Here is a 65677-nt window from a genome sequence, read left to right on the forward strand (position 1 = left end):
CACACACACACACACACACACACACACCCACACACACTATATATATATAAAATTATATAATATAATATAAATATATATATATATATATATATTATATGTATATATAAAAAATTGATACTATAGTATAAGCTAAAAAATAGTTTCCGCCTCATACCCAATCACAATCTTCTGGGCTTCCGCCGGCCTTAATAAAACACTTTTCGAAGTTTTCTAAGGTTGCAAGGGCCCAAATGTGCAGCCACACCCAATCCACAGTTTTCCCCATGTCACTAAAAAGTTAGATATAGTAAAGTCTTTTTTTAAGATTGTTTTAGGCATATAACTAATAACACAAATGATTAAAACATGCTATCCAGACAGGATTCATAAAATGAAGCATATATATTATATTATATATTATATATATATATAATTAATATATATATATATATATATACATATATATATATATATATATATATATATATATATGTGTGTGTTTGTGGGGTGTGTGTGTGTGGGGTGTGTGTGTGTGTGTGTGTGTGTGTGTGTGTATGTGTGTGTGTGTGTGTGTGTGTGTGATGGGGTCTATGTATATGTATATATATATACATACATATAATATATAATATATATATAAAATATTATATATATATAATTTTTATATATATGTGTTATACATATACATATGTACATATATATTTATGTATTTCAATATATACATATAACATGTATATAAAGTATACATAACATATATACATATATATGTATAGATATAAGAATTAAAACGCACCATATATATATATATATTATATATATATATATATATATATATATATTTTATATATTAATATGTGTGTGTGTGTGTGTGTGTTGTATACATAACATATATATGGATGTGTGTGTGTGTGGGGTGTGTGTGTGTGTGTGTGTCTGTGTGTTTTGTGTGGGGGTTTTGTGTGTGTGTGTGTGGGGTGTTTGCGCGTGGTGTATACATATATACATATAATAATACATATTTAATAATATATGTAACTATATGACATAATATTATATATATATGCCCCACACAACACCACACACACACAAAACATACATGCACAAACACAACCCCACACACACATACACACAACACACACATACACACACACACACACACCATCCACACACACACACACAACACACACACACCAACCAACACACTTTTTTTTATAATATAATATATATATATATATATATATAATGGTGTGTGTGTGGTGGGTGTTGTGTGTGTGTGGTGTGTGGTGTGTGTGTGTTGTTTGTGTAGTGTGGTGTGGGTGGTGTGTTTTGTGTCTATGTTATGAAATTATATAATAATATATATTTTAATATATATATAATAAATATATATTTTTATATTATATATATAGTTTTAATACATAAAAAAATTGTATATAATATTTTGTATAAATTTTTAAAACATATAACATGTTAAAGTATACATAACATAATGCTATATATGTAAATAAAGAATAATACCCCCAATATAATATATATATATATTAATAAATATATTAAAAATATATTTATTTTAATTTTTGTGGGTGTGTGTGTGTGTGTGGGTGTGTTTGGTTTTAATACAATACATATATAGGATTGTTTTGGTGTGTTGTGTGTGTTTTTGGGCGTGTGATACATATATAATATAATATTACTACATATTTAAATTATATGTAATATATGTACAAAAATTTTAAATATGCACACACACACACCGCAACACACCCCAAAACACACACACACACACACACACCACACACCACACAACACAAACACACACACACACACACAACATACACACAACACACACCACACACACCACACTTTTATATATATAATATATAATATATATTATTATTATTTTAATATGGTGTGGGGGTTTTTGGTGGTGGTGGTTTTTGGGGGTTTTGTGTGTGTTTTGGTGTGTGTGGGGTGTTGCGTGTGTGTTTGTGTGTGGGGGTTAGTGTGGTGGATATACATATTAAATATAAAATATATATTATTATATTATAAAATATATATATATAATATGATATATATATAAAATAATATAAAATAAAATATATATAATAATATATAATCACAATAACGGTATGCTCATGTTGAGCAGCCGGGGACCTTCCCCCACCCTTTCGCCCTAAACTCGATTTTACGCTTTTTTTCCACTTTACCCGAAAACCCCAAATATCTTTGATGTGCGCTTCTGTTTCGGTTTGTTTTTTCCCTCTTTTCCCTATCACCTCCCTGTCGCAAGCTTTCAAAATTTTACTTTCCACATGACCAAAAAACTTTTTTTCTCCTGTTAAAGATGTCCAACAGCCGGTCTTTACAATTTATATTTCTCAGCATTCTCATTCGTCTTTTTCCTGTCCACTAAGAGCTAAGTCTGTAACACCCATTTCAAACTTTTGATCTTTTTTTTGTCTTTACTTCAGCACCCAACACTCGAACCAATGTGCTTGGGAAAAAAAATGATTTTCAATAACCTCAGTTTTTGTTCGAAGGTAATGCTTGGGTCTTTCCAGTTTTAATGAGATCAATTTGGCTTTTTTGGCAATGGAAATTTTTTATATGGGTGAATCTCTTGTTTATTAAAACAGCCCAAGATAAGGAAATTTTCACTTTTTCACACTTTCCCATTGATTGTAACATTTTCACTTTTCTTTCCGGGTTATTTTGAACTCTTGTTTCTTAGTTTTTTGGAAAAGAAAAAAGCCACCTTTTCGTTTGTTCTCTAACTTTATCTAGTAGTTTTTATAGTTCAGTGATACTGCTGGAAAAAATTTAATCATCGGCGTACAGATATGAATTTGTATCCTCCAATCTACATTCCTTAAAAATTCTCTGGGGCACCTTCAAATTGTTTCGAAATATTTAAAGAGTGGGAGACAGAATGAAAACCTGTCCACTCCTTGTTTATTCGAACCTTTCTGAAAACCCAAAATTTTTTTCCCACTGTTTGTTTTGGTCATACATGGTTTTATTATTTTGGATGATTTTTTTTTGGAAACTTATATCGTTCATGTTTTTCCCCAAATATCGTGAAAAACCTATCAAAAGTTTTCCAAAAAACGATGAACCAGGTTTAGGTTTTTTTTTGGTTCTCTTTTTTTTCTCTATGATCTTTTGATTTAAATCTTTTTTGGTCCCTTTCCGGGCGAAAACTGTTTTCTCTCAATTTCCCCCCCTTTAACTTCATCTTCATTTTTTTCAGAAATAATTTTCCCCCTTTTGATCTTTTTTTTATGCTTTTGTTATTGTTCTTAGTCGTCCCCTTTTTTTTTGGGAGAAAAAGACTGTTTTCCCCCATCTTTGGCCTCTTTTTTTCCATTTTTTGTCAGAGTTTGTAGAAGAAGTTTAAAACCTTTCGCCAGCTTTTTTGTTCTGCTTTTTTTCTTATTCCGGGCTTTTTTTCTTTTTTCTTTTAAGTTTTTTATAATTTTTTCTAGCAGTTTTTTTTAGTCTTATTCTTTTTGTTTGGGTTTTGGGACATATTTTTCCCCTCTTCTTCTTCTTTTCCACCCCAATAAATAGTCCTTCTCTTTTTTGATAGTGTCCGGGGTTTTTTAAAATTTCCCCTTTGTTTCGTCCCCTTGGGTAGATACTTGGTTTCTTTGCTTTGAACATTTTTAATTCTCTGGCTTTCTTTAAAATTTTTTTTCCTTTCTTTTCCATAATTTTTTGAATTTTTGTATTTTTTTTTTTTGTAAATTACTTTTTCCGGGTTTATTGATACCCTTTGTTTTTGGCATCTTTTTTTAAATTTCACTTGTTTTTTTTTCAGTATCCGGGGGTTTTTTCCCTTTTCTTTTTGGGTTTTTATTTTAAGCCGCTCACAAGTTCTTTCCTTTCTCCCCCCTTTGGGGTTTTTTATCATCTTCCAGTTTTTTAAAAAACCCTTTTTCCCCCCCCCGGGGGGGGGCTCCCCGTCTCCGCCCCCTTTTTTGGGGCGTCCGGGGGGGCAAAATTAAAAATCAGGTAGGCGTTTGGAAAATCCGGCCCTTGTGGCCCCGGGGTTTCCCCCTTCTTGGGGGGGTTTTGGAGGGGATAAGTTTGGTTTGCCCTCGGGGGGTGGGACCTCCGGGGCCGTCATTTTTTGGGGTCCCCCTATTATTTTGGGGCCCCCGCGGGTTCCTCCGGGGGGTGCCATGCCCCCCCCTTTTCCCGGGTAAAAACATTTGCTTTTTTTTTTGGCTGAAGTTTTTTTGGTTTCTTTTCTCTTTTCTGTTTGCTCTTTTTTTTCCCCTCATGTGGGGGTTTCTTCCAAAAACCCCAATCCTCCCAAAATTTTCCCCCAGCAGTTTCGATTTTTTTCGCTCCAATGTTATCCGGTTTTTGTTGAGGGCTCCCCCTTCCCCCCGGGGGCTCCTTCCCAGCCGAAACAACTCCTTCTCGGGACTTGCTGGTCCCAGGAAATGGGGATTTTTGGTTTTCCTGGTATCAGGCCCAACCCATGTCACGGACACGTTAGAGTACGGGTACAGGGGCCAAAGGAGATCGACTACATTTTGTTAGCACGCGATGGAGGATCCCCCCGAACTGTGATTTTTCCCGGAGTACCGAGTTTTTGGCACTGACCATGGGGGTTTGTGGTCCCCTACAGGTACTTCAAAACACTCGTCCCTCCAGGTGTTTCACTTGGACAGATGGGGGAGGAGGATGTCCCCATGGGTCCCCATAGAAACTATGATAAAATTCACGAATTTGAAAACCTGATGGACCGAGGGCTCTGTGAAAGTTCTTCGTGCGAAATACTCTAGGCAGTGCAGGACCCCACTGGAATGCCTAGGGAAAGGGCCAGAATTCCATTCCTGGAACAATGGAGGCCACGGAAGCGTGGCTCGGCTGAATGGCAATCAGGTCTTGCGCGCTCTTTGTGCTGGGGTGGGGCCCACTGCAGAAAAGGGGACAGGAAAACATTCACGGAATCTTGTGAGGGGTTGAAGGCCATTTTTGGTAAAGACCTTCGCCTGCTTACCAAGCCCTGAGAAAGTTAAACTAAAAAGTCCCCCTTGCAGAGACTGCAGAGTGCTGAATGGATGGAAGATCATCTCGGATTATGTTGGGGTTCGTAACTTGGGCTGAGTTTTTGAGCAGTGTACCAGGTAGACCCTCCATCGTAGCTTAGATGCAAGGGGATCACAATCCCTATGGGGACCCACCCATCAGCGAGGAACCCCCTACCCTAACGGAGGTTAGGATGGTGTTTTCCAAACCGAAGGTGGAAAACTGCAGGGCTATGTGAACCCTTGAACTTTAAAGGCTGGAGGTTAAACCCAGGCCCAGGGCTTGCATGCAGTCTTGACTGCCATCTGGCAGTTGGACCATTCCCCCTTTACCTGTTGAGGGGCAAGTCATCCCTTCTGGGAAAGGGGGGGGGATCGTTGGACGCAGCAACTACCTGGCATTACACTGCTCAGCATTTTCCGCCCCCAAAATTCTTCAAAGGATCCCAACCATTACTTTGGGCCCCGAACCAGAGCAGTCTGGATTCCTCCTGGGGAAGTCCACAATGACCTATCCTAGCACTGTGAGTAAATTTTGGAAGCTGTCGTGAGTTTTGGGCATGGGTTTTTTTTGCCTACATCACCTCAAGAAGGCGTTTTACTCGGTGCCCCCGAGAACGCTAGGGAGATTCTGAGACTTGGGGGAAACCGAACAGATTATTTGGCCTAATACAAGCCTAATACCGGGACTGAAAGTGCTGAAATTTGGGGGAAAACCCAAAACCCTTTTCACCCAAAATGGGGTAATTGACAGAGCCCTACCCAAAGTCAGGGGGAGCTACATTGGGGAATATAAGGTCTCAGACCTTTATTTTCCGATGATGCTGCAATCCCAATTAAGTCCCGGAACACGGTGGCGGCTCTTGATGCATTTTGCAATGGGGCCAGAGGTCTCCTTTAAAAAAAGAGCAAAATTCAGTACTTTGGGGCCTTTGGGGGGAAAAAAAGTTCATCGAGCCATTCTTGCTTTAGGGCCTGAATCACAGAGGCTTTGATACCTTGGTATGAGTCCATGTCTCTGGGTTTTCAGACCAAGAAATCATACCGGATTGTTGGCAACAGGAGCCCTGAACTAATCAACAAAAGCTTTGGAGGTCGTTACCCAGCAGAAGGATAAGCACGGTCCCCCTTAGGGATTTATACGCCCCCTTTTGCCTTTAAGGAAGTGAAACCTGGAGCTATCTGGCCTTTGGGGGAATCGTCGATGTTTTTTTAAATCTCTTCGCGGGCATGGGGGACGTGTTGTACATATCTGTGTGCATTGTGTCTAATACATATACACAAAAAAACAGACACACAGGACAACACCCCCCCCCCCCCACACCCACACCACACCAACACAACCCCCAAAAACACACACACAAAACACACCACCCCACACAACCAAAACATACACACACAACACAACACACATATGTGTTATATATTATATACAAACATATATCATATGGTATAATAAGATTATGTATATATAAATATATGCTAATACAATAAGTGTATAATATTCATATATCATTTAAAAATACATATTGATGGTGTGGGGGGGGTGTGGGGGTGGGGTGGGTGTGGGTGTGTGTGGCTGTGGTGTGTGATAGACACACGACAGACAAGAGATAAAAAAAGAATAGACAGACAGACAGAAAAAATACCAAAGGAGAGGGAGAGAAACAAACAAACAGGGGAAAAGGGAGCGAGGGGTAGAAAGGACACGGCAATACCAAAAGATAAACCCCGGCCCTTGATGGGGCCCCCGACAAAAAGTTTTTTTAAAAGTGCACTAACGAAAGCCCGCCCCCATGTCGACCAAACACACGACGCGGACGGGGTAAGTGAAGAAAGGGCTTCTGATTGGTTCTTTTAGCCTGCGCGAAACAAAAGCCCCGTTCATGGTTGACTCACAGGGGGAAATTTACTCGGCCAAAAGATCTTTTTCCCCCCAAAAAAACAAAAAGATCTTGGGGTTTTCCCGGCTTCTCTTTTTTCTCCCCTCTCTCTCTCCTCTCTCCCCTCTCTTCTCCCCCTCTCTCTCTCTCTCTCTCCTCTTCGCCTCTCTCTCTCTCTCTTCTCTCTCTCTCTGTCTTGCATGAGTTTGGTGTGCGTCCCACTTTCTCTTTTCTCTTTCTTTTTCGCGGGGGGAAGTAGAATGTGTGCGGTGTGTGTGTGGTGTGTGAGAAGAGAGAGAGAGGGGAGAGAGAGGAGAGAAAAAGAAGAGAAGAGAGAAGAGAGAGAGAGGGGGAAAAGGGGAGAAGAGAGGGAGAGAGGAGAGGGGGGGGACACGGGGGACAAAAAACAGACAGGAAGAGAAGGGAAATGAGAAAAAAAACGTGACAAAAGGAAAGAACAACAACTTTTAATGCCTGCACGAAGCCAGTGACAATGAATCGAACACCATCTCTTATAGGGGGAAAATATTTCAACGAGACCCGAATTGTCTTGTTGGGCTAATAAAACCGAGAGTTCTAATCCCCACCTTTGAGCAGGCCCCCGTTTTGGGCTAGAGTCCGGCGACTTACCCCATCATTTTGGGATTCCAGAGCTCCTATGGGGTTTTTTCAACACTTGGGAAAAGGGGGGAACGAGAGGGGAAAAAAGGGGGCGAGAGGGAGTGTGTATGTGTATTGTATGTGGATGCCCAATCATGTGGTGCGTGCGTGTGGTGGGTTGGGGTTGTGCTACGTGTGCGGTGCGTGTGCGTGTGCGGGGTCGGTGCGGGTTTTGGGGTGTGTGGTGTGTGTGTGTGTGGGTAGGCTGCGTGCGTGCGTGTGGTGTGTGTTTGTTGCGCGCGCGCGCGGTACGCGTTTTTTAAACGTGCGACAAGCCATAAATGGGAACAAAAATAAGCAAAGAAACAGGGGAAAAAAAAGAATAAAAAAAGGGGGAAAGAAAAAAATTCCTTAAACTTTTTTGTTTTCATCACAGTTTTTTCGTTTTTTTTCTTTTTCTTTCAATTCCTCCGCAGTTTCTTCCCGTTTTTTCCCCGCTAGTAAGAAAAGAAATGAAAAACCATGTTCCAGTTCGAAAACATGTCAATTTTCTTCATTAGGGGTGAAGACTCTAAAGGGTTTTTAAAATTCAAGAGGCCATTTAAAGGACAAGGGAATGGGGAGGGCGGAAGAGAGAGGGGAAGAAAAGGGACGAATGAAAGAAAAGGGGGAAGAGAGAAGAGGAAGAGAGGGGAAAAAGCAAGGTGATGGGTTCATCTTTTTTAGTAATTATTCCCCCTCCTTTTTTCTTTCTTTCCTTTCCTATCTCCTCTCTCTCTCTCTCTCTCCTTCTCTCTCTTCTTTTCCTCTCTCTTTTCCCCTCTCTCTCTCTCTCTCTCTCACCTCTCTGTCGCCTTGTCTCTGTTTCTCCCTTTTTCTTTTCCTCATCACCACTTTCCCTTTCCCCTTTTTTCCTTTCCTTTTGTCTCTCTCCCCTTTTCCCCTTTACTCCTGTCGCCTTTTCTCTTTTTCCCCCTTTTTTTTTTCCCCTCACTCACTTTCCCTTCCCCCCTTTTTTTTTTCCTTTTTCCTTTTCCCTTTTTCTCTCACCATCTCCCCCCTCTCCCCCCCTCTCACCACTCACTCTATGCCCCTCCTCCCCCCTCCCGTTCCCCTTTGAGGTTTATGTAATTAGCAGACCAAAATTTTTTGGGAAAAACGGCATCGGTTTTTAGAAAGTAAAAACCCATTTCCCCTTTAATGGAGGTAAGGGGGAGGGGGTTGGAGAAGGGAAGGAAAAGGGGGAAGAGGGAAAGGGGAATTAGGTTTGGTGGGGAGAGAAAATGGGAAAAATAATGTAAGAGGGTTCCTGGGATTGCCCCTAAAAACATCCCGGTGTATGTTACATATATTAGCTCCCTGTAGATGTGTAATAAATAACATTTCTGGTTAAAACATTTGGGAGCATCATTAAAGATTTCCTCTGACCACTTCCCTTTCCCCCGGGGGCTGTGGTTCAGTGCTAATGATATACATCCCATAGTTCAGGTTTTTTCCATCCTAACAGCCGGGAAGGGGCAGTAAAGGGGTGGAAAAGGGAACCCGTGGAGTATCGAACGATCAGGTTTTTATTTTTTTAAAAGCCCAAACAAGAAGAGTGCGGGGGGTGGGGAAAACCCAAAAGGGGCGGGAAGTTTACCAAAAATTTACTTCACCTTTTTGGGGGACGAAGCTTTTTTAAGGGGAATTTTTTCCAAGATGGGTGAGACACTGATTTCTGAAACATTCTGCCTTCAAACTCAACCTGTGGATTCCCCCTAACATAAAACATAGTATTTAAAAAAAACCAAAAAAACTATAAATTTTGCATTATTACTATTAAAATTTTAGCCTTTTAGGGCCAGGAGAAACATTTTTGAGCGACATTCACCAAAAACACACCCCAAAAATTGTTTATCATTTTGTATGTAGTATATGGTGTTAGGTGTTTTTTTTTTTTGTGGGGTGTTTTTTTGTGTGTGTTTGTGTTTTTGTGTGTGTGTGTGTGTGGTATTGTGTGTGAGTGTGTGTGTTGTGTGTGTGTTTTTGTGGGGTGTGGGGGTTGTTGTTGTGGTTTTTGTGTGTGGGTTTTTGGTTGTGTGGTTTGTGGTGTGGTTGTGTATGTTTATTATGTGTGCTATAATATATATATATATAATATATATTAAAATATATTATATTTATATATATATTATATATATTATATATAATATATATTATTATTAATATATTGCACTTTTACAACACCGTAACAGGGAGCCACGAATTAGCCAAGGTAGTCGCACACCTGAGTACCGACGTGACCTGACCGCCTAGTACCTCTATGTAGCTATAGTCTTATATGCCCTGATGAAGCAGTAAATGCGAAAAGGCCTTCGGCATATTCGTGTGTTTTTTTGTACTTCCCTTCGTTGTTCTACTCGCAATCTGTTAGACATGAATTCCATACATACATATGCATACATATATACATACATACATGCATACATATATACATACATACATGCATACATATATACATACATACATGCATACATATAATATACATACATACATGCATACATATAAATATATACATACATACATGCATACATATAAATATATACATACATACATCATACAGATACATATAAACATACATACATACATACATATAAACATACATACATACATGTCATATACATGTCCACAATGAGCATAGCATTACAGTATGAAATTACCATTTTTTAAGCATGCGGCTGCATAAAACAAAATTACTTGCCTTTCTTCCTTAATGAATATAAAAAACCAAAAAAATTACTATATAACTTGCACAAAAATGCTTTGACATTATGCAACTTCCCTTCCTTCCTTGTCCTCTCCTTGAATATTTGTAATGCAAAATTCAAAACACAAGTACAGTTAAGAATTTAATCGTAATAAAGGAGTGGCTCGCATTCGTTCAATATAAACCGTGTGCATTGTTGCTATTCATCCAATTCTTCGTCAAAGTTGAAATGCTCGACTGAGTGTTAATTGTTTATCTAAAATAATTACGATGTTTTTCTCACATGAAATCTCAAGTAATAGGTAAATTATATGTTACTGTATAATGGGATGATAATAGTGGAGTTTCCGTCACTTTATCTTCCATTTCTTTTCTCCTTTCGTCGTAAACTGACAGCTAATTTAAGTTACTACGAACCTGAAGTCATAAATAAGATGCTTTCCACTTGTATTAACGTAAATGTGATCGAAACATGAAAAAAATATAAAAATCAGGTGATCCAAAATTTGATCGAGGGATAGAAATAGTCGATTAAAATTTTTATTTGATTTATTTTTTGTTTTATTTTTTTTCATTTTAAAGACAACACAACAAAAACAAGGAAGCTAAAAGTCATACGTCTTAAGTACATCAACAATAACAAACACTTAAAACATATAGATACCGATAATACAAAAATACATATATGCATGACGTATCTATAATTAAAAGACTAGATTTAGTAACAATTAAAAGGAGAGACTTCACGCTCGAATGCCACCAATATATTATTCTATACATCATGGGTATAGATATAACCAAAAATTAACAAGGGAGCTCATGAAAAGCAAGAATCGCAAACCCTGAATGTTCATGGTTAAAAGGTGAAGACAGACCAAGCAAATTCTTCAGGAAGGCGAGTCTTCGCATCCCACGAAAATCCTTCTGCAGAGTCCCTAGTGGTTGGCGGGCACGATGGCTGGCCCTGGGAATCGACCCCGCCGCGGAAAAGGGCCTCAAGCACTATGGCAGGTTCCTCTGGGAAGTTCTTTTTCTCGACGTCCTGGCAGGAACTTCCTCCCGCGTTTAGTCGCTGGACGATCCTGCCGTTGACCCACGATGACCACACATCCAGGGTGACTTTCCCAGGGGCGTGCAGCTCCCCCTCTTTCCAGAACCTTAGTGGTGAAGAAAAATATTTGAGCAGGTTCTCAGTTTCATGCATTTATTATCTTTGTTTTTCGCATGAAGGCAACGATTATAACAGCAACAGGACTTATATTGTTCTCATGTTGGAAGTTGACTTATTGAATATTAAAATGCTAATGTAAGTTCTCCATGGCGCGTTAAGACTTGCCACTTACAATTTCACCTCCACCACATTCACCTTTATCTACATGTAAGCCTTTTGTAAGGATTTTGATCCCTCCGAGTGTCATATCTGCATCTCATGTATTATATATCCTAAGCAGCAAGGCATTGTGAAGGCCTTTCATAGAATCATGTATTAATCATTCTTCTCTTTACTATTTTGTTCACAAAGTATTTAGCGCATCTCACCTGTGAATACCCTTCTGCGAAAAGCGAACCACTATGCCGTCCTGCTTGATAACGTAAAGATTAAGTTCTCCAGTAGGAAGGGTGTAGAACCGGGCCTCTACGGGTTCTTCTACCACTACCTCTTGAACGAAGTAAAATTGCGGTTTGGCTCTCAAGGCTGTAAGCCGGTCAGTCTCGCCACTCTGAACGACTGTTCCATAATGTCCAAGAGCCTGGGTTCCATCCCCGTCAAACCAGTCCATTCTGGAACCAAAATTATTTTTGAAAAAATACTGAACATGTGCAAGCCTGTGTGTATGTAGAGAAACAGATGTCGAGCCTCATACCAAAACAAATGACGTGTGAATGAATATCAATCATCAAAATATAAGCCGATACTAGTGAATGTTCATATGATTTTTTTTCCATATCTTGCTAATAAATATCAGAAAGAAAGGAAGTAGATGCTGCACATTCCAGTAATGGTTGTAGTAAGTAAAACGCGTGTAACAACATTAAACACAAGTATTGGAAAATTATTTAAGTTAATTTAAAAACTGCCATTTATTTGTATGTTAAAAACAGGTGTTATAAAACAATTTTTTGAAAAACTTGCGCCATGCATAAAAATCTGTTAAACACTGCATGAATCCAAGTCGGCACAATTTGAATCTGTTAGGATCCACGAGTCCTGACTGTTGCTAGATTAAGGGAAATGTAGTATTGAATCCCCCAACGTAATAGTTGAGGTATTTGGTTTCTCACACACACATCCAAAATTCAACGAGAATGATACAGATATAGCATGATTAAAATCATCAGCTGATCTTTCTTACCTGTATATGTGTACCTGCCCCTGTTGGTCCCCTCTGAAGGCCCCCGAGACCACAACAAGGAACAGGTCACTCAAGTGTGACGTCATTTCTACCCACTTCACATCATCCATGTTTATAACCTGAAAAGATTACATTACACATTTACTTCCACAGTACGGAATACAATTCAGCTATGTAAAATAAAAAAGTTTCAACATTTAAATTTCGAGAAAAATATCCATATTTTTCTCAGTCTCAGTTGAAAATAACGAAATGCGGACCTGGAGTAGAGAGAAAGTGTCCTCCTCGACGTCGTACCGCCACAGCATGAAGGAACCCATGTGCTCATGAGAGTCGCCTTGGTCGGCCACCCCTAGAAGGTGGTGGTGGTGCCACTAGGATCCGTGTGCTCTACTACGGACGCCTGGGAGTGAAAAGGAATTAATATGAACAGGAAATGGCTGGATAATGACACTAATGACAGTCTTGCTATTTGGCTTTATGATGATATTACTGATTACCCCCTATCATGCACAATAGGTCATATCCATGGATGGCCAAAAGTTCAAGATTTGTTTAGACAGTTATATGAAATAATGATATGTATAAATTAGAAGTACTGAAATTTGTTTTTTTGTATATTACTTGTTTCGATATTAAGTAAACCCTAGGGAATAATAACACAATAAGAGACCTGTATATCCTGTTAAAATTGGGTAAGGAAATGATGAGGAATAAAGCTTAAATGAGGTAGTTTGAAGATCTACCTTGACTGGGTTGAATTTAGTGGTCAGCCGTTGTAGCTCCTGGAAATGGCCTGGCGAATGTTCACAGGTTACCAGGACTTCATTACCCCTTGCAGGAACAATGATTAAGCAGGGCTTCTCACGCAGCATCACCATCTGTTGAAAAACGGTAACAATGAATGAAGAAAAAAAAAGTATCGGTAATCTTTAAAACTATTTCTATCAAAGAGAAGCAACTCTGTATCAGAGTGTCGTCATAGATGACCATATCCTCAGAGCAAAATACCTGCACATCAGCTGCTCCAGGAGTGGACACACTAGACGTCCAACGGGCCCCACCAGCTGTGATGTTCCAGATTAGCACCTCCTTGTCACTTGTTACTTTCTGGGATGGCCAATGGAGAAACCATTTAAAAGCAAGTTAGAAGAAGGGTTAAAAGATTAATACCAAAAAAATGGATGCATGTGTATATATAATGTATAAAGGAGAGACTGAAGAAGACAAAGCAAAACAAGGCACTATCCATTTTTCCTATGATTGAATTATCCTTAGTTCTCCAGGCCTGATCAATCTTCTTTACAAGTTGCTGTGTAAAGATTACATGGGAGAGAAAATTGTACAAACAAAATAAATCGAGTATATATATTGATTAACGAATATCTACTTCCTCTGCATACTTTTTTTTACATACCGTGCCACCATCTGAGGAAACATCCAAGCAGACATGTCCTGTCACAACAATTCTTCCCATGGCTTGTGTAACCCACCGCATTTTTGGTACAGACTCCACCTAAATTCATATCTGATTGGAGAGAGGAGAAATTTCTTCAGAATGATGTAGACTAAAGTTTCTTTAATGGAAATGCAGCATAGAGCTAGTGCTGCATTTAAATTTGTTGCAATACGGTAAAAGTTACATACACGACAGCATTAAGAACAATGAGATGTAGGAAAAAGGTAAACAGATCAAACTATGAATCTCACTTATCCTCCCCTATAACCTTGGGACCTCACTAATGGAGACCTAATCACCCGGCCAATTAAAGTAAACTAGGTGATTTTTTCCTTTTATGCTTCAAGTGTGGGATGACAGGTGAGCCTGCCTTGCACTGGGGTGCACACCCCTCCCTACCCTGGCCCCTATGGAACCAGAACCGACTGCGAGTGACCAGCGCGGCCCCAACCCAACCCGCGGCTAGGGTGCCCTGTGGGACGGACGTCACCAGCCTGGAAATACTGCATATGGCATCAGGACAAATGTGTATCATGCAAAAAAAAAGACGATGCCATAATATACGTTATTGGATTCCATCGCATGCTGAAATCCCTAGACATGATCATGCAAATCGGCTCGCAAAATCAGCATGTGACAAGTAAAGTGTGGATGTAGATAAACTTTTGTATCCTAAATTTGGAATGTAATATCACATGACCACATATCAAATGTAGCAATGCTTTTCCACACCCAAACTGTATGCTAGTGTGGTAGATGAGTAAATAATGTTTACAGGAAAGTAACGAAAGGTGAAGGGAAGATGGAGGCTGCCAGGTTCAAGAAAAAGGCGAGGGATTTACTTCTGCGTTCAGCCGACGGTAAACGCCTACTTCACCTGCTGGAAGAGGCCCCCGCAACCCGTCCATGAGAGGTCTCCCGAAGGTACACAAGCCAGGCATGCCGATGAGACCGATCACCTCTGGCATTGGCAGCGCTCCCCATCGTTTGGCCAAGTATTTGGCTAAACCCCTCTCTGGCGCTATGGGGGTCATCAGTGATTCCCACCTGAAGAACTCCGGGGACCTCAGACGTCTCCAGAATTCTGGGTATAGAAATAAAAAACTTGCCAGTTTTGATGTTAAATCCCTCTTTACCAATGTACCCACAGACGGAGCAGTCCGGGCAGTCGAGAGGGTCACCAGCTCCATGACAGACGCAGAACTCCCGCTGCCGAGACACCACTTCGTTCTCCTAGTGAAGTTATGCGTGGACTTCGGCTACTTCGAATTTGCTGGGGATGAATACCAGCAGATTAGTGGTCTCGCCATGGGCTCCCCTTGAGTGCCGTCATGGCTTGCTTGTTCATGGAGACGCTGGAGAGGATAACTACAGGGATATAATTGGCAGACATTCAACATGGCTTCGATACGTAGATGACGTCCTCGTCATTGTCCCCAGGAGGTTGTGCTTACAACATACACTAACGCGAATCAACTCCGTTCACGAGAAAATCCAGTTCACCGTGGAGGAGGAGAATCAGAAACTACCTTTCCTGGACACTCTGATCCATCGGGGTGACGACGGCCTCTGTATACAGGAAGCCAACAAATAAAGATGATTATATCCATTACTACTCCGCCCACAGCAACAAAACGAATCTGGTGTTGTGATTGGCTTCTTCCTCAGAGCACTGAGGATCTGCAGCCCTAAATTTTCTCGAGGATGAGGTTGCCTATATAATTAGTTCTTTCATGAAACATAAGTATCCCAGAGGCTTCCTGTTAAACCTCAGAAAGAAGGCGGAGAGCATACTTGTAAGAGCAGACCCCGCACCCTCTTCTAATAATTGTCTCATTTTACCATCATGTAACATTTCCCAGGCGATCAGCAGATACTTCGGCAAAATAGTGAGAATCGCCAGCACATCCGGGGAAAAGATACACGACTTGATACATGACAGAAAGCAGCCCGAAAGCAACCCTTGTAGTGTTGTATATCGCATACCCTGCAGTGGTTGCGATACAGCATACTTTGGGGAAACAGGCCGTGGTTTCAGCACCAGGATCAGCGAACATCGAGCTGACATCCATCACCACAGAACTTCCAATGCCATGGTGGTACATGTAGATGAAGCTGGACATCTACCAAACTGGAAGGACGCAGAAATAGTCCATGAAGGACTGAACAAACTAAAAGAAAAAGAAAAAAAAAAAAGAAAATTATGGAAGCAGCCTACATCGCGACGGAGAGTAATGTCAACACGGCATCGGGCAGGTTCAGATTATCCAAGGTCACAGCAACAATCCTACGAGCAACGAATAGGAGGTCACAGTCAGGTATTTTGTCAGCTCACGCTTGATATATATCTTCTATGTAATTTCTCTGTTGTATGTATTTCTGACGAAGACGCATTCGAAACCGGTCAAATACATCTCTTGTATTGTGAAGATATTCATTCTCATTCATACCTTGTCTACATTTGTCAATATGAATACGGTTCATCATACTCACGGCATGAATGGCGAATGGGTCCCCCCTCCCCGGGATTTTTCACAAGACGCAAGATCCAGAGTGTCAAGAATCGGCGTTGGTTCCTGATGGACTGCTTGGCTGAGCAAGTATTGCCACTTCAGCTCCAGGCCAGTTGAAATCCGGCGAGCATCCGTTCCCAGATAGTGCTCGGGCCTTCCTTGTGGAGGCCATTAGGACCCTGCAACACCGACTCGACGAACTCCGGGATGAACTCGAGGGAGAACACCTTCCCCATGGGCTGGTCATCCAATTACAACAGGAGGACCAAGCTCAACGAGTCAAACATAAAGAGAAGTTACATCGTATATGCAGAAAGAGCAGTTGAACAAAAGCTGGACGAAGTGATCTCCTCAAAAACATGTCCTCCAAACACCTGACTCCCTTGGAAAAAGAAGCCCTCTCGCTAGGCCTCAAATTCAGCACCGGGCAAGAAAAGAAGGACCTAATGGACTACGTCATCTCGAACCACCGCTGGACCGATAGTGACGTCGACAAAGGGTTCGTCCAAAGGATCACTGCTTGCTGTATGGCTGATGCATCGTCGCGCCCCCCGGCGATCCCACGCAGATATATCTCCGCGTTGAAGGACTTCCGCGACGACAAGACCATCGTCATCACCCAGGCTGATAAAGGTGGTGGCATTGTTATGGATAAAAGTGATTATTTACTCAAAATGAACAAATTACTTTCCGATTCTTCTGTTTACAGGAAAGTAACGAAAGGTAAAGGGAAGATGGAGGCTGCCAGGTTCAAGAAAAAGGCGAGGGATTTACTTCTGCGTTCAGCCGACGGTAAACGCCTACTTCACCTGCTGGAAGAGGCCCCCGCAACCCGTCCATGAGAGGTCTCCCGAAGGTACACAAGCCAGGCATGCCGATGAGACCGATCACCTCTGGCATTGGCAGCGCTCCCCATCGTTTGGCCAAGTATTTGGCTAAACCCTTCTCTGGCGCTATGGGGGTCATCAGTGATTCCCACCTGAAGAACTCCGGGGACCTCATCAGACGTCTCCAGAATTCTGGGTATAGAATAAAAAACTTGCCAGTTTTGATGTTAAATCCCTCTTTACCAATGTACCCACAGACGGAGCAGTCCGGGCAGTCGAGAGGGTCACCAGCTCCATGACAGACGCAGAACTCCCGCTGCCGAGACACCACTTCGTTCTCCTAGTGAAGTTATGCGTGGACTTGGACTTCGGCTACTTCGAATTTGCTGGGGATGAATACCAGCAGATTAGTGGTCTCGCCATGGGCTCCCCCTTGAGTGCCGTCATGGCTTGCTGTTCATGGAGACGCTGGAGAGGGATAACTACAGGGATATAATTGGCAGATATTCAACATGGCTTCGATACGTAGATGACGTCCTCGTCATTGTCCCCAGGAGGTCGTGCTTACAACATACACTAACGCGACTCAACTCCGTTCACGAGAAAATCCAGTTCACCGTGGAGGAGGAGAATCAGAAACTACCTTTCCTGGACACTCTGATCCATCGGGGTGACGACGGCCTACGTTTCTCTGTATACAGGAAGCCAACAAATAAAGATGATTATATCCATTATACTCCGCCCACAACAACAAAACGAAATCTGGTGTTGTGATTGGCTTCTTCCTCAGAGCACTGAGGATCTGCAGCCCTGAATTTCTCGAGGATGAGGTTGCCTATATAATTAGTTCTTTCATGAAACATAAGTATCCCAGAGGCTTCCTGTTAAACCTCAGAAAGAAGGCGGAGAGCATACTTGTAAGAGCAGACCCCGCACCCTCTTCTAATAATTGTCTCATTTTACCGTCATGTAACATTTCCCAGGCGATCAGCAGATACTTCGGCAAAATAGTGAGAATCGCCAGCACATCCGGGGAAAAGATACATGACTTAATACATGACAGAAAGCAGCCCGAAAGCAACCCTTGTAGTGTTGTATATCGCATACCCTGCAGTGGTTGCGATACAGCATACTTTGGGGAAACAGGCCGTGGTTTCAGCACCAGGGATCAGCGAACATCGAGCTGACATCCGTCACCACAGAACTTCCAATGCCATGGTGGTACATGTAGATGAAGCTGGACATCTACCAAACTGGACGGACGCAGAAATAGTCCATGAAGGACTGAACAAACTAGAAACAAAAATAAAAAAAAAATAAAAAGAAAAATTATGGAAGCAGCATACATCGCGACGGAGAGTAATGTCAACACGGCATCGGGCAGGTTCAGATTATCCAAGGTCACAGCAACAATCCTACGAGCAACGAATAGGAGGTCACAGTCAGGTATTTTGTCAGCTCACACCTGATATATATCTTCTATGTAATTTCTCTGTTGTATGTATTTCTGACGAAGACGCATTCGAAACCGGTCAAATACATCTCTTGTATTGTGAAGATATTCATTCTCATTCATACCTTGTCTACATTTGTCAACATGAATACGGTTCATATAGCCTAAAATTCCAATGTAATACTATTATATGATGCTATGACCATGCATCAATTGTACTACAGCTTGCCCACGCCTGTGCAGTTAACCATGGTGGTAAATAAGAACACACACACACTTTGAAATACATAGCTTAGAGATAGTGCAAAATGAAGCTATGAGAATTGTCCTCGGCATCCTGAGAACAGCTAGGATAGTGAACATGAGATCAGATCTAAACGTACCATCCATTTTGATAGAATGATACAAATTTCCACTGTAATTGGGGTCAAAGCTCAGAGAATCCTTGTATCTTACATCTTTTCAAAAACAACTGCAACATAAAATCAGACAAGCAGATGTGACTAATCATTCACATGCACACCCTCTGATATACAAAATTTACATGAACATTACATAGCTTAATGTCCCAATAAGTTAAAACCAAAAGGTCGATCCATTTGCCCATGGAAAAATTCATCATTGATTGTGCACCTTACATGTCTACACAAAAACTGTACATAGCTGCATATTAAAAAGATGCATTTGCAATAGTAGAGGAACACACAAAATCTATGGGGGATGTATACAAGTCTTGCATTAACAGATCCATAGTCTGGATACAAAGATGGTTGTGAATAGGCTGTATACAAAAATGGCTTACTGCAACATCTAACTAATACAAGTGCAAAATTGGGCTACCACTACACAAACGGAGTTGGCAGGTATACTCCTTGCAACGGAATTCCGTTTCTTGTATTCGATTTGAAAGGTGATTTTCATCCTACTTATCCTTTTTTTAACATGTGTTTGAAAACGTTTTATCATCTAGCAATTACAGATATGCCCACGAACATCTGTGAACACCCTCTTCGCACATGAAGATATGGGAGGACAACAGTATGGGAGCTCCAGTCCTTCATCAGCCTGCGGTTACTCATGGGACTCCAATCCTGGTTTACCCTGAGGGACTTCTGGTCTACTGATCCTTTGAGGTTTTCGCCCGTGTTCCCAAGACAGTGACCAGGGATCAGTTCGGTGCTTTGACCATCACTCCACTTCGCTGACAAGGGGGAGCACAATGCAGAGGATCAACTGTGGAAGCTGCGACAGGTGCTCGATGTCCTGGATAATGATCTTTGTCCCGAACATGACCGTCACCGTCATGGGCCTTCAAGGGATATCATCTCACCCCGCATCTGAGCAAGTGAGCAAGGCGGGGCCTGAAGGTCTACAAGTTCTGCTCGTCCAGTAGTTGAGAGGGAGAGTATACAGCGGCCTTCAAGATCTACATGGTTCAAAATCGCGGGGAGTTCTCCACTGGCATAAAGGCCGTCATCGACCTGACGACGACCTGAGCTGCTCAGCAAGGCACACTAACAACTGGTATTCCTCCCCGACTCTTCAACTACCTGCAGGCCCTAGAAGACCAGTGTCAACGCGTTGGACTGTCCGCCTGGCCCACAGCGGGAAACTCAACCAGGCTGACTTCAGGAGGGTGACGCCCTGGTTCCTTTTGCCTTTTTCTTCCTCAAGATCAGGAGGAAGTCCAACAGGCGCACATGCCGAGGGAGACTATTCAGGCATTGGAGGCGATGTGCACACTGCTGGAGGACCTAACACCGAAGGGAGGAGATCAGGGCCATGTGCAACAATGATTCCCATCTGTGCTACACCCGTCAGGAGGTGCCTCCATCAGAACAGTCCCTTCAAGTGCAACGAGGCCTACCCGGTCGTAGGTCAGGACCAGTGAGCTCCTGAGGGCGAGTCTGGGGAAGAAGGCTTGTGGAGGACGGATTGGGCCGCCGTGACGCAGGTCCCGAGTGACCCGGAAGATGCGCGCGTCGACGAGCTGAAGACATTTGTGATTTGTAGTACTGGCGAACCATGAATGATATCATGTCATTTTTTTATTATGCCTACTTTAAATGCTTGCTGTACACGTTTGCAATTCAAGTTTTTTTCTGTAATAATGTATTGGAAGTAAGTGAGGTGTGATGCCTTCAAGGAGATCCTTCAAGCCCATTCAGTTTCCCGCCCGGGGAAGTCTCGTGAAGACATCTGGGCCTTACTGAAGGCCATCTAGTTGACCTCTACATCAACTTTTAAATGAGATTAGCGATAGGGGATTGACACCTCAATAGATCAAAGCGAGTCAGCCCTGTAGGTGTTCAATCATCCATGGTACCTAGGGTAGGTAGCTGACCCTCTTAACTATGTTTACAAGCTGTCCTCACCTTCAATCACGATGGCAGTGTAGAAGAGAGGAAGACACATTGGTTGTGTGTTGAGATGGTTGCTGAGATACCTTAATGAGTGTATTTGTTGTACTGCTGTGTTATGTTGTGTTGTGCCTGTGACAAGTGAATAAATGTAAGGGCAGAAACATTCTTTCGGACAACGCTACCATCGTAATAAGTTCAGCTGGAACCTCACCTTCAGCAGAGGTTCCTACATTGCTAATAGAACAAAAGGTGGACATCCTTATCAATAATGTACAAACTAAGGAATGATGATAATGTGATTGTAGATGAAAATGGATTTTCTTTCCGACTTGCAGGATGGTCCAATTAATTTGCACAACTGACCAGAAAAAGGGTATTTTTGCACTTGCAAACTAAACGCTACAATTTTAAATTTCATCGACTTACTTGTATCCTCATAACGACCATCTTCGAGGAGCTTGAAGATCTTGGTGCTGCCCAAGGACGTTATGAGTGCGAGGTATTCTGTGGTGTTGCTCGAGGGGCGCCCTTGCAGGAAGGGGTCCATGATGAGGGGCACCATTCTCACCAGGGGCTCCTGAAACTCCTGCACTCTCCGCCAGCCCCAGAATTCATTAGCTTGACCTACGAAGCCATTAAATGAGGAGAAATGCAGATAAGTATGAAAACGGTTGATGATGCAAACAGGTACCAGGTACATAACATGCAACTCTTACGATTTTTGGAAATGATCGGGTCAAATAAATAGGCACAAGAATGAGAATAACTCCTCTAAAATCCTTGTTTTTCATTGAATTGCTCAGGAATGTTCAAGACCTCCAGAAATCAAGAAAATCATATTATATAAAAAATGCATAAAAAATCGGTGAATAAGAAGCAAGTATGCACGGCATTCTGTCAACAAGGCTCAACACCCAGCACATGTTCCCGTCTCTGTCGACCTTAACGCACCTTCCAAAACATGGTGGTTGATGCGAGATATATTATAAGTATATTCATAAGGCAGGGCGAGTTCCGACACGTCTGGAGGAGAAGCTATCAGGGCCAAGACGCCATCGAGGGTCCTGTGAAGGTTAAGGTCCTGGAAGGTCACCCCGCCCTGGAAATAGACCTGACCGCTCACCACGTTCTCTCGGTCAAGCCGGACCTGGGGGGGGGGAGGGAAGGGGTGAGAACGATGAAAGGGAGGATGAGAGGAAGGAAGGAAGGAAGGAAGGAGGCAAAGGGAGGATGAAAAAGAAGGAAGGAAGGAAGGAGGCAAAGGGAGGATGAAAGGATGAGAGGAAGGAAGGAAGGAAGGAAGGAAGGAGGCAAAGGGAGGATGAAAGGATGAGAGGAAGGAAGGAAGGAAGGAAGGAAGGAAGGAAGGAGGCAAAGGGAGGATGAAAGGATGAGAGGAAGGAAGGAAGGAAGGAAGGAAGGAGGCAAAGGGAGGATGAAAGGATGAGAGGAAGGAAGGAAGGAGGCAAAGGGAGGACGAAAGGACGGAAGGGGGGGGGGGGGGGAGGGAGGAAGGCATGGGGAGGATGAGGCGGCGAGAGTGCGACAAAGGGAGGAAGGGGTGCGAGGAGCGGGTCTTTAAACAATTTTGAAAGAATATATACAAATTAATACAAATGTGAATTCTTTCGTAGATGATTCAATTAAACAGTAAAGATTTCTACACAGAACAAACTTTACACATCAAGAATACAACATCTAGTACATTTCTTTTAACCTTCTTTCGGGGAAGAGGGCGCGGAGGGAGGGGGGGGGGCGATAACAGAATGGTCCAAAATTATAAAGATTTTCCGATACAATATTCCGAAAAATTGGTTACACTCACAGCTGTGTTCCACAAATCTGTCAGATTCATTGAGTTGAAGTGGCCGTCGTCAGAAGTAAGACTTTCGACCGTAAGTGCAATATCTGGAACAAAAAATGAAAAAGGGGAAAATGGAATGGTTTCCAATAATATTTTGTTCCGTACATTAGTCCATATTGCAAAATGTACCGTGCACTATGAACTTCATAATGCATAATTACAGGGGCGAACAAACGAACTCTACATAAAATAAAGGGGGCGGAAAAAAAAGACATGATGTAAATATTCTTTTAATATCTATATAACACATTATCTTAAATATAAAATTATTAAATAAAATATATATATATATTAAAATTTTATAATTTTATTTTAATATATATATATATATATATATAATCTGTGGGGTATCTGTGGTGTATCTGTGTGTGTATTGTGTTTGTGTGGTTGTGTGTGTGTGGTGTGTGTTTTGGGGGGGGTGTGTGTGTGTGTGTGTGTGTGTGTGTGGGGTGGTGTTGCGCGCGCGCGCGCGCGTATAAAAATATATTACATACAAATATCCATACATTTTACAATACCATACACATACCTACATATACATATACAGTATTGTTGTATATATTATGTATATGTACTTTACACTATAATACCATACAACGCCACACACATTAATATATATAATATATATAATTTATCATACACCGCCCCACGTTATAATATATATATATAAATACTTCACCCCCCCCCACACTTTAATATATCAATCACACGCCAACCACACACCCCCACACCGCACCCCCACCCCACCCCCACGCCCACCCCCCACGCAAAACCCCCAAAAACCCCCCACGATTTTTTATTTTTTTGTTTTTTCTTTACTATATTTTTACTAAAAACCAAAATAAATATAAATTTTTAAAATAGGGTAATACGGATAGCCCCCCTATACGAAAATAAAACAAGTGTCCACGAATCAAAGAAAAAAAAAGGGAAATAAAAAAACTACCAAAACAAGATCACATTGACGACAAAAGGGAAAGTTAAAAAAAAAAAAAAAAAAAAAAAAAAAGATAACCGCCAGGGCCCTGACGCCAAACAGGTCAAGCACCTTCTCTCCCACCCACGACGGACGGGACCCTTGCCTGACCTGGTTTTCCCAAGGGGTCCGCTCCCCCTTTTCCCCTCCCCCCCCCCTCGGAAGGAGGCGGGGGCCCCTTTTTTCGGTGGTGCCTTAAATAAAGAGGGAGGGGGGAGGGAGGGAGGGAGGGAGGAGGAGGGGGGGGAAGGGGGCGGAGGAAAAAGAAGGAGCGAAAGGGGGGAGGAGGGAGGGAGAGGGAGAGAGGGGGGGAAAAAGAGAGAGAGAGAGGGGGAGGAGAGGGGAGAAGAGAAAGGGGGGCAGAGAAGAGGAGGAGAGAGAGACGGAAAGGAAGAGAGAGGGGGAAAGACGGGCAGAGAGAGAAGAGGGGGAAGGGGGAGGGGGAGAGAGAGAGAAGAGAGAGGAGAGACGGGAGAGAGAGAGAGAGGGAGAGAGAGAGAGAGAGAGAGAGGAGAGAGGAGCGGGGGCAAAGAGAGGAGAGAGAGGAGAGAGAGAAGAGAGAGAGGAGAGAGAGAGAGAGAGAGAGAGAGAGAGAGAGAGGAGGAAAGAGGGGGAGAGAGAGAGGAGAGAGAGAGAAGAGAGAGGGAACGGGGAGAGGGGAGGGAGAGAGAGTGAAAAGAGAGGGGGAGAGGGGGAGAGAGAGGGGAGAGAGGGGAGAGGGGGGAGAGAGAGGAGAGAGGGAGAGAAGGGAAGGGAGAGAGAGGGAGAGAGAGGGAGAGAGGGGGAGAGAGAGGAGAGAGGGGAGAGAGAGGGAGAAAAGGGGGGAGAGGGGAGTGAGGGAGAGAGGGGAGAGGAGGGGGAGGAGGATAAGAGCTTATTTACATCTAAAAAATATTTTACATTTTACTCCTGTTTTTAACATATCAATTTAAATTTTCATAAAATAAAATCCTGGCAGCCCTGCCCGGTCCCCGTCCCTGCCCGTGTGCCCGTGCCCGGGTTTTCCCCGTCCCCTGCCCGTGCCCGTGCCCGTGTGCCCGTGCCCGTGCCCGTGTGCCCGTGCCCGTGCCCGTGCCCGTGTGCCCGTGCCCCTATGCTATGCTTGTGCCTGTTCCCGTGTGCCTATGCTATGCTTGTGCCTGTTCCCGTGTGCCTATGCTATGCTTGTGCCTGTTCCCGTGTGCCTATGCTATGCTTGTGCCTGTTCCCGTGTGCCTATGCTATGCTTGTGCCTGTTCCCGTGTGCCTATGCTATGCTTGTGCCTGTTCCCGTGTGCCTATGCTATGCTTGTGCCTGTTCCCGTGTGCCTATGCTATGCTTGTGCCTGTTCCCGTGTGCCTAAGCTATGCTTGTGCCTGTTCCCGTGTGCCTATGCTATGCTTGTGCCTGTTCCCGTGTGCCTATGCTATGCTTGTGCCTGTTCCCGTGTGCCTATGCTATGCTTGTGCCTATCCCTATGTCTATGCTTGTGCCTGTGCCTGTGCCTATCCCTATGTGCCTGTTCCTGTGCTTATCCCTATGTGCCTGTGCCTGTCCCTATCCCTATGTGCCTGTGCCTGTTCCTGTGCCTATGTGCCTGTTCCTGTGCCTATGTGCCTGTGCCTATCCCTATGTGCCTGTGCCTATCCCTAGGGCCCTGTGCCTATCCCTATGTGCCTGCCTGTGCCTATCCTATGTGCCTGTTCCTGTGCCTATCCCTATGTGCCTGTTGTGCCTATCCCTATGTGCCTTTCCTGTGCCTATCCCTATGTGCCTGTCCTTTTGCTATCCCTATGTGCCTGTGGACTGTGCCTATCCCTTATGTGCCTGTGCCTATCCCTACCCATATGTGCCTGTGCCTGTGACTGTGCCTTATCCCTATGTGCCTGTTCCTGTCCCTATCCCTATGTGCCTGTTCCTGTGCTATCCCTATGTGCCTGTTCCTGTGCCTATCCCTATGTGCCTGTTCCTTGCCTATCCCTATGTGCCTGTGCTGTTCCTATCCCTATGTTCCGTGCCTGTTCCTATCCCTATGTGCCTGTGCCTGTTCCTATCCCTATGGCCTGTGCCTGTTCCATCCCTATGTGCCTTTTCCTATCCCTATGTCCCCTGTGCCTTTTGCCTATCCTATGTTCCTGTGCCTATCCCTATGTTCCTGTGCCTATCCCTATGTGCCTGTGCCTATCCCTATGTGCCTGTGCCTATCCCTATGTGCCTGTGCCTATCCCTATGCCTATGCTTGATCCTGCGCCTGTGCGAGTCATCTCACCACAAGTATGTCAAGTTGAGTCCCCTGGAGAAGGTGGTGCGGCCGGGGATGAGTCCGCACGTGGTGTCGGTGACGGCGCCCTGGAAAGCCTCCGACACATCCACGCCCTGCACGGTGCTGGGGAACAAGGGGAGAGAGGGATTGATTCCTTGGCGAAAATCACGCCTGACGAAGCGACCGCAACGTCAAATGGCAACGAATGATGAATTAGAATGCAATATCAAGATTAAAAACCACCAAATAAATACTGAAATTTTTAAAAACTATAAATAATATGCAGTTTATATTCCAGCGTGTCCGTGTTAATATCCGTTAATGTATTTGTTATAAAAAATAATACATTTCGATTAGTACACGAACTGTAGAAATACAAAATTCATGAACATCAAATGCACGGAAAAAAACACATGCATTTCAAATTACCAAAAAAAAACCCAAAAAAAAATACATACAGTAGTAACGTTTGCAAAAATATAAATGCCCGGGAATAAAAGCACATCAGTGACACCTATTCCGACCTGTCGCCACGAAACCAAACGAACAACTGACAGACACAAACACACAGATACACAGATACACACACCGATACACACAGATATGCACAAATACACACACAGATACACACACACAGGCCCACAAAGATGTCTAAATACCTCATGTTCTGCACCGTGTGATTGCCGACGACCGTGAGATTAGCGAAGCCCTTCCGCGCCTCCACCCCGAGCACGGGCGCCCGTGGCGGCAGAAGTCCGACGTCGCAAGTCCCCCACGGTGGTGAAGGGGTCGATGTGCCTGGGGTGGGTGCCGGGGAGAGAAGAGAGAAGAGAGAGAGAAATAGAGGAGAGACAGAGAGAGAGAGAGAGAGACTCCGAGAGAGCAGAGAGAGTGAGAGATAAGAGAGAAAAAAAGAGAGTAGATCTCATAAGAGAAAAGAGAGAGAGAGAGAGAGAGAAGAAAGAGAGAGAGATAGAGAAGAAGACTGAAAGAAAAGAGAGAGAGATGAGAAAGAAAAGAGAGGAGAGAGAGAGAGAGAGAGAGAGAGAGAGAAATGAAGAAAGAGAGAGAGAGAGAGAAATGAAGAAAGAGAGAGAGAGAGAGAGAAACAGAGAGAAAGAAAAGAGAGAGAGAGAAAAACAGAGAGAAAGAAAAGAGAGAGAGAGAGAGAGAAAGAAAAGAGAGAGAGAGAGAGAAGAGAGAGAGAGAGAGAGAAAGGAAAAGAAGAGAGAGAGAGAGGAAAGAAAAAGAGAGAGAGAGAGAGAAGAGAAAGAGAGAGAGAAGAGAGAAAGAAAAGAGAGAGAGAAAGAGAAGAAAGAGAAGAGAGAGAGAAAGAAAGAGAGAGAGGAAAGAAAAGTGGAGAGAGAGAGAGAAAAAAGAAAAGAGAGAGAGAGAGAAAGAAAAAAGAGGAGAGAGAGAGAGAAAGAGAGAGAGAGACACAGAGATAAAAAGAAATAAAGAAGAAAAAAAAAAAGAGAGAGTGGAAATTGCATTGTGTTAGAATTACGTCACTCTACCGTTTGCCTATTTTCTCACTCAAACCTCCTCTCCCATCATACAGCACACTGCAGACTTACCAAGCACAAGCACGGTATCGAAATACATTTGACCTGTGATGAACTGCGTCTCATCGCTGGTCATGATGTTCAGGAGGTCACTTGCCGGCCACGCGTCCAGCGTCTCCGTCTAAAGGGAGGAGAGCAAACGACGATTTAATAGAGAGCGAGTGTTTTTTAATGATGTCATAAGTTATAATCATCGGTGAATAAGAGTATTAGATTCATTACAATTCAGGAGGCACAAGTAGGTCCTAGCCCTTACAGGCTAACGTAATTGTCAAATTCGTTATCTGATACGAAATTACTCCCAAAAATGTGAAAAGAAAATTATGACAAACCATTTTCCTGCAAATCTCCCCTTCCCTTCCTCTCCCTAACCAATACCCACACGGCCCTTTTCCTACCTACACGATAGAGACCACACCCCCTTGTCCCCCATTCACAACAGAAGCCACGCCCCCTTGTCCCCCATTCACAACAGAAGCCACGCCCCCTTGTCCCCCATTCACAACAGAAGCCACGCCCTCTTGTCCCCCATTCACAACAGAAGCCACGCCCCCTTGTCCCCCATTCACAACAGAAGCCACGCCCCCTTGTCCCCCCATTCACAACAGAAGCCACCCCCCTTGTCCCCCATTCACAACAGAAGCCACGCCCCCTTGTCCCCCCATTCACAACAGAAGCCACGCCCCGTTGTCCCCCCATTCACAATAGAAGCCACGCCCCGTTGTCCCCCCATTCACAATAGAAGCCACGCCCCGTTGTCCCCCCATTCACAACAGAAGCCACGCCCCGTTGTCCCACCTGCACGAAAGTCGACTGAAGCGAAGACACATTCAGGCTGGCGAAGGAAAAGGAGCCGGCGACCTCTTGGCTTCCTCCCGCGCAGGAGGTGCGGAGAACCGAGGCGCTGAAGTCCTTGAGGTTCACCTGGTTGACCTAAGGATGGCAGAGGAACACATTATGAAAGGCAACAACCAAAAAGGAAACTGAAGGACCTTAAAACCATTCTCTCATCTTTTGTGGATGCTTTTCTTCTACCAAAGAAAACGCTATTTATCTTTACATAACTGACTGACTAAGTGTATATGTAATCGTTTCTCAAAGGAACCTATGCTTATTTTTTCTTTTTACTGCAGGTAATTATTACTGGAGGAATATGCACATACAGCTATCATATCACGATAATCTACCATAACCAAAAATAACCAAGATAAACCAAACACAAAACACACATTAAAAAACAAAATCAAATATTTATAATCAAGATAACTACAAAACTGTCTCACCGTGGAATTCGTCTCGATGTCCACAGCTGCTACCTTGCCAAAAGAGAACGCGTTGGGGAGGAGAGCCGGCTGGTCACTCCTCCAGTAGAATCGGCAAACCGGGGTCTAAGATGAGTCGATCTTTCCCGAGATGTACTTCCTCGCCCCTCGCGACTCTAAGAAGATGGCCGAGTCTGAAGAGAGGAATGAAAGGCGAAATTGGAGTTAGAAAAACAAAAACTATAGTCAGGTTCTCCCACACTAAAGATGCTGACTATTCTGACATGAATCTGGAAAAGCTGAAAACACCTCCCAAAGACGGGGAGGCGTTTACAGAATTTAAAATATAACCTCCCTAAAAAGATATTTTTGAAAATCAAACATTTCGTGAAACACAAAGAACAGTAATATTAATTATAACCATATAATAATAATCTATTCAAGTCTATCACTGATGAATCGCACGATTGTGCAAATATAAACGTTAGGGAAATGGCTTTAGTTAAAAGGAGATCGTACTGATGCTAACAAAACTTTTAACATGTGTCCTGATATACATCAAATGAATATGACAGCAAAAGGGCAGCGTGTATAGACAAACTGCGATAATATCAATAATGTTTCTATAAAAATTACAGACATCATCCGTTACCCATCCAAGATCCGACTATTTCCATTAAGAACTGTAGACCTGCTACACTTTAACTTAGCGTGGATTCTCTCTCTTCAGCCCGCCTGTCATTTCTACTTATTATATTGTGCTAACTAATCATTCCTTTCATCTAAGTCTTCATTCCACCCTCTGAATTGTACAGGTGGAGCTGGCCCTTGCTTAAAAATGAAGTGCACATTGTATTCTCGTAAAGCCTACCACAGCAGAGGATTTTTATTCATACATCATTCACCATCCTCCCACTGTACTGCCGGAAGGACATAATATACCAGTGTGGAAATGATGGTAGTCCAGCAGGGGGCAGACGCTCCCTAGGTCGACGCCGTTCACCAGCCCCATCACATCGAAGTCCGCGCCGTAAAAGATCTCTCCAATGAAGTTCTTGGTTCCGGTGAAGACGAGGACACGCCCATCGGAAGAATTAGACGCCGTCTGGACGATGCCTTCCGCGGAGAGGTCCAGCCCTGAACGCGCCCGTCCACCGTCACTGGGCTCTCGGAAGAGACCAGTTCTGCAAATTGGTGAGGGAAGGAGTTGGAAAGAAAATGCAAGGTAGAGGTGGAAGAGGGGCGAAATAAAGGGAATAAATAGAAACGAAAAATAAAATGTACTGCATCCTTTTGGTGTTCCATAAAACGCCTCGATCACCCGCTCCCTCCCGGGCTGAAAAATGGCAGATATAACCCAAACATGGCGGGAAAAACGTCAGACTAAATGCCAAGGAAAGTATATACATGTTATATTATGTAACAAATGAAGCATACAAATACAAATATTCGTTATTACATGTCTTTATACTTAACTTCCAAAGGAAAAAAGGGAATATTGAATATAATATGTGGATTCCGTAAAAGAAAAGGAGGATGAACAAATAACTTGTGTGAAATAATAAGACCAATTTAGAAAAGAACAGGAGGCGCATGGATGACCACAACTTCTACAAACTCATGACCCCGCGCGGCCCTCAGTTCGTCCTAATGAGGTTGGCTGAAGTGTGTTCTTGCTGATTAATCGCACAAGATAGCATTTCGATGGGAGAATAGTGTACACCCCACGTAAAAATAGCACCGAGCCAAAGAACCTTAGAGGGAAGTTTTGTCACTGCAATTTTTCCAGCGTGAGGGTGTGTCCTGGGTGTCAACATTCCGCTATTCCAGCAAACCTTGTCCGTCTACCTATCCGTTCCTCACGCCCCCTCCCCTCGGCCCCCTCCCTCGGCCCCCTCCCCCTCGGCCCCCTCCCCTCGGCCCCCTCCCCTCGGCCCCTCCCCTACTTACCAAAAACCACCGGCCCGAGGAAGGTCTCGGACTCATCAACCCTCATGGCAAAGAGGTCAAGAAAGTTGACGTCAACGCCCTGGACCGTGACCCCGGACAAGGTCACGACCCGCTGCGCATTCATGTCGGAAGCGACGGCCAAGTGTCCCTTCAGCGTCTGGTTGGTCTCCTGCAGCAGCCACCCGGCCTCGTAGCGGGTGAATGGAAACGCCGTCGAACGTGTCTGGAGACGACGGACAGGACAGATGTTTGAAGTGAAAGGAGCTTTATCCATAATGGTATGGTTTACATTGAAATGAGCTTTATCCATAAAGGTATTGTTTATATAAGAGTGTCACTTCGTGAAAGAAAATGAAAGGAGAATGCAATACGATATAATTGTGCAAATATATATGCCTTTCCTTTATCCAAGGCAGCCAAAAAAAAAACGGAGATACCCATCACGGCAAACATTCGCTAACCAAACGGAAAGCTAAAACTCAAAGCAAACGGTAAAAATACCAACCATGGAAACCTAGATTGTGGACTTCATTTTTAAAAAAAGAGAACGAAATCCCCACTGAAAAAACGCGGTCTTCATCTCGTAAAACGCTGGAAAAAAGCTAAAAAACAAAAAACCCAAAAGGGACAAAATAAAAAAAAGGAAAATGAAAGCACGAATGGAATAAACAAAAGCAAAAAGGATTTCCCCATTTTGGGTTTTTTCCGACGAAGGGAGGAATAAATCGAAGAGAAACGGGAAAGGATATGAAAAATACGACCACGATTTCTGAGATGAAATGGAATCGCTAAAGGGAAAATCCCAAAAAAGATTTAATCTTTAAAAAAAAAATTTTATCTCAGGCATCTTGAACAAAGGATGAAAAATGATTTTTTAAAATCAATACGGGAAAGCCCAAAAAAAAAAAAAATAAAAACAGTAAAAATATAAACTGTAAAAAAAAATTGCAAAATAAATTTAAAAAAAAGGGAACCCAAAGAAAATGAATAAATGTGAACTTTCAAATTTTTTTAAAAATGCCTTTACACAAGTAATACAATCCCTCTTTAAAATTTCATAAAGTATGGGACACTGTCGTCACGCGGGAAAACCGGTCAAGCCCTCCGTCGTCAAGTTGTTCTCTTTTTTCGTTTTTTGGATTTTAAAACCCTCCCTATACCACCTGAAAACCCACCTAGGGGGGGGGGGGAAAGGGGCCTTGCGGTGCCCGGGAAGATAGAAAAACATTGTAAAAAACAAAAATTATTTAGGGAAAAAAACCCCGCCCAAACGAATAACATCAATTTTACTTTAGAACACAGCAAAATAAATAAAAAAATAATAATTATAGTCAATAAAAAAATGCCCCAATTAATAGCAAATTCGCTATCAAAATTTAGGTCTTTACTCACTCGGGCTCTTCCTCAGCGCCCCGAAAAATTTAAATCGGTGACTTTGGGGCCCCGCCCAAACAGTCCCCGCAGTGAATCTCGACCCGGCCCCGGACCAGACGCCACCCGGAGGTCCCCTTTGGGAAGGTTTGCGCGCCTGCGGGGGAGGGGGAGGCGGCGTGGTGGGGGGATCTTTGCTGCAGGCGGGCAGAGAAAGGAAAGGGAGGAGGGGGGAGAGAGAGAGAGAGAGAGAGAGAGGAAAAGGAGTAGAGAGAGGGAGAGAGAGAGAGGAGAGAGAAAAGGAGGAGAGAGGAGAGGAGAGAGAAAAAAGGGGAGAGAGGGGAAAGAGGGAGAAGGGGGAGAAAAGAGAGAAAAAGAAAGAGAGAGGGGGAAAAGAAAAAGAGAGAAAAGAAAGAGAGGGAGAGAGAAAGAAGGGGGGAGAGAGAAAGAGAGAGAGAGAGAAAGGGGGAAGAGAGAGAGAAAGAGAGAGAGAGAAAAGAGAGAGAGGGGAAAGATGGGGGGGGGGGAGAGAGAGGAAAAGGAAGAGAGAGAGAGAAAGAAAGAGAAAGAGGGGGAGAAAGAGGGAAAGGGGGAAAGAGAGAAAGATTGGGGGAGCGAGAAAGAGAAAGAAAAGTGAAAAGAGAGAAAGAGGAAAGAGAAAAAGGGGGAAAAAAAAAGGGGGAAAGAAAAAAAAGAGGAGGGGGGAGGGGAGGAGGGGGGAAGGGGAAAGGTGAGGGAGAGGAAGACATCAAAGGGGCAGAGGCAGAGGCAGAGGCAGGGCCGAGGCAGAGGCAAAAGGGCAGAGGCAGAGGCAGGGGCAGGGCAGGGGCAGAGGCAGAGGCAGAGGCAGGGGCAGGGGCCCAGAGCAGAGGCGAGAGGAGGAGAGGCAGCCACCCCAACGCACACGCACACGCACACGCCACGCCCACGCACACCCCACACGAAACACGACACGCAAAACGCACACGCACACGCACCCGCACACGCACACGCACACGCACACGCAAACGAAACACGCACACGCAAAACCCCACACGACACCACCACACCACCACACACACACAAAACACGCAACGCACACACACACACACACACAAAAAACAATCGCGCACAACACGGGACCCCCTTAAAAACCGACCACCCAAAACCCAAAAAAGGGCAGAAAACAAAAAACCAAAATTGGGAATAAAAACGAAAAACAAATCCCCGGGCGCCACCACCCCGGGTTCCCCCTCGCCCCTTTGGCCGCCGTGGACCTCGAACTCCCCCGTGAAAAAGCCCCTTTTAATTACCAAGCTCAACTCACCTGTGATGATCGGGGATTCGTTTTCTTCAGGGTTTTGCCCCCGAAGTCGAGCCGCGACGGTGACGCGAGGGGAGAAACATTTGTGGGAAAAAGGGGAAGAAGGGTACGGGGGGAGGAAAGGGGGAAAATGGGTAGAGAGTGGGGGGAAAAAAGGGGGGAAAGGGCAAGGGAGGTACAAGGGGGGCGAGAGGGGTACGTGGAGGGAAGGGGGAAGAGAGCACGATAAAGGGGACGGGGGGATAAGGTTAGGGGAATGGGAGAAAGGAGAAAGGGGAAAAAAAGGTACGTTTAAAAGAGGGAAAGTGCGCGGGTGCAAAAGAGTGGCACGGGAAAAGGAGGGGAAAAGGGGGAAAAGGAAAAAAAGACATTGGGTTAAAATTTTAAAAAAAAGGCCTTTGTAAAAGGGGAATTTGCAGCAGAAAAAAATCACATTTCTCTGTATACGGATTTAAGTGTACTTAATATGCCGAAATTTGCACTTTTTCAACATACTGAAATGCTAAATACGGCCCATCACCTTGCATTCATTTTTGGGATTTTTAAAAAGCTGTTTTACAATATATTTTTTTCATTTTTTTATCCGCCTTTAGTATTAATTCTCTATAAAAAACTAAATTTAAATAAAGTTTTGGGACGGGGCACATCACTTTTCGGGAAATTGAAGGGGAGAGAGTAATCCTTTTTATAATCACATTTAAGAAAACGCATAATAAAAAAAAAACACTATCGTAAATAACAATGTCTTGCCAAATTTACCTACTCAATGAACATCCCCCTTTTTAAAAACTCTCCTAATTTCCCAAACCCCCTCAGTAGTCATGACCCGTGAAGGCCATCCCAAACGGTGCTAGGGGGAATTTTTGGCAGGATTTAAAAAGATCTAAAGGTTTTTTAAGACCTCCTTGGGGGAATTTTCGTTAAAAAGAGGCCGCCCAAACCTTAACGAAAGGGTCTTTAGAAGCCCTCGCTAAGTCGATTTTTTTTACTTTTAAATTTTTTTCCCTGATATACCCACTAAAAAAAATTGGACACTTGTACCCTTCAGTTTTGGTCTTTTTGGCATACGCAGTTTTAAAAATTTTGTAAAAATTTCCCCTTTAAAAACATTTCCATCGAGTTTTAAATGGGGTGTGTTTAAAAATATATACAAAAAGCCCCGTTTCACTTTAACGTATAAACATAAAAAAAATCACTGGGTCTCTTTATACCCCCTTTTCCACGCCTAATAAAAACAAAATAAAACTAATAATAAAATTAGGGGACAACCCAAACGAAACCCTTTTCCCTTTACATCTTGCATTCACGGCCCAAAGACGAGGTCAGTTTGGAAATTCTTCGTCCCCGCCCCCCCGGGCCCATTTAAGGTCAACGTTGCTAAAGATCGAGGTCGTTGAGGGTCGAAGTCACGGGTCATTTTTCCTTTCCATCATCCCCCCCCCCTTTGGGGCAGAGGGGGTTTAAAGAGAATTGGGGATTTTTAATTAGGTAAAGGGGGTTTTTTGCTATAAGGGGCTGTTACTGCTAACGGGAAAGTTGACTTTTTTTTCCAACTTCAGCTTTTTAAAAAAAATTACGTCGTATATAGTTATGTTGTCTTCTTAAAAATAAAATGTCAAGGAAATGTTCCTCCCCTAGAGAATTTTCTTATTTTGTTAAAAAAAAGGGGAAAAACGCGAGAGCGGGAGTGGGGGGGCTAAGCATGTAAAGGGATGGGAGTATCCCGCGCACTGGGTGCACCAAAAAAATGTTTTAGAGTGGGTTTAGTTTACAGCCAAATAGATCCCGAAAACAGAAAAAGATACATACCCACCTAAACTGAACAGGAGCGTAAAAGGGAAAAAGGTTCCGCCCTTTCGGACAAAATTCTTCAGCGGGGACCCGTTAATTTTTCCTGTCCCCTTTACCCATCCCCTAATTTTAAAAAACAGCACTACTTCCGGTCTATTTCCCATTTATACCTTTTTCCCTACTTGGCAAATTCTATATTTCATGATCTCCCGGCCGTGTTTTTAGAAATTTATTTTGTATTAAAACATTTTCATACGATTTTTTTAGGGAAGTACAAAATTTTACAGGGACAAGGAGACGGGAAACCGTCGCGACAAACGAATGAATAAAAACGAAAACCCGTAAGGCAAAAAAAATAACATGAAAAAACACAAGAAATGAACAACAAAAAAAAGAATTTAACTCCCCCGACTTTTTGTTGGGCGGGAAAGGGACAGCGGAACGTTAACCTCATGGCTTTCCAGGGCTTACGCCAGACCCCCCTCAGCCGCGTTATTTTACCCCCGTTCACTTCCCCCAAAACCCGAAGGGGACTAAAAGTCGACTTTCCGGATTCGGTCTGCGTGTTTACTGTGAAGAAGGGGGTGGTCGTAGTTGTAGTTAATAAAAAATGTTTATACATTACAAATTTGGGAAAGGGAAATTCATTGTTCTTTTAAAAGGGTTTTAAAGGGCCCACATTTTTGGGAGGCGAGGAGGGTTGTCGTTTATTTGGCTATTTCGTTTTCCATTTTGGAATGTGGAAAAGTGGGGGGGGAAAGGGGAATAATTTTGAAGTTTGTCGCCGCGTCAACAAACCCGGAAAAGGGCAAAAAAAAAAAAAAAACAAAAGTTGAGAAGAAAAGAGAGAGAGGAGAGAAAAAAGAGAGAGAGAGGAGAGAGGGAGAGAGAGAGATAGAGAGAGAGAGAGAGAGAAGAGAGAGAGGGGTTTGGGAAGAGAGAGAGAAGAGAGAGAGAGGGAGGGGGGGAGAGAGAGGAGAGAGGAGAGAGAGGTTGGGGGGAGAGAGAGAGAGAGAGAGAGAGAGAGAGAGAGAGAATTTGGGGACCCGAGAGAGAGAGAGAGGGGAGGAGGAGAGGGGAGAAGGGGGACCCCGGAAAGAGAGAGAAGAGAGAGAGAGAGAGGGGAAATTTGGGAGGAAAGAGGAGAGAGGAGAGAATTTGGGAGCAAAAGGGAGAGAGAGAGAGAAGTTGGGGGAGCGAAAGAAAAGAGAGAGAGAATTTGGGAGCAAAAGGGGAAAAGAGAGAAAAATTTGGGAGCGAAAGAGAGAGAGAGAGAAGTTGGGAGGGGAAAGAGAAAAAGAGAGAGAGAAGTTGGGGAGCGAAAAAAAGAGAGAGAGAGAGAATTTGGGAGCAAATAGAGAGAGAGAGAGAAAAATTTGGGAGCAAAAAGAGGAGAGAGAGGGGAGAATTTGGGAGCGAAAGAAAAAAGAGGAGAGAGAGAAGTTGGGAAAGCGAAAGAAGAGAGAGAGGAATTTGGGAGCAAAAAGAGAGAGAGAGAGAGAAGGGGGAGCAAAAAGGGGAGAGAGAGAGAAAAAGTGGGACCCGGAAAGAGAGAGAGAAGGGGAAGTTGGGGAGCAAAAAGAGAGAAGAAAAGAGAAATTTGGGAGCGAAAGAGAGGGGAGAGAGAAAAGGGGGGGGGCCCCGAAAGAGGAAAAGAGAGAAAAAGTTGGGAGCAAAAGAGAGAGAGAGGGGAGAAGGGGGGAGCGAAAAAAGAGAGAGAGGGAGGAAGTTGGGAGCAAAAAGGGGAGAGGGGGAGAGAGAAGTTGGGGAGCGAAAGAGAGAGAGGGGAGAAAAATTTGGAGGAAAGAGGGGAGGAGAGAAAAGTTGGGAGCGAAAGAGAGGGGAGAGAGAGAATTTTGGGAGCAAAAAGGAGAGGAGAGAGAGAAGTTGGGAGCGAAAGAGGAGAGAGAGAAGAAGGGGGAGCGAAAGAGAGAAGAGAGAGAATTTGGGGACCCGAAAGAGAGAGAGAGAGAAGTTGGGAGCAAAAAAGAGAGAGAGAGAGAAGTTGGGAGCGAAAAGAGAGAGAGAGAGAATTTGGGAGGGAAAGAGAGAAAAGAGAGAATTTGGGAGGAAAAGGAGAGAGAGAGAAAGTTGGAGAGCAAAAGGGAGAGAGAGAAAAGGGGGAAAGCAAAAGAGAGAGAGAGGGGAAATTTGGGAGCGAAAGAGAGAGAGAGAGAATTTGGGGAGCGAAAGAGAGAGAGAGAGAGAAGTTGGAGCGAAAGAGAGAAAAAAAGGAGAATTTGGAGCAAAAAGAGAGAGAAGAGAGAGAGAGAATTTTGGGAGCGAAAGAGAGAGAGAGAGAGAAAAGAGAAAATTTTGGGAGGGAGAAAAATTTGAGAGAAAAAAAAAATAGTGAAATTAAAGGGGATGGTCAGCAGTTTTCCGTAGCATATAGTATTTTCCCAAAAGAAAAAAAAAAATGCAGGGGAAAGAAAATGGCCCCCCCCAAGGGAGAAATCCCAATAAATCCGTTGCTTGCCCCCAACGCTAAAAAGCCTGCCGGGGGACTGGACATGAGTTCTATCTTTTGAAACCCGGGAAAAACGAACCCGTGGCCCCATCGGGGAAAGGGACGGCAAGGTTTAAAGAGAGTGTCCTTGGCAAGTTCAAAATCTTCCCCAAAAGGAATTGTCCTTTGGAGACATTGGAAGAGGTGGCCCCCAAAAGATACCCCCCAATATGGGGCCAAGGGAAGGGGTCCTCCCCCACGGCGTCGATTTTTAGGGTTCAGTTTGGCGACCTAAATTTTCCCGAGCAGAATTTACCCCCTTTTTTTTTTGGGGCGACACAGGAAGGAGTTTGGGGCGTCCCGAACGGGATCCCGACAGATCGCCTCCGCCATTATTGAGGAACTGTCGTTTATACTTCTGGGAAAATCTCTTCCCGCTCCTTTTCACCCGTTAAAACACTGGAAAAACTGCTCGAGGGGGGCATGCAGCCCGGTCTCCCAGAATGCCCTTTTGGAGGGCGTCGGTGTGGCAGCCATGGGGTTTCCGGGCTCCCGAAGGGATGAGCGGCGAGTTTTTAAACGAGTGGAAGGGGGGTTAAGAGAAGAATTTGAAGCCCATGGGGTTGTTAATTTCGAACCCCGCTTTGCTTGGGAATTTCTTAAGGGTGGTGAGTGCTTTTGGGCTTTTCCTTGTGAGGGGAAAAACCCGTTTTTCCAAAAGGTGGGGGTCGAGGAGGGTGAGAAAGGGGCCATTAGGGTGGAGAAGAGGCGGGGGGGGGGGTGGGGAAAAAGAGGCGGGGGTGGTGGTGGGAGAAGAGGGGGGGGTGGGGTGGGAGAAGAGGCGGGGGTGGGGTGGGGAAGAGGGGGGGGGTGGTTGGGGGGAGAAGAGGGGGGGGGGGGGTGGGGGGAAGAGGGGGGGGGGGGGTTTGGGGGGGGGAAAGAGGCGGGGTGGGGGGGAGAAGAGGTAGGAACAGTTAAGTGCTGGTTTCTAAAAGATTCTTCTGTGGTGGGTTATGAGGGGGGAAATATTTGTCTTCTGTATATGCTTCTAGAGAAACCCCTGGTTTCAGTCACCTTTTTTTTGGGAAATTTTTCAACAGCAGCACCATGTGGTCAAAAACTGTTCCAAAATCCCTTGGGGAAAACTTAAAACTTTTGAGGACTTGCATAAATTTTTTCATCCGGGCAAAATGCTCGCCCCCGAATGGAAAAAGGACTCAGGGTTTTCAAGTTGGGCCACAGGTTTGTTTGCGAGCAGTTCCGGGGTTTTCAAAATGATGCTTGATGTCACTTTAAAGGGAGCAGGAGGTTTGAGTCCGGGGGGTTTTAAAAGGGGAGATTTCCCTTTGGGAGTATTTAAAATTTAAAAGTTTTAAAGGGATTTCAGAGTTTTTTTCCAAAATGGTACAGGAGCTTTCTTGAGGGTTTTTGGGTCTGAATCTTGGTTGGGCGGGCTTCACGTGAGGGGTGTTTGGGAGTGGCCGGGGTTACGACTTCACGTGAGGGTGTTGGGAGTGGGGGGCGTTAGCCCACTTCAATGAGGGTGGGTTTGGGGGTTTGGTTTGGGGGTGGTTTGGGAGCGGTTCATGTGAGGGGTTTTTTTGGTTTGGGGGTTTTGGGGGGTTTGCGGCTTTTATGTTTAGGGTGGTTGGGTGGGGTGGGGGTAGCGGCTTCATGTGAGGATGGTGGTGGGGGGTGGGTTTGGGAGCGGCTTAAAGTGAGGGTGGGTTGTTGTTTGGGGTTGGTGGTGGTGGGGGTGGTAGCGGCTTTATGTGAGGGTGTGTTGTTTTTTTGGTTTTTGGGGTTTGGGGGTGGTGGTGGGGGTTTGGGGGTAGGGCTTATGTGAGGGTGTGCTGGGGTGGTAGTGGTTAAAGTGGGGTGTGCGGTGGTGGTAGGGGGTTATGTGAGGGGTTTTTGCTGGTTTGGGGGTAGTGGCTTTTAGGGGAGGGGTTTCTGGTGGTGGTAGTGGCTTCATATGGGGTTGCACTGGGGGGGGTAGTGGTGGGAGCTGCTTCATGTTTAGGGGGGGTGGTGGTTTTGTGTGTTTGAGGGGTCAAGATAGATGCATGTTTTTGCAGGTTTTTTTGTAGCCATTGGGGGAAAGTGATGTCATCTTTTGGGGATGTGGGGACCGGGATCATGAAAAAGTATAGGGCCCTGTGAATGTGCACTAGTGTCCTCATATGGGGTAAGTGCTGATATATGCGAAAGGGGGGAGGGGATGTTGAAAAGTGTATTACTGTGTGGGGGAGTGAAATCATGCATCAATGTTGTGGCACATGCACGGAACTTAACTTTAGGGGAAAGGGGATTGGGATGCTAATTTGAGATTTTGGGGCAAAGGGTTCATCGTGGCTTCTCAAAGCATGCAGGGAAAAGGCTTTGTTTTTTCTTCAAAAATGGTGGTGCCTGGTCCATCAAAATACCTAAATTTCCCTTCTACACATGTGGGAGGAGAAGAAAAAAGGCCCTTTTCATGTTTTAAAAATTCTAGCCCGATCTTTTCCTCCACCCTTTAAATATTCGCATTTCCCAAAAAGCTTTTTTTAATCGGGGCCCGACAAGTGCCGTAAGACAGAAGACAAACCCTTTTGGGAAAAAACACGGCTAAGGAATGCCCCCTAACCCCCTTTTCTTCCCTTTTCCTGCCTCTATTTTAAATGGCTCAATGGAAACCAAAAAATTGTAAGTACCCCTTTTTAGCTGCTTTTAAAATTTGGGCAGTAAAGCCTTTGCATGTTAAACAGATTCAACCCCGAGTGGGAAAATCGGGAAAAGTCGGGAGAAATGACACCAAGATGTTCCGAAATTTTCCTTTTGGGTTTGGGGTAGGTTAAAACTTTTCCCTTGAAAAAGGCAATAACTTGATTTTACTTCTCTGAGTCGGGGGTTTTTTTCCTTTTCAGGGAAGAATTCTGGAATTTATAGGAGGAAAGGGGATTCAAATCTTTTTTTGAGTAGAGGGGAAAGTCTGGGGATGAGGAGTGTTTCTTTTGATTTCAGGGGAAAAATTGGTACATTGGGAGAGAAAGGCCCGAGGGGGTGTAATATCAGTAACTGACTTTGCTTTTATTTAAAAAAGGACAGTGACCCCCGAAATGAACTCTAAAAACTGCTGAACTTTCCATATAGAAGCACAAGTTTTTAAAAAATTCACATTTAAAGCTTATATCAGAATTTTAGAAAAAATTTTTGAATATTTAAAAAGGTTTTTAAAAATTGGTGAAAAAATTTTTTTTCTCTTTATTTTAATAGTTCCCCAAAAAGTTGTTCTTCCCCCCCCCCCCTTTTCTAGAGTTTTTTTAAATCTTGGACTGCTTTTACAAGGGAATTCCCAATCTACGATGAGAAAATCAATTAAAATGAATAGGCCAAAAATGAAATTTATGGAGTTTAAGGGGTTTTGGGAAAATATCTAAAAAAGCTCTAAAACTTTTCTTCTGTATTAACCCCCCGAGATTTCTGTTGTGAAAATTTTAAAAAAAAACCCCAACAAAGTTATCCATAATAAAATTTTAGCCGAAAAAGAAATGTAGAGGATTTCCAATATGGATATTGCTTTTCTCTGCCCAAAATCTCAGCGCTTGAAAAACCCGCCCTTTTGGATTTGTTTAAAACGGCCCGATGCTTCAATACCCTTTTATTTAAAAATTTAGAAAAGAGACGGATTTGTTCAATCTGACAAAAACGTTTATCAGTTACATGATCAGAAAATTTTTGTACGAGGGGCACATGCAACCAGGGGAAAAAATTTTTACTTATTTTTAAGGTTGGGGATCATATGCTCCCCAAGTTCCAAAAATCATTTTAAGGGCCCTTAAAATATCCACCCAGAGTCTAATTCCTTTTTTACAAAACCCCTTATAACAGGCAAAACCCATTTTTAATCAAGGGAAAACCCGCCCTTTTTATAGGGAGTCCAGCCTCAAAACCCCAAAGAAAAAAAAGGGAAAGGGGAGAGAGGTTGTACGATTAGGTGATAGGGATTTCACCTCATTTCAACGGAGAAGTCAACGGGAAGCCATAAAGACTGGTTCCTTTTTTCGGAAGTGGTTTGAAAAGGGAAAAGGATATCTGTGTGGGCAAACCGAATTTAGAAGGGGTTCACAGTTTATTTTGTGGACATAACTTTCCCTTCCCTTTCGATGCCCCTGTCCCCCAAACAACTGGTCCTTCAACCATTTGATTTCCCAAAGCTTTTTGTCCGAGATATGCCCCGATCGGGTAAAATGAAAAGATAAACCCGGATATCGGGAGCAAATTCCTCTCTTTTATCCCCTTCAAATTTTCCTTTTAAAACATTATGTGTTTTTAGGTTTTATGACCGTGCCCCTTTTGAACTAACCTTTTTGGACTTTTCAAAAATCAAAGAATTCTGCTTTGTCTGAATCTCTTGAACTTGCCCAGATAAGTTTAAAAAATCGTTTTTCTTCCCTTAGCCGTTCTGTACTCCTTTAAGAGCAATAGCCCCCGCTCGCGATCTTTTTAAAAATCTTTAGCCTCAGGGTTTTGACCCAAATTGTGAAAAAAAGTTATTTTTAATCATGGAATAATAATGTCACTGGGAAGACCCCCCCTTCTTGTGCAAATTTTTTTGTCGGAGAAAATTCCCTTTTGGGGCCCGGATCCGTCCGCCCCAAAAATTTAATTTATTAGCGACGAATCCATGGTAAGGTCTTTTACCCGTTTAAAAGGGAAACGGCCCCTTCAGGGGTTTACGGTTTTTCATCATTTTGTTCCCCACCCAGTATGAGGGTCTCGGGCAAAATGCTCAAGGGAAAAGATGCATCTTTAAGGGGCCCAAAGCTAAAGTTAGAGTGCAAAACTTTTTAATAATCAATGTTCAGAGAAAAAATCTTTTTTAATTCTTCTTGGCCCCGTATCAACAAAAATGCCATCAAGGTTTTCCCTTGTATTCACAAAATTTTCCAAAAATGAAAGTAAAAAAAAACAGATACTCCAGACTTTTGAAGATTCCTCAGGAGGGGTAGGAGATACGGGGTTAAATTCGCCCCCAAAAGATGTTACCGAAAAACCCTGGGCGTCAGAGGTGCCCTGGTTGTTTCTGTTTAACCATCAGTGAAAAACTGACCCGGGGTCCCCCACGGTGGTGGCCAGCACACCGAAGTGGTGCAAGGTTATTGGGAAATTTTCATTATTCATCAGTTGGGGATTATGAGAGTAATGTTACGGTCGCTATGGCACTAAATACATGTTTAGGGATAAGGTAAGCTGGAAAGGGGGAAAAAGAAAGGTTTCAGCTAACACACTTCAATATATGTAGTAATATAACCCACCCTCTGTTGTGACGGTATATATTGGGTTAGATCCACAGTTTTTATGAAAATGATTGCAACTTTCGCCTGCACACAATGGGAAAATTCAAGGGGAAAGGTTAGGAGGAGAGGCCGCAGGTTTTTAAGGGGTTACATCCCAAAGTAAAGTTTTCACCCAAATTTAAAATTTTTATAATCACTTTTAGCTTCAGTAGGAGTTTTGAAAATGTTTTCAAATTCCCCGGGGGTTGAAAACGAAAAAAGAGGGGATTCGGGGTTTTGGGGGGATCTTTTTGTTTCCCCCTGGGTAAAACCGAGTCGGATTCGGTTGTGGGTGGTGCTTCGGTTCCACCTGTGGTAGAAACCGAGGCGGATTCGGTTGTGGGTGGTTCTCCTGCTCCACCTGTGGTAGAAACCCAGGCGGATTCGGTTGTGGGTGGGTCTTCTGTTCCACCTGTGGTAGAAACCCAGGCGGATTCGGTTGTGGGTGGATCTTCTGCTCCACCTGTGGTAGAACCCAGGTGATTCCGTTGTCGATGGATCTTTTGTTTCCACCTGTGGTAGAAACCCCGGGGGATTCGGTTGTCGAGGATCTTCTGTTCCACCTGTGGTAGAAACCCAGGTGGTTTTGGTTGTAGGTGGATCTTCTGTTCCACCTGTGGTAGAAACCGAGGTGATTTCGTTGTCGAGGGATCTTCTGTTCACCTGTGGTAAACGAGGTGGATTAGTTGTGGGTGGTTTTCTGTCCACCGGGTGGTAAAAGCGAGGTGGATTCGGCCCGTGGGTGGATCTTCTGCATCACCTGGGGTAAAAATTGAGGTGGTTTCGGTCGTGGGGGAATTTCTTTTTCCACCTGTGGTAGAAATTGAGGTGGATTCGTTGTCGATGGCTCTTCTGTATCACCTGTGGTAGAAATTGAGGCGGATTCGAATGTGGATGGTGCTTCTGTTCCACCTGTGATAGAAACCGAGGTGGATTCGGTTGTGGGTGGATTTCCGAACACACTTGCTACCAAAGATGAAAATGTTTCAGTTGTGCAGGACTATCTGTATCGATATACTGTCTTTATGCTGATGGATTTAGGGTAGTTGTTGATCTGGGAAAAAGTTGCTGATGCTTCTATTATCTGCTGTTCAGTTGAAAATGTCGGTGCCCATTTAACAAAGAGTGTTGATGTACGAGTCCCATGAACATCTGTTGCAATAGGTGTCCAATTCCCGACGATACCAGCATAAAGACCCTTACGGCGACTCGCAATATTTGACAATGAATCAGCTACCAGTACATGAGTGAACCACAATGTCATGCTAGTAATATAACCATGTGTGACAGTAGTATACGTAGTGTCATTACCACTAATGGCCTCTTTCTCTTCATTTATTGATGCGATGACCGTGTCTACCAATGTCGTCATTGGCACAGTTACGTAAACATGCTGTTCAGTGAGGTATGTGCCTTCAATCATGATTCGTGGTTCTGCAGGATTCTGGTCTTGGCGACCCACCACCTCTGTTGCTTCAAATCCCATGCTCGTTTCTGTGGTTTCCAACTGTCCTCTGATGGCCATTTCGGCTGTACGCTGAGTTTCACCAGCGGTTTCCATTTCTGACCCTCCCGTGGTCGTCTCCGTGACGTCCGACCCTCCCGCGGTCGTGGTCGTGGTCGTCTCCGTGACGTCCGACCCTCCGCGGTTTGTGGGTCGTGGTCGTCTCCGTCTCCCTGACGTCCGACCCTCCCGCGGTCGTGGTCGTGGTCGTCTCCGTCTCCCTGACGTCCGACCCTCCCGCGGTCGTGGTCGTGGTCGTCTCCGTCTCCCTGACGTCCGACCCTCCCGCGGTCGTGGTCGTGGTCGTCTCCGTCTCCCTGACGTCCGACCCTCCCGCGGTCGTGGTCGTGGTCGTGGTCGTCTCCGTCTCCCTGACGTCCGCCCCTCCCGCGGTCGTGGTCGTGGTCGTCTCCGTCTCCCTGACGTCCGACCCTCCCGCGGTCGTGGTCGTGGTCGTCTCCGTCTCCCTGACGTCCGACCCTCCCGCGGTCGTGGTCGTGGTCGTGGTCGTCTCCGTCTCCCTGACGTCCGACCCTCCCGCGGTCGTGGTCGTGGTCGTGGTCGTCTCCGTCTCCCTGACGTCCGACCCTCCCGCGGTCGTGGTCGTGGTCGTCTCCGTCTCCGTCACGTCCGACCCTCCCGCGGTCGTGGTCGTGGTCGTCTCCGTCTCCCTGACGTCCGACCCTCCCGCGGTCGTGGTCGTGGTCGTCTCCGTCTCCGTCACGTCCGACCCTCCCGCGGTCGTGGTCGTCTCCGTCTCCCTGACGTCCGACCCTCCCGCGGTCGTGGTCGTGGTCGTCTCCGTCTCCCTGACGTCCGACCCTCCCGCGGTCGGGTCGGGTCGGGTCGTCTCCGTCTCCCTGACGTCCGACCTTCCCGCGGTCGTGGTCGTCTCCGTGACGTCCGACCCTCCCGCGGGCGTGGGCGTGGGCGTGGTCGTCTCCGTGACGTCCGACCCTCCCGCGGGCGTGGGCGTGGTCGTCTCCGTGACGTCCGACCCTCCCGCAATATCACTTGTTGCTTCCATCACGTCAGTGGTAGAATCAGTAATAGCGCCATCTGAAGAGACTTCGTTTCTATTTTCGTCCAGATGAGCACTCGCCATCGGCACACTCAACTTCTCTCTAAGTTTTCTTACAAACGAGTAGATGCTTTCTATCTTGTCAAATATTACCTCAGATGTCCGCTTAGCCAAGGATGAATTTAGCTGGTTTAAGGTTTCTCTAAACGACTGAGCCTCATTCTCAAGGTATTTCCTTACCTGACCCTTTAGAATGAAAAGGTCAAAATCAAGATCGTCTAAAGTACTGATGATATAATCAAGATTTAGTTCTACTTTCTCTAGAGCTGATAGATCAAGAGCCTCTGTCGCTGGAGGAGGTCGAGTCCAAGGCAGCGTCGACCCGAAGAACTCGAGATAAGCCATTACCGTTTCTAAGTACGGGAGATCTTCAGGAAGAATTGTTGAGGACGACGACTCACTGGAGGTCGTCACTGTGTCATGACTAGATATAGTTCCTGATGCAGTATTTGTATGAACAGGCTGTGGCCGTGTATCTGTGGCCGTGTAATCTGTGGCCGTGTATCTGTGGCCGTGTAATCTGTGGCCGTGTAATCTGTGGCCGTGTAATCTGTGGCCGTGTAATCTGTGGCCGTGAAATCTGTGGCCGTGTAATCTGGGGCCCGGGGTAATCTGTGGCCGTGTAATCGTGGCCGTGTATCTGATAATTTTATAGCGAAGTCTAAAGTTGATCCTAATCTGAATGTTTTTTTACAGTGTAATCCAAATATGTGGTTGATGTATAGTCTGTAGAGGATAAATGATCCATGTCTGTGGTCGACTCATAACCTATGCCCTAAGGCTGCTGATGTTCCACCTGTATGGTTAAATTAAATTATTTGAGCAAGAATCAAAATTATATACCCCTACATACAAGTAAAAACAAAAATATATTAAATAAGTATTTACACAAAAAACATGTACAAATATGAACAGATAAACAGAATGTGTGTTTGTGTGAGCATGGAGCATTTGCATGCTTGGTCTTCTGTATGTAATAGTAAACAAGTGCTAGGACTATCATACTTTAAGAGGCTGATTAAGTTTTTCTGACCCTATTGGAAAGGATACAACTTTCCATGGGAATTAATACAGAAATTAACTGAAAATGCAAAAATTTCCCCAAAAAGACAGGCTCACAGTCGATTGGTCAACTGCGGGAAAAGGGACAAATAATGAAGATAGACATGCAAAACCATACACCCACACCCCACACACATACCCCCACCCACCCCCACACACAAAACACACACTATTCTTAGAAACTTTTCAAACCAAAATGTATCGGTCGGAAAAAAAAAGGAAAGCCTACCTTCATGGCTACGTCCCCTCGGTCTCCTCAGGTCGGTGGGAAGGTTCTTGACCCCCTCTTCATAAGCTAATAAAATCTCTAAAGCTGTCTTGTCATTATCGTCATCCTTTCCCATTTTTTGGAGAAGCCACAGAGACTTGCTATGTGCAGATTTTCCTGTAAATGCTCATCCGAGGACAAGTACCCAAGCAATGCCTCAATATCTCATCTATAGGGCTAAGCTAATCATCGGGGCTTTCTCATGATCCTTTTCTAGGGACTGCCTTTGGGTCTCAAAAGCCGAGGGATAAGAAGCAATTCCCCTGACGAGATTCCTAATGACCATAATACCAGGTTGACAGATATTTCCATCATCTTTCACAGGACAGATGGAGTCAACAGAAACTAAGAACTGGGTTAAGCAATCTCTGGGAGTTTTGGGAATAAAACAGATTTTCTATTAGTCTTAGAAGTGAAGATCCCTTCATCATGAGACTTTGTCTTCTTGCATTGTGGAAAAACTGAACCAAATTGGGGCCAGGCCATTATTTCTGTGGCATCCAAAAATAATAAGCTCTCTAAGTTTTCCACAACCCTTTCAAGTTTCGAAATCATATCAGCAAGTTCGTTAGCACTCAAAGTTCTGTTCAAATAAGGACTCACTTTTGTTTTTTGTCTCATGGATATCAATAAACTTTAACATCTCGGAAAAGACCACATTGCTTTGTACAAGTGCCAAGAAATGGCATCTTCTTCAAAAAATTCCTCATACAAATCCACAAAGTAAAGGGGGATCTGTGCCCCTTTTCCAGGTTGTGCATCTCGAAGCAGCATTAAGAACTCCTTTGTCATGGACAAGCCTTGCAAAAGCCCCCCCAGCTCCTCAAGGTGGACCCTCCAATTCTGTGATTCCTGAAGATGAGGAGAGCTTGCATTCATCCAGAATACTTCGCCGTTTTCCTTTCCAACAAGGGTGTAGGAAAGTATCTGCCAAGTGGAACTCTGTGAGTTTTGGGGGCAGTCACTACTTGATCACCAGAAGTCCGTAGGATGTTCAATTTATCAACGTTGCTCACCTGAATGATACAAAAACAAGAAATTAATTGGGAATTTCGAAATTTCTACATTTACACGATATTTAGTACACCTGTCAGTCTGTGGATTTTTATTTCTCTCTGTGGATGTACACTAGCTAAAAAAAAAAAAAGTATCTTTATTCAGGAGTGGTGAAACTGAAATGATCATTAGGAGCTAATTCGGAAAGGTTGGTACTTACCATTTTCAAAAGCTCATTGCAATATTAGCAATGGGGACATTAGACTATTCGTAGTGTCATAACTATGCTTTTCTCTGAGCGACTATCAAAAGCCCAAAATATCAAGATGAGGCATTTTAAAGCCAACTGGATACACTAGAGACAAAGTCGCCCTAGATGCACGTCAGAGGAAGATCCAAGTAAATGTCATTCAAAACTAGTACTCCGTGTTTCTATATGAAAGACAAATAGGAAGCTTGCGTTGAAGTGCATGAATATCATGTGCTAATGAATACCATTTTAATACTCATTTGGTAACACCTCACAGCCGAGCAGGTAGCTGGCCGATAGTTGGGGTTTCCATTCCCCCTTTCCCTAAGTAAATTTTTTTTTTTAACATTCTAACTAAAGGGTGCAGACCATTTGTTCTGCTAGCAACATGCAGCAGGACTTCGCATTATGCTGTAGCACAGACTCAAACTGTTGGGTTGTTTGACTGGATGCACAGCAGCAGGATTGGGGAGTTGACATAATCGGTGAGGAAATTTTGGCATTCCCGAGTCAGAAACCATTTCACCAGAAAACAGCCCTCATCCACACAAGCAGTGATTTCGGCAAAAACCTCGACTTATGCTGTGCCAAACCCAACCAAACCGAAAATCTCTGTTCCACAGGAAATATTGGGCAGTGATGGGGAGCCTTTCCCAACATCATACCCGCAAACATCACGTCGTCGTGCCAACAATTAGGCATGGAAGTGATTGCGCTCTGTAGACAGACGCCAGATAACGGCAGCGTTTGTAGCATTCATGCCACATGACTTGCCGCATTTCACCGAGCTGGTTTCCCACAAGACGAAATATAAAAAGTATTGTAAATTTTACAACCCTTAATTTTAAATATTGCCGAGGTGTGACAAAAAAAAAAGCAATTCAAGAGGCATTTTCGAATTATATTCGGATCTATATAGGGTAATTAATAAAGTTAAAAATTGTAGCCTTTGAGTACAGCGGATCTTGGGGGGGGGGGGGGGGAACTTAGAGGGAACTCACCCCCCCCCCCCGCACCAATGATGTGCACTTTACTTTTCCAACCACTTTCATTGTCGTTAAATAATAAAAAGTAAAGATACCTTTTATAGTGAGTGTACATGTGCAGCTGAGTGTACAGATGGCTGAAAACATTTGTGCCTGAGAAATATTAGCCCAAGATTTTTATCTCTAAACACGGTTTGTTCCGTCACATATGATATATACCTGTTTATTTGTATTAAAAAAAGTGATTTCTCAGCAAACTTCTTACATACAAGATATAATATTATATACCAATATGTAGTCTCAAGTCACAGCTTACCCTTTTGAAAAGGTAGGCTGTGATGCAATAAGCATAGACATTTGATCAAGAATTCAAAAGATGAGGGTGCAGTCATTGTCTCATTCTACTTTGCATGCGAAAAGCTTGCCAAAATCTTAATTTCAAGGTTGCAATATTTTACATTTTTATACATAATGCCCAATTGTGTCAGCAGAAAAAAATGTGCTTTATACTTTCATAATGGCTGGAAGTGTCTTTGGCTAGCTGTACATACCTTAACAATTGTTCCTTTTATCTACAATGTACAAAGTACAAGTCCCACTCACGGTAATATGATCAAGATTCTGATGATCTGGACTGATGCAGCCTCAACGACATCGAGAGAGGCTGAATCCACAAAGTAGTCCGAGCCGTTAATGAAGACATCCTCAGGAATTTTCACCGAGTTGACCTTTCCTCCTACTTCTAGGTCTTCTACTTCGAGATTTCCGCGTTGTGTATGGCTAAATATTCAAAAGGCAGACATATTAAACTCAAAGCGGATTTCTTCATCATATGAAAAATTCATTTGCAGGTTAGAATTACATACTGCCGTATGTCAACTTCACTCCTGTATCAAAATTCAAAATGACACTTAATCATTCTTAAATATATTCATTTACCTGTGACTTCCTGGAGAGCTGTAACGTCTGTCTCAGTGGATTAACAATATCAATGCTTGCCGATACATTTGCCTCTAAATGGTCATGATACACAAGTTCTTCGAGACTCAATGCACCTGAAAAGTCGATATATTTTATCAAAATATGGTTTTATTATTACTCCCCCCCCAAAAAAAAAAAAAAAATCAAATTGTGACCACTATAAAAAACTATTGCAAAAAAAGATACTCACCAATGATAAGGAGCAAAAGACAAATATAGAGAAAACATACCATATATAGCATGTGTTCCATCCACAGTAACGACATCACGATGGAAATGGTTGAGGGTCAAGGGCCATTAATGATCCAGTCTCGATCTCCGATGCTTTCAACGCTCGGGAGGTGAAAGCCCCTGGTAAAAAATTGGAAAAAAACCTCTTGGTAGTTAACAAAACCCTATACTGGATTAAAAATTTTTCCCAATTTTTTAAAATTAAAAAATTTTTTTTCTTTTATTTTTGGGATTTTTATACCATAAATAAGGGGGTTTTTTTTCTTATTATATAAACACGAAAAGGGGGGCTTAAAAATTCTAACCTGTAGGGTTAAAAAAACAAAAATAAAAAAATTTTTTGGGAACTTGTTCCCAAAAAAAACCCGGCTACGGGGAAAAAATTTAAATAAAACAAGTAAAATCATTAGAAAATAGCCAATAAATTTCTCCAAAATTAAGTTTTAAACTCCACGGGATCAGTTTCGATCAAAAAAAAAAGCCATTAACTTAAAAACCCATTATAGAATAAATTTAGGAACCCTTCCCTTTTAACATTATCAAGTGTCTTAAAAAATTTAGTAAAAATACCTTCGTAAAAATAAAAACATTATAAATTTAACAAATTAATACCCTCATGGACACGATGAAAAACAATAAATTTCCCTTTTATGGGGGGGTTTTAATTTTTAAAACCCCCATGTACAAAAGATATATCACGTATATACCGTAAATTTTCACCCAACTGAGAAAAAATTTCCCGGCAGAGATATTTGTCTTGTTTGCCCCAAAAAAAACGGGGGGGGCGAGAGTATATCTCCCCCCCCCCGTTTGCGGGTTTTCCCACGTTCACACAGCCTAAAAAAAAAATATACTTTAAAAAATACTAATCTCATTTTACCAAATGGGACCCACTCTTACAGTAGACAGGTTGGTTTCCATGAACTTGTTTAAATTAAAAAAAGGGTTTTTATTTTGGGGGATAGGGGGTTTAAGGTATAGGACAGATTTTCCGGGGCCCCTAAAGCCAAAACTAGCAAATTTCGAAGGGGCTGTAATCTATTTAAGCAATCGCCCCCTCCCCCCCACCACAAACACAAAAATTTGGTAAAAGCCATATGGATATATTCATCTGGGTATTATTTTTTCCCGCAGAACGAAAAACAGATTGCTAAGTATATCATTATGTGAAAAACTGTTTTCATGCGCTGTTTTGTGTAAAAGGCGCTTTTTGTCATCAAACCATGCATTACTATAAAGCCAAAAAGTTCTTTTTTAAATTAAGTTTTTTTGATTATTTGTTTTTTGGGTATTTTCATAGGAAACAGACGGTATTAGTTTCAGAACAAAAATAAAAAATTTAATATAAAAAAAACCCTACGAGTTAGGTTAAAGGCACGTTTTTGGTTTGAAAAACTTTAAAAAAAGATACCTACACAGATAAAAACACCAAAAAAAGGGCAGAGGGGGTTTATATCCCTATAAAATGAAAACATTTTGGGTTTAAGATTTAAAACTTTTTTTCTACTTTTTGGGAAAGTAACCCTCCCGGGAAACTGCCGGGGAAATTTGATTTTTTCGCAGTCTACATCTGTAAAGGACCATTTTTTTTAAAAAAAAAAAAATCATTTAAATGTTGTGAAGGGAAACTTAAAACGAAAAGGACAGTAAGTTTTTTTAAATTTTTTGAAAAACTTATTAAATATTTTTTTGTGCGGGGAAGGGAAGTTTGCTTTTTTTAATGTTTTAAAGTTTTTGATTTTCGAATCCCCCCTCCCCCAAGGCAAAAATCGCCCCCACCTATCCCAGGAAATCCAAAATCCCCCCCCCCCCAAAAGAAAAGACCCCCTCGCCACCTAGGACGGGTTATCAAAATTTTGTTTTTTTTTTTAAATATTGAAATTTTAATTTTCACATTCGCCCCACCCATCCCAGTCAGATTTCGCCGCCCCTATGGACCCCCTTTGGGCAGTATAAATGGTGACAAGGGCTTTTTGGGGTATCTAAAGATTTACCCGTTTAAATAGAAATGGATAAACCCGACTGAAAATGTATTTAAGATAATGAAAAAAATTTAAACACAACTAAAGCAAACGGGGAAGGGTTTAAAGGAATAAGCAAAAAAAATGTAAAATTTGTTTTTTTTAATTTTTTACGGGGTTTTGGGGCATCTACCAAATTTTTTTGTTTGAAACGGGAAATTTTTTGTCTCTTTTTAAATTTTTTTGCTTTTCTGCCTTCTTTTTCCACAAACCTCCATACCTAAGTATGCTGCTGGCCTGTCGTGGGAAAAAAGGTTCGCTTTGCTCAAAAGGGAGGCCGTCCCCCATCCCTGAGGGGCCCGAGGGACGGGTTTTGCCCTCACGACCCCAAAGGAAGGGTTTGGTGTTGCCAGTGATTTTGGTGGGGACCTTAAAGGGTAATGTACGAAGGGGAAGGGGGGCCCCCTTTTAAAGGTTCGGACGCGGGGATCGACCTGGGGAAGCAAAAGGTATTTTGGAGAACGGATGGGGGTTTCCCAGACTGAGACAAAAAAATAGATAAAAATAATAAAATAAAAAACACAGAAAAATTGGAAGGTGGTTTGTAAAAGAGGGGGAAAAATATAAAAACCTCATCACTTGGGTCTTCGCCCTAGATAATGGGTCAAAAACAACTTAGGGTGGGGGAAAGGGGGGAAAAAGCATAAACAAAAATTTTTTGGAAATAAATCGACAAAAAAGTAAACAGAATGGCGAAAAAAAACCCAAACGAAAATAAACTTAGAAATAACACAATAGAAAAGAGAAATTTGAGTAAACTACAAGTATCAAAAATGGAAGTGCCCAAGGAAAGGGTCGTGTTTTTTAAAAAAAATAAAAAGGATGGACAAAAAATCCCGCAATTTTCCAACAAAAGCCTTCAAGTTTTTTCCCTTTCGTTTCCCAACGTGCCCCCGAAGGAAAGGGAATGGAGTGTCGAATAAGTTTGCCCTGAAAGGGTTTTATAAACTTCATCATCTGCGGGAAAGGTCAACCATTGACCTCATTTAAAAATACTCATCAATTTTCGCTTCGCTCTTGACCTTGAGGCGGCAAAATAAAGATCAGCTGTTGTGGGGAAAAAAGAAAAAAGGGAAATTTTTTATTTTCCTAAGTATGCACAAAAACATCCATATTTTAAATTTTAAAAAAGTAATTACGTTATAAAAAATGGAAGAAAGGTAGAGAAAGCAAATTAAATTTTAAAAAAAATAAATTGCTGATTTTTAAACTTTTCCCTACTGGGAAGGGAGGGCAATTAAAAAGGCCCTTTCCAATTTATAAGAGCAAAAATCTTTGGAGGTTTTTTTTCAGATTCATTTTTTGAAAAAAGTAGGGGTGTTTTTTTTAGTATAAAAGCGGCAAGTCAAAGGGGCCCATAAACCGAAAAAAATACCCTTTTCATAAAGTTTTGAAAAGGAAATTTTTAAATTTGGTGAGGGCGATCTCGATTTCCATTTTTTATGACCAAAACCTGAATAATATGGGAAAGTAGTTAACTCAAAGTTCAGAATAAAATCGCGAAAAAATCATACTGATCCTTTTAAAAAGGAGGAGTTTTACAAGAGGAAAAAAATTGGGGTTGAAAATCCCAGAAAAACAAAAAAACTTGCTTCAGATTTAAAGTTTCCTCTACATTTGCACCCCCCCCCAACCCCCTTTTTTACAAACCAAAACGCCCCCGGGGCCAAAGGTTTGGGGAGAGTTGTTAATATCAAAAATCCTTCATCTTAGCTGCCCCGCAAACAGCCTTTTTTTCGAGGGTTTTCCTAAAGGCCCGAAGAGGGCGCCAGCCCTTAGGTATTTTTGGGTCGGGTTCCTTTACATATACTGAGGACGAAAAAATACCAAAAAAAAGAAAAAAATTTTTAAGGTTTTTGGTAAAAACCCCTTTGTGAATCCCTCATTATTCATTTTGGTAAAAATTTGAACCATAAACCAAAATCCCAGAAAATTTCCAGCACGCAATATAGCACAAAATCCAGAAGTTTAGCCCTTTTTAAAAGATCTGAAAACCCCCCCTCCGGAAAAAATAAAAAAAACGAAAAACTTAAAAAATTTTACAGAAATCACTTTTCCCCCTCTGGTTCACCGCAGATAAAGCGGGTTTTTGGGGAAAAACGTGGCCTGAGTAAAAACTTTAGCCGGGAAGTAGTTTTGGGGTGGGGGAAAGTACGCTTTCCCCCAAACCCCCAGAACATCTCTTTCCCTTTGATGGTCACTCCCTCCCGTTTTCTGACCCCACCCCATCGGCGCGGGGGTGGTATTCTGGGATAAAAGTGGTTGTTTTTTTCCCTGTTGTTGAGCTTTGGGTTTGGGGCTAATATGCTCGGGTTCTTTCCCCCCCACAGGGCAAACATTTTTTCTTTGATCTAATCCCATCTCTTTTCCTCACCCCTATTTTCATTTAGCATCTCAACCCTATCATACGTACATCGGAAAATTTGTGTGGGTTGAAGTTCAACGTAAAGAGTTTGGAAAACTCTTTTTGTTTTGGATCTTTTGGGGGGAAAAATCCAAAAAAAGGAAAAAAAAAAAAAGGGAAAAATCGTTAGTGGGGATCCCACTTTCTTTAATTTGCTTTCACTTCTACACTTTAGGAAAAATTTCGGGCGGGTTAAAAACCCTTTTTAAGGCTTCAAAATTCCTGTCGTTTTTTCCACAACTTTTCCCCTCGGGATATTCTAATAAACCCAAAATTTTAAATATACTAAATATTAACTCCCGAATATATAAACAATTCAGTATAAAAAATCCCTTTCGAAAATTTAGATTTTTATTCACAGATGTTTAATTTACAATGGTTTTTAAACAGTTTTAGAAACCCTTTCCCCCACCCATAAGGATTTCCCATCAGGTAGAGAAACCCAAAGGCCCAAAGGGGTTCACCCCTCACCCAAAGGGTCCACCCAGTACTGGGGAAGCTTGTCAAAAGTTCCAACCCCTCGAACTGGTAAAAAGTCACGCCTGTCTGGGAAAATTTTGCCGGGCAAGGATACATTGTTGTTCCCCCTGATGGGGAAGTTTTTTTTTTTTTTACCCGGGTTTTTCTAAACTTTCAGGGAAAAAGGGTTATGAAAGGGAAATTTTTGGTGTTTGCTATTTATCTCTTAAATTTTTGTACACCACACTAAGTTGTGGGTTTCCCCAAAATTTTAATTTAAAAAAATCTTTAAAACCAAAAAAAACATGCCTTTTAAAGTACAAGATAAGAAAAAATTTGGGGGCAGGTGCAGGGCAGGGGTTAATTTTTGCGGAGAAAAAGGGTTTTAGAAAGAAAAAGGAAAAAAGGGGGGGGGAGTGGCCCTCAAATTATCATTTCACTTCAAATTATAATCACAAAAGGACTGTTGGCTCAGGGTGGTGAGATCAAAGGGCTGGGAAAAACTTGCCCATAATTCTAGATTTATTACAGTTTAAAACTATTTTTGTATTTTAAAAATGAAAAAGGGGGAAAGGGGCGCACCCCGTTTTTGAAGCTAATGTAAGATTTCACAGGGGTGCCGAAAGTAATTTTGGAATAATTATATCTATATCTTTGTAAAATGCTTTCAGAAAAAAATTGCATTAAAGAGCATTTTTTTAGTAGTAAAGGGAGTACCTCAAAAAGAACCCGGGTTTTTAAGACCTCTGCATTCCCTGGGGGAGTGTGAAGAAACACACACTCCACCCCCAATGTCTTCTCTCTTAAAATTTTCCCCAGGTAACCCCACAGCAAGGGGGTCATGAGGGGGGGGTTTAAATGCTTTCTGTTGTTGCTATTAAATAGTAAAAATATTGAAACCAAAGGGCGTGTTTTTGGGAAAAATTAGATAAATTTTTTTGTTAGCAGGTGAGGTATCGAGCAAATATTGGGAAACAAAACCCTTTTCCCCAAGCCTCTCCTCCTTATTAGTCAGGTCAGTATTGTTTTTATTGTAAGCTCTTTTGAAAGAAAGACCCATCCCCGCAACAAAAATTCTCTTGGTCACCAATTAGGGAGAGGAGCAGACTCAGTGGAAAACCAAACCACGGGAGGTACCAAAAAAAAAAACCGGGGGCCCAAAAGCCCTTAAAACTTTGCCTTTTGGGTGACATGGGATTCATAAAACATGGCCCCACTTGCTTTTGGGTTTCCGGGGAAAAATCTGCTTCTGCCATGGCTGACTTTGGGTTTTGGCTCCGGGGACATGCTTTTTCCCTGGGTTAAATGGGGGGGCTTGGTATTGGGGCCTTAAAAGTCAAAGTTACTACATGCAGCATTTCCAGATCGGGGTGTTTTTTATCACTGAAGGGTTGGGGAATGGGGGAAGGGTTTTTTTTGGGGAGAATGGTTTGAAGGGAAGTTACCTGGTTTTTTTTTCCAAAGCCAAGGAAGCAACTCAGTGGGGGTAAAGGTTAAATTTGAAATTTTCCAAGGGTACAAAATTCCGAGGAGAAGTTTCCTGGGGGAGGTTTCAAAGGGAAAAGGCCCCAAAAGCCGGAACCCGGCCTTTTTAACCCCCACTTGCAATGGGGTTTTCAAGACCTTATGGATCGGTAAGCATCTGTCGGCGTATGTGTGAGGGTGGGAAAAGGAACGCTATTGGGAAACCTGAAGTTCGTGGCTGAAATTTTTTCAGTTTGAAAAAAATGGGAAACCCGATAAAAAACCAGACAAGGGATTCCCACTGAAATTTTTTCCTCCCCTTTATCTAACCCAAAGAAACTCTGGGGAAGGGATTTATTCAGTATATTCTTGACTATATAATGATAGAATATTTGCCAACTTTGCCCTCTGTAATACAAAGCAAATCGCCAAACCCGGACCCAATTTTACCCGAGAAATGCTCCTCAGACTAGGCAGGGGAGCCCCCCAAAAATACTTATGGGAACGCTGCAATTGTACAGCTAGGGAAATTTAAAAAAAGGTCTTCCCGGTTGGGTGCAAACAGGGGGGCCCCATTTTTGGGGGGGTGTTTGGGGGCGGCCCGGAAGGCTTTTGCCCCCGGGGGGCCAAAACCCCCTAATATTTCTGTTAAGGGGTTGTGGGTTGATATAGTCATGCCTAAGAAAGGTAATCTTTGGGAAAATTTTACGTGGGGGCTTATGGCGCCTCTGGGGGAAATTTGTGCCCGCACTGTTAATTATACTGCATCGTAGGGCCCTTGGGGGTTTTGGGAAGTAGGGCGTCTTTACAGTTGACCCTTCTTCAATCCCGGGGAAAACACTAGGGGGAAAGCAGCAGTTCCAGCACATTCCCAAAGGAGGAGTGGGGTTTTGGGGAAAGGAAAAAGGGGTTTTCCCAAAAGGGGCTAACCCGGGGAATATAAATGGGCCTGAACTCAGAGGTAGATGACAAGATACGAGCGATTGGGGGCCCCCTGTGAAAGTGGTAAAAATGGGCATTTTGATCTTGGGTGTTTAGGGAAAAATTTGTTTTTCCCCCCTTTTTTTTTTCCAGGGCATTTTTGAAAGAGGAGGGTTTATCAGAACAATGACTTTTGGGGGGAATTTAAAAAAAAAAAAAACCCCGCAAGTACTAAAAAAAAACTGAATTATCCACAGAAAAAATGGCTTATCTCAGATGCCAAGATTCAGCAGCCCCCGGGGGAAGATACAGCAGCTACAAACCCTGGGTGTGACATCAAAAGATATAAAAAAGTGAAACCAGGGGCGTGTGTTGTGTTTGCATTTGCAATTCATGACTGGTAAAGAAAGAGGGGACAGGTGGGAAAAGGGTGATTTTTTTTTCTTTTGGGAAAAACCTACAAGAAACATGGTTGATCTCAGATGTCGAGATTACGTGGTCCCGGGGGAAAAATGACAGCAACCCACGTGATCATCGTTAGTGGAAAAAATAGGAAAATCGTTATCCCGATGTCAGGTCAGGGGTTAAAGCTGTGTGTGGTGTGTGTGGTGTGGGGGCGTTGCGGGGCGTGTGCGTTGGCGGGGGGGGGTGGTTTGGGGGGGGGTGCGTGGCGGGGTGCGTGGGGGTTTCGCGGGGTGCGTGGGCGTGTTTCGTGTCGTGTGCGTTGCGGGGGGTGGGGTGGGTGGGGGGGGGGGGGGGGTTGGGTGCGTGTGTGCGTGTTTCGTGTGCGTGCGCATTTATTCATCTTTTTTTTTTTCTCCCCCCCCCCCAATCACAGTTTTTAAACCACTCATTTAAATTCCTTTATACTCACTTTTCTCTCTACCCCCGCTTTTTTCCCTCAAAATTTACTTCTTATCTATTTGCGCTTTCCCTCCTGTTGGCCGAACTAAGCCCCTCATCAGCCTCCCCATCCCCTGCTGATCATCCATTTTATTGGGGTAAAAATAAAAATTCACTGAAATTTTTTCTCTCCTTGGGCTTTCTATCATATCTGCCCCAGCCTTAGCAAAATTTGTCCCAAAAAAATTTTTTTCCCGAGATTTTGCCAAAATTTTATGTAAAAACCCCCAAACAAATCGGCCAATTCTTGTGGGAAAGTTGTCCCGTTGCTGGGATATTTTTCAAATTTAAAACTAGAACAAAAAATTGGGAAATAAAAAGGGGGGACTCGCCCTTATCTGATCATTATATAGGGGAAATGGGAATCTGTTTTTTTTGGGCTTTCAACTCAAAACTATAGCTAAGATTCCTTTTTTCCCAAAAAAAAGGCGTACTGATAAAATTTAATTAAAATTTTTTAAAAGAAAAGGGCCTTTCCCCAATAGCAAGCCAGGCCACAGCGTAAGACTTTGGGGTGTTTTGGGAAAGAATAAATTTTTCCAGACAAAATCGGTAAATTGAGAGTTCGTTGTGGATTGCAACCGGCCCGAAAAAGAAAAAAGGGGGGGTGGTAATTTTAAGAAAAATTGACTTTCAGTAGCATAAAAAACCCTTGTCAATTTTTAAAATACAAAAAAATTTTACTAACCCCCTTTGCAGGGAACAAATTAAAAGAACTGGGTTTTTGGATTTAAAGGTAAACCCTTTTCAAGAGCCCCCTTAAATTTCCATTGCGGTTTTTTTCATGTTTTTTTTTTTAAATTAATCTATATTTTTTAACTGGGGAACCCTTTCCTGTAATATCTAGGAAAAACATTTTTTTTTTCCTTCCCAAAAGTAAAAATTAAAAATGATTAATAGAAGCAAACAAAAAAAAATAAAAAATTAGAAAAACTGCAAAATTGCCCTCCTAAACCCCAAACCCAACACCCGAAAAAAAAGTGCCGGGCCGAAAAAATTTTTTTGTTATCCACCCAAAAAAAGAGGGGGTCCCTTTAATATATCGCTAAATTTTTGAATAAACCTTTTCATTTTCCTCGCATGATTCGCAAACCCCCAGGAAGGTATCCGAGGCCCGCCCGGGGCCCAGAACCCAAAGGTCTCGAAGTGGTTTGGCGCCCCCGGTGGGGGTGCGCTGGGAAAGGGCCGAAATGGCCCACGTTTTAGGGATTACTTGTAGTCATGCTGAAATTTGTGCCCACCTTGGGGTGGGAGGGAAGGGAGGGGGGGAAGGGGAAGGGGGAAAAGGGAAGGGAAAGGGGGGGATGAGAATGGGAAAGGGGGGGGGGGGAGAATGGAAAAAAATCCCTTCTAAAAAAATTAAAGGGAAAAGGCAAAAAAAAAAAAAAAATAAAAAAAGGGAATTTGGTTTTATAAGTTGGATTGGAGGGGTTTGTAAATCCTTTATGTTAAGGGGAGTTTGGTTGTTGGGGGGCTTGGGGTGGGGTCCCCAAGAAAAAAACCCCGGGGCCCCCGGGAAACGGAAAAAAACCGTTCTTTTGGTTTCCAAAAACACAAAAAATCAAAAATGGGGGGCGCTCCTTTGGGTTTCATTTTTGAGGGATTGGGGGGAATCAGTCGGGGTTTGGGGCCCCCGTCCCGGGGATTTTGGGGAAGGAGCCGGCCTTTTTACAGGGAAAACCCCCTCGTTTTGGATTTGCCCCTTGGCCCCACCTTCCATCCCCTTTACCCTTTTTGGGGGGGCCCACCCAATTTCCCCGGTCCAAAATTTTTTTTTTTTTCTTTTAGGGGGGAAACCTTTCCCCCTCTTTTCTTTTTTTCCCTTTTTTAAAAACCCCTTTTCCCCCCATTTTTTCCTCCTCCCAATTAGTAAACCTTTAAACCTTTCCCCTTTTTGCTGCCAAATTAACTCCCCATTTTTTTCCGTATTTGGGTTTTCCCTTTTTATGAAACCCTAAAATTTCCCCAATTCCCGCCCGGGGGGGGAACCCCGGCTCCTCAAGGACCCTACCGTTTAGGGCAGGCCCAGGGGGTGGAGGGGTTTTCGGAAAGCACGTTTAGCAGCAGCCCTTTATTTGGGGACGTGCCGAATTTACACCCACGTCCCCCTCGACGGTGGGGCCCCTTTAAAATCGCCCTGATTTAAAAGAGGGAATTGTAAAGATGAGGGGGTTAAAACCCGGTTTAAAAAAAAAAAACGAATGGATTTTTTAGGGGGCCCCCCATTTCTAGGGGTTTTATAAATATACTAAAAAAAAAAATAAATACAAAACAAAACCCAAAAAATACGCCCGCACAATACCGAAAAAGTGAAAAAACAATTAAAAAAATAAATTCCGTCGCCTCCCAAAACCCGCAGCGTCTGAGCATCATGGGGTAGAGGGACACATTTCCTTTTTTTGGGGGGGGGGGTTCCCCATGACGGCCGAAAGAGCGATTGTGCCAAACGCCCCCTAAAGATTTCTGGGAGCCTCCAGAAAACCCAAGGGGGCCCACCCCCCACCTCGGGGCAACCCGGGGGCACCTCAAGGGGTACAAAATTTTTGGGGTTTTTGTATTTCATATGATGCATGCATAAACCTATACATTAAAAACAAAACAAATAATATTTAAAATATATTATAAAAAAAAATATATAAAATATCAATAAAATTTTTATGTAATAAAAAATAAAATTTAAATTTAAAAAATTGTTTTAAAAATTAAAAAATTATTAAAATTTTAAAAATATTAATATAAAAAAAGGATAATTTTAAAAAATAAAATTAAAAAAGCAAATTAAAATATTATAATATATATAATAAATAAATATAAATTTTATAATAAAAGTATTTTAAATATATATTATATATAATATAAAGAATAATTAAATAAAAAATAAAAAAAAATAAATAAATTTGATATATGGAAAAATATAAAAATAATAATTAAATAATATAAAAATATAGATATAAAATATAAAAATATAATTATTTATATTTAAAAAATAATAAAATATAAAATAATAAAAAAAGAATTTAATTAAAAGGAAAATAAATATCTATTTAAAAAATATTTGAAAATAAAATAATTTTAATAGATAAAAAAAAATAAATAAAAAAACTAATATATAATTTTAAAATAATATATAATTAATAACTATTATAATAAATAAAAAAAATATAATAAGTAATAAATAAATATATAATTTAAAAAATTATAAATATAAATTAATATATATTTTATTATTTAAAAAAATTTATATAATAAAAATTTATAAAAATATATATCATAATTAAATTTTTTAATATATAATTAGAATCTTATAAATATATAAAAATTTACCAAAAAAATTATTTTAAAATCATTACATATATAATATATCAATTTTTAAAATTATCATAAATAATTTAATAATATAATAATTTATACAATTATATTATATAAATTAATAAAAAATATATATATTATACTTTATTATTATAAATATCATATATTAATAATATATAATAATATTATTACCTATTTATAGATACATAAGATTATAGAGAGAAGAGAGAGATAGAGAAACAGAGTTATATATCATAAAGATGATAGATATAAGATATATATAGAGAATATATATATATTATATAAGAGAGAGAGAGAAGAGAGAGAATAGAAGATAGAGATGAGACTATATAGAGAAGATGAGAAGATATTAGAGATAGTTCCAGATAGAGCGATATGAGATATATATAGGCCTTGCAGGATATGTATATATCGGTACTATAGGACTAAATACCAGATAGACTATGTAGAGTATAACAGGATGAGTAGATATGTATATCTACATATAGATATATATATATGTATAGATATATATTATACATGTATATCGGAGATATGTATTATGTAATATATAAATGTACTATAACAGTGTAATATATTATAGATATGGATGATACTATATATACTATATCACTATAATATGGATATAATGTATATATGATATATGTTATATATATAGATGTATATAACATGTATAGTATATATATAGATGTATATTATAATATCATTATCATGTATCATATGTATATCTGTATCATACGTATATATTTTATATAGTAATACAGGTACTACTAAATATATATATGTTACCCGAATACATCGTAGTATATACAGATCATATACTATGTATTATATATTATTGTATACATACGCTATATATGTATCTATTTATCACTATCAGGGATTTGACTATATATATATATATATATACATAGAGTAACAATATATATAACACTGTATATATATACATATATACATATATATACAGATTATATACATATATTTTTATTACACATATATATACATAATATATACATATATATACACATATATACTACATAGATATACATATATATATATAACATATATATATATATAATACCTATATATATAACCATATATATATATACATAATTATGACATATATATACATCATATATATATACATCATACACATATAATATTACACAATATATATAGACAGAGACAGATATTATATAACAGTATAGATATACATATACATATATTATATACAGGGATGATATATATATACAGCTATATATGACAGATATAGAGATAAAATACATATATATTAATATAACATATATATATACTATAAGAGATAACATACATATATATGAGTATGACATATAATATAACATATATTATATGATACAGATATAATTATATATATAATATATAATACATACAGATATAAACATATATATATACAACATATATATAATAGTAATATATATATTATACATATATACATAGCATAACATAGATACCACATGGTTAATTTTTTATACATTCAGATACATATATATTAACCATATATACATTTATATTCTACACTTATACATGTATCATAGTATTGATATATATATGTATATATTGATATATATAATATATGATATATATATATGTATATGATAGATATATAGGTATCAGTACGATATTGTATATAATATATATGTATATTATATATGAATATATGTATACATATAGATATTATGTAACATATATATATATACACATACACATATTATATATACATATAATATATACACTACACCATATATTATGTAACACAACACAATATATTATACATATTATAGATATACACATACACATAAGATATACATATATATATGACACATACACATATATATACTACCCATTAAATCATACCCTATACATATATATATATACAGATAATACACCTGAACACATATATATATACAGTATATATACACATCACACATAGAGAGTATACCACAGCTATATACACCATTTACACATATCTGCATACATAGATAATATACATATACACATGTATATATATACAATATATGATACAACATACCAAATATATAACCATTATAATATACACATACACAAGATATCTATAACTTAGATATATACACATTACACATAATAAATTGACATATATCTATACACTACCACAGATAGATATACATATATTATATACACATAACATCATATCTATACATATATATATACACATACACATATATAGTATAATATATATATACACATACACATATTATATATAAATATATATATACATACACCTACTCGTGTATATAATATATATAGACACAATACACATATAGACGTATACACATATATTACCACCCATCACACTATTATATACATATATATATACACATAACACATATAATATCATCTATATATACACATACACTATCATATATACATGAGATATATACACATAATACATATTATATATACATATATATATACCCATACCACTACTATATATACATATATATAAAAATACACATATATAGATACACTATATATAGACACATACACATATAGATAACATATTGTTATACACATACACATATAATCTCTATATATATACACATACACATATATATATACATATATATATAAACATCCACCCCATATATAGTCATACATCATGATATACACATACACATATATAGAGACATATATATAAACACCTACACAGATAGTATATACATATATATATACACCCTACCCATATTATTAATACATATATATATACACATACACATATATATACATATATAATTACACATACACATATATATACTTATATTAGAGACAGATCTCATACACATAGATTGAGTATACATATATATGACACGAGAACAGTATAATGATAACATATTATATAGCACTACACATATATATAGACATATATCTATACACAGTAACACATATAATATATACAATATATATAAACATATATACATATAAATTCATATATTCACACATATATATACACAACATATACATTATATAACTATATATATAACATATATATATATATACAATATATAATATATACACATTATATATACATCACATATATATACAATATATATATATATATAAATATATATATATATATATATATATACAATATATATATACATATCATATATATCAATATATATATACACATATCATATATATAACATATATATATACACATATATATAATAATATATAATATAACATATATACATACATATATATATACACATATAAATATATATACATATATATAATAATCCATATATATATATCACATATATATATACATATATAATATATATATAACATATATATATATACATATATATTATACAATATATATATATACATATAATATATATAATAAATATATATAATATATATATACATATATATATATAACTATATATACATATATATAATAATATATATAATACAATCATAT

General features: G+C 41.5%; 4 protein-coding genes across 4 annotated transcripts; 1 reads left to right on the forward strand and 3 right to left on the reverse strand.

Moving 5' to 3' along the window:
* Positions 1 to 10907: 10907 nt before the first annotated feature.
* Positions 10908 to 13488, reverse strand: LOC119570654. The gene is made up of 5 exons (XM_037918306.1): positions 13354 to 13488; positions 12868 to 13010; positions 12608 to 12726; positions 11793 to 12035; positions 10908 to 11410 (listed from the first exon to the last, which is right to left on the reverse strand). The coding sequence occupies exons 2-5, from the start codon at positions 12925 to 12927 to the stop codon at positions 11110 to 11112; spliced, it is 723 nt and encodes a 240-aa protein (XP_037774234.1). The 5' UTR covers positions 12928 to 13010; positions 13354 to 13488; the 3' UTR covers positions 10908 to 11109.
* LOC119570655 lies at positions 13354 to 24157 on the reverse strand. The gene is made up of 7 exons (XM_037918307.1): positions 24135 to 24157; positions 23048 to 23130; positions 22174 to 22369; positions 21649 to 21846; positions 14025 to 14135; positions 13619 to 13717; positions 13354 to 13488 (listed from the first exon to the last, which is right to left on the reverse strand). Exons 2-6 carry the CDS (start codon positions 23075 to 23077, stop codon positions 13704 to 13706), a joined length of 549 nt encoding a protein of 182 aa, XP_037774235.1. The 5' UTR covers positions 23078 to 23130; positions 24135 to 24157; the 3' UTR covers positions 13354 to 13488; positions 13619 to 13703.
* Positions 23210 to 25907, forward strand: LOC119570656 (cysteine-rich PAK1 inhibitor-like). The gene is made up of 2 exons (XM_037918308.1): positions 23210 to 23216; positions 25021 to 25907. The coding sequence occupies exons 1-2, from the start codon at positions 23210 to 23212 to the stop codon at positions 25905 to 25907; spliced, it is 894 nt and encodes a 297-aa protein (XP_037774236.1).
* Positions 25908 to 39173: 13266 nt separating this feature from the next.
* LOC119570657 (extensin-like) lies at positions 39174 to 40013 on the reverse strand. The gene is made up of 2 exons (XM_037918309.1): positions 39851 to 40013; positions 39174 to 39340 (listed from the first exon to the last, which is right to left on the reverse strand). Exons 1-2 carry the CDS (start codon positions 40011 to 40013, stop codon positions 39174 to 39176), a joined length of 330 nt encoding a protein of 109 aa, XP_037774237.1.
* Between the last annotated feature and the right edge of the window lie 25664 nt (positions 40014 to 65677).

Source organism: Penaeus monodon, unplaced genomic scaffold (genome assembly GCF_015228065.2).
Source record: "Penaeus monodon isolate SGIC_2016 unplaced genomic scaffold, NSTDA_Pmon_1 PmonScaffold_346, whole genome shotgun sequence".
Lineage (NCBI taxonomy): Eukaryota > Metazoa > Arthropoda > Malacostraca > Decapoda > Penaeidae > Penaeus > Penaeus monodon.

Excerpts from the sequence above, each read along its gene's own strand:
- LOC119570657 (XM_037918309.1), bottom strand. The coding sequence starts at position 40,013 with ATGAAGCAGCTCCCACCACTACCCCCCCCAGTGCAACCCCATATGAAG. Across the intron at positions 39,341-39,850 it reads CTTTAACCACTACCACCCCA|GGAAATCTCCCCTTTTAAAA; the intron begins GCACACCCTCAC and ends ATACTCCCAAAG.
- LOC119570655 (XM_037918307.1), bottom strand. The coding sequence starts at position 23,077 with ATGAATCTGACAGATTTGTGGAACACAGCT. Across the intron at positions 22,370-23,047 it reads CAGATTTGTGGAACACAGCT|GTCCGGCTTGACCGAGAGAA; the intron begins GTGAGTGTAACC and ends CCCCCCCCCCAG. Across the intron at positions 14,136-21,648 it reads TGGTCGTTATGAGGATACAA|ATATGAATTTAGGTGGAGTC; the intron begins GTAAGTCGATGA and ends CTCTCCAATCAG.
- LOC119570654 (XM_037918306.1), bottom strand. The coding sequence starts at position 12,927 with ATGGGTTCCTTCATGCTGTGGCGGTACGACGTCGAGGAGGACACTTTC. Across the intron at positions 12,727-12,867 it reads ACACTTTCTCTCTACTCCAG|GTTATAAACATGGATGATGT; the intron begins GTCCGCATTTCG and ends TAATCTTTTCAG. Across the intron at positions 12,036-12,607 it reads GGGCAGGTACACATATACAG|AATGGACTGGTTTGACGGGG; the intron begins GTAAGAAAGATC and ends TTTTGGTTCCAG.